The sequence below is a fragment of the Galeopterus variegatus genome, unplaced genomic scaffold (assembly GCF_000696425.1).
Source record: "Galeopterus variegatus unplaced genomic scaffold, G_variegatus-3.0.2 Scaffold33, whole genome shotgun sequence".
Taxonomy (NCBI): domain Eukaryota; kingdom Metazoa; phylum Chordata; class Mammalia; order Dermoptera; family Cynocephalidae; genus Galeopterus; species Galeopterus variegatus.
Window position 1 is genome coordinate 1,154,291 of NW_007726144.1, and position 70,269 is coordinate 1,224,559.

Sequence of the window (70,269 nt, forward strand, 5' to 3'; positions counted from 1 at the left end):
TGCTTGTCGTAACAGATATCAAAATATGCATAGGGTTACTGTAATAAAAACAATATAGCAAAGGAACAAGTAGTTCACTGCAGTAGAAAATGCAGAAATATAATAGTATGTATGTCATTTTACATATGATAAAGGGGCGTTTGTGTGGAAGAGGCATTTTACTTATTAAATGCTAAAGGAAAGTACTATAAATCTGGCTTTTGTTTTATTTTTGGTGGCTGGCCAGTACAGGGATCGAACCCTAAATTTGGCTTTGAAGATGAATTTGTATTCTATCAGAATGTAAATTTATTTGAAAAACAGAGTTGTATTTTATTTATATATTCTATCTGGAGACTCCCTGCAGCTTAAAGATACCCCAAATGCTGGAAACTTCTGGCCTCCAGAATCAAACTCCTTAGCATGGCATTCAAGGCCTTTCATTATCTGGCCCCCACACTCCAGGCAGCTGAATCCTAAGTAAGAAGATCCCAGAACAGGCTGTTTCATATACTACGCTTGATGTTCACATCTCCAGCCCTCAACCAGCTTGTTTACCTTCCGTTTCTTAGACGCCCCACCAAGTTGTGTAGTTTATCTTTTTTCTTTTTTTTCCATAAAGATGACCGGTAAGGGGATCGTAACCCTTGACTTGGTGTTGTCAGCACCACGCTCAGCCAGTGAGCGAACCAGCCATCCCTACGTGGGATCCGAACCCAGGGCCTTGGTGTTATCAGCACCACACTCTCCCGAGTGAGCCACGGGCCAGCCCCTGTGTAGTTTATCTTCTTCGACCTTTGCCTATTGTGTGTATTTGCCAGCGTGCCTACTACGCCACGTTGAGAGTACCAGAATGGCAGGACCTGCGGCTTATTCATCATTTTATCTTTATAACCCCTGCTTGATGCACAGAAATGATAAAAATGGAGAAATTCTTAAAATGAAGAATTTCTTCGGAACTAACCGTTTCCCTTTCCCTAAATAGGTAACTGAAACGTGAAGAGGGCAAAAGCCGGGCGGAGGGTTTCTCCTTAGCCTGAGATTGGGATCCCACACAAATGCAGCGGAATTTGTGCAGAAACCTGTTTAATTCCCTGACTCATGCGTATTGTCTGCTTGTCCACCAACTTGCCCACAACAAAGATGGGTTCTTCTAATCCCGATTCCGCCTTTAAACTGGGCATAGCAGCCATTTTTCTTAAGGGCAAAGCATAAGCCGGAAGGTCACGCCCTACCTGTCTTGGAAACGCCAGACGCCTTTAAATCACAGAGAATCCAATTAGAATCGACATTTTCACCGGAACCGCTCTGCCTCACGACCGGAAGAGGCTGTACGGCGGGGCGTTGGGGGCGGAAGTGACGGAAAGGTGGTAGTGGAGTAGTTGGCGGATGGTTGAGTAGAGCCGGTCGCCATGTCCGCGGGGAGCGCGACACATCCTGGAGCCGGCGGGTAAGGCTTCGCGGGCGAGGGCGTTGGAGCGAGCATAAGGGCTCGGGAGAGACGGAGGGACCACAGGAACCTGCGTATGGGTGAAGGGGCGCTTAAGTGGGAAATGTACGTATTGAAGGATCGGACTTTTGGGGAGAAGATTGAGCAGGCCTGAAAAGGGCCGGGAGAGATCCGAGGGAGGAGGGAAGCATGGACTTTTGGAAGGACGAGGTAAGGGGAAGGCGAAAACGAGGGCATGCGAGACAGTGGAGTCTTTTGATAGAAAAGACGGAGTAGAGGGCCGGCCCGTGGCTCACTCGGGAGAGTGCGGTGCTGATAACACCAAGGCCCCGGGTTCGGATCCCATATAGGGATGGCCGGTTTGCTCACTGGCTGAGCGTGGTGCTGACAACACCAAGTCAAGGGTTAAGATCCCCTTACGCTGAGCGTGGTGCTGACAACACCAAGTCAAGGGTTAAGATCCCCTTACGCTGAGCGTGGTGCTGACAACACCAAGTCAAGGGTTAAGATCCCCTTACCGGTCATCTTTAAAAAAAAAAAAAGAAAAGACGGAGTAGAAAGCAAGTAGATTTGGATAAAAGGGTTGAAAGAAGTGGGGATTTGGGGAAATATATCAGTTGTTGTCTAAGGAGAGATGGGAGTTTTAAACCTGGTAGGAGATTCGGGGGTGTAAATGGAACATGACAGGGAAAGTGGAGTGCTAAGGCGTAGTAACGGAAGAATATAAAATTTCCTTTTTCTACCTGTAGGCGCCGCAGCAAATGGGACCAACCAGCTCCAGCCCCACTTCTCTTCCTCCCTCCAGCGGCCCCAGGTGGGGAGGTCACCAGCAGTGGAGGAAGCCCTGGGGGTTCCACAGCTGCTCCCTCAGGAGCCTTGGATGCCGCTGCTGCTGTGGCTGCCAAGATCAATGCCATGCTCATGGCCAAAGGGAAGCTGAAACCAACTCAGAATGCTGCTGAGAAGGTATTTGAAGTTGAGGGGTCTTGGATAGTTGCAATTTTGATAGTTGTTTTGTAATCCTGTAACCTCACAATCATTCGTGTTAATGAAGGAGAAAATGGGTACGGTAATGTAAAGATTATTTAGTTTTAGAGCGTTCCATATGACTTTTTGTCGTACGTACGTTTTTACAAGGTAGTTTTGAATGGGCTGATTACATTTGTGTACCAAATACCTTGTTTTGTCCATGTTCACTTAATTCACTTAGTTCACTTTAGGTTATGTCTGTATAATCATTTAAAGCAATGTAATGTGTTTTGATACATGTGTTTTCCCTGAAATTAAAGGATAAGTTGAGGTAAATCAAGTGACCTTTTAAGTATCATCTCTAATTAGAATCTATATGTTTACATTAATGATTATCTAACTAAATAGCAGTTAAATATGAACGAAAATGGAGGAATAATTTATATATGGGTTGTTTTTCTGTTTTCATACAAAAAAAAAAATCCCTGGTATAACTAGAATCTTATAACTAGAAGGGATCTGATTTTTTTTTTTTTTTTTTTTCTCCTTTTTGTCTTTTTTCATGACCGGCAACGGATCGCAACCCTCAGTGTCGCGCCCGTACCGGACTGGGACCGGCAATGGGATCGCAACCCTCGGTGTTGCTCCCGCACCTCGCTCAGCCAGTGAGCAGCCGGTCTGTATGTGGGATCCGAACCCTTGGCAGGAGCGCGCCAGCGCACTATAGCAGTGTGCCACCAGGCCGGCCCCAAGGGATCTGATTTTTGAAGCCATTACTTTATCTTTACATAAAATGCAAGAATCTTTCTACAAGATAGTGATTATGGTGGCTGTTTGTATTGGTAGAATGCATGGTTTGCTTTTTTTAGAATTTTAAATCCTTACAACAATTCTGTAGAATTGTTTATTGTTACTGGTTTACAGATCAGGAAAATTAGGCTCATGAATGTAAAGTATCTTGTTCAAGATCTGTAAGTCGTAGGTACGGGTGTCTGGTTTCAAAGTCACTTTGGGCAATTGGATATTTAGCTTTTGCCTGAAAGCTGCTAGATTTGAAGAATTCAGTGTGTTCCAGTGCAGCCCATTGCACAGTAATTATCATTTGGAAAAACATTCTTTTTGGTTTAAATTAAAATTTGCTTCCCGTGGTACCTGTAAAGAGGTGAGTTCTGTGTTTGAAAATGCAAACCTTTGTGAGCCTTCCAGTTAGTTCTATGAAATGTTTATCAGTAGGCCATAACCTGTCTGGATGCTTAAATATTTAAGTTCTGCAGAGTGGGTGAGAACATTTGGTCAGTGGTCCATTTCTAAGGTCTATGAGGAAAAATTAAAAGCACACTGACAAAGATAGAATGTTCCTTGATATTAAAATTCTTAATACTGATGTTAACCATTTATACTCATTTTTTCTCTAAAAAGCAATCTTTAAAATGGTAATTGAGTTGGTTAGCTCAGCTGGTTAGAGCACAGTGTTGATAACATTAAGGTCAAGGGTTCAGATCCACATACCAGACAGCTGCATCCCCTACCAAAATGAAAGAAAATAATTGAACTCAGCAGGAGGCAACATGATACATAAATACTGGATTTAGGATCATAAGACTTAGGTTTGAAACACAGAATCTTAGTTACTGGTTATATGGCTTTGACACCATGAACCTCAGTTTTCTCAGTGGTAATATATAGGTAGTATACCTGTACTGCCCAGTGCAGTAGTCTTAAGTTAAATAAAAATTAAAATTCAGTTCTTTATTTACATTAACCACATTTCAAGGGCCGATATAGTGGTAACTATATTGGACTGCTCAGATACAGAACACTTTGATCATTACAGTAAGTTCTGTTGGACAACATTGATAGGGTACTTTTAAGGTGGTCCTAATGGTTCAGTGAGATAAGATGTGTAAGTGACTGCTATAAGGTGTTAGGGCTGGCTGGTTTGTTCAGTTGATTGCCAAGGTCCAGGATTCCTTCCCTATATTGGCCAGCTGCCAAAAAAATTATTTTAAAAGGGCTAAACAAAGCTAAGGTGATTTTGTTGAGTTTGTTTTTAGTTTTGCTTCCACATTTTAAAAATGTATCTAATGCATGAAACATACTGTATTTTACCTTCCTTAGGCAGATTTACTCTAGACATTGATTTGGGGATGGCCTTTTTTTTTTTTTTTTTAAGTTTTTTTCAGATAGTAAGTGTTATCTGAAAATCCATCTATCTGGAGTTGTTTGTAGTTTTTTGTTGTTGGTTTTTTTTTTTTTTTTTTTTTTTTTTTTTTTTTTTTTTTTTTCTTTTGTCTTTTTCCGTGTCCGGCAACGGATCGCAACCCTCAGTGTTGCTTCCGCTCCTCGCTCAGCCAGTGAGCGGGAACCGGTCTGTATGTGGGATCCGAACCCTCGGGTGGGAGCGCCGCCGCGCTTCCCAAGCAGCGCACTATCCAGTGCGCCACCGGGCCAGCCCATGTTGTTGTTGTTCTAAAGATGACCGGTAAGGGGATCTTAACCCTTGACTTGGTGTTGTCAGCACCACGCTCTCCCAAGTGAGCTAACTGGCCATCCCTAATAGGGATCTGAACCCGGGACCTTGGTTTTATCAGCACCATACTCTCCCAAGTGAGCCACAGGCCAGCCCATTTGCTTGTAGTTTAAATTGAGAAAAACCAGGTCAGGTTTTAGGATCTCACTGGCTTCTCATCCATTCTCTTTGTTCAGTAATAGAAAGTAATGGAATGATTACTTAGATATAATTTAAGGATTTTTGATGGAATTAGTTGAATTTTTTTTTTTTTTTTTTTTTTTTTTTTTTTTTTTTTGGTGGGGGTAACTGGCCAGTATGGGGATCTGAACCCCTGATGTTGGTGGAATTAGTTAAATTTGATATGCTGTGACTAGGGGTGGTACAGAGGCAACTTCCTATTGCATGAGCAAGGCATATGGATTGTGTGCATTGCTCTTTTACTACGTTTTGCTTCATGTACAGCCAGCTAATTAATCTGTAAAGCATCATAACTTGTCCCTTTATTTTTCCTGTTAGAGTTTGCAACTTTAGTTTTTTAAGTTTCTGTAGTTATGTGACCATAAAAATGCACACAGGGCCAAGGTTACAGAGAAATCTGATAGTGGCCTTCAAGTAAATTGACTCTACTTGGTGTCATTTTAGTGAGGTTTTGTTTGCTTGTTATTTCATTTATGAAGAATGACCAAATATGTTGGCAAGAAGGTGGAGGGGAAGGTAGGGAGGTGGTGGGACTTGAGAGGAAGGGGTAGTTGTAAATTGGACAACTAAAAGACTTTATTTCATCATATATACTTTTTAATCTAATTTCTTTCTCTTTTTGTAGCTTCAGGCCCCTGGCAAAGGCCTAACTAGCAATAAAAGCAAGGACGACCTGGTGGTAGCTGAAGTAGAAATCAATGATGTGCCTCTCACATGTAGGAACTTGCTGACTCGAGGACAGACTCAAGATGAGGTGTGGAGGAGTTGGGACTCTTTGGAGAAGATGGCAGGTGGATTCAGGAAATGAAGACTTCTGAACACAAGCAGGAGTCAGATATTTATCAGTGGGTTTGGGTCATAGTTTCTAAAGTCAGGATTGGGTTTAATTTAACTTCAGAGAAAGGTAATGAAACAATATTATGGGTGAGTTTTCTGGGTTGGTTTGATTAAGAAACCATAGAATCAAAATTTCAGGTATAGGAGGAATTCATTCCTACTTTACTTAATGGAATGGATGGGAAAAATCTATTCTGCTATTTGCCATTGAAATCAACCAATTACCACATCTTTTTAATAGAACATTTCCTTTTTTAGATCAGCCGGCTTAGTGGAGCTGCAGTGTCAACTCGAGGGAGGTTCATGACAACTGAGGAGAAGGCCAAAGTGGGACCAGGGTGTGTATGCTTATCCTGTACTTTGGCGAAGGGTTGGGCATATGACCCACATTAGCTTCATATTTTTCATTTTTTTTTTTTCCCCCTTTTTGTCTTTTTTCGTGTCTGGCAACGGATTGCAACCCTCATTGTCGAGCCCGTACCGGACCGGCAACGGCAACGGGATCGCAACCCTTGGTGTCGCGCCCGCGCCTCGCTCAGCCAGTGAGCGGGAACCGGTCTGTATGTGGGATCCGAACCCTCGGCGGGAGCGCCGCCGCGCTCCCAAGCGGCGCACTGTAGCAGTGCGCCACCGGGCTGGCCCCCATATTTTTCATTTTTAGGTTATATGTGTAAATGATGTTTGGTCAGTAGTTTGAAGGGGGGATGTGGTGTGCCTCATAGCAAAATTCTGGGTATCTCAAATAGGTATAAGAAATGTTGGTAGCTTTTTTTTTTCCTATCACTTTTTGGATTTTTATTTCACAATGTTTTGGTTGGAGGAAACATTTTACAAGAAAGTATAAAAGAAGATAAAAATTAACATTTAATGTATATATTTCTGAACTTTTTTCCTGTGGAAATGGTTCCCCCCACAAATGAGCTCATATTTTGTTGCAATCTCCCTTTTTAAAAAATCCTTTTTTTGCCTCTAAAATGATTATAGGTTGTAGGTTATCCATGCCAGATTTAATCTGCCTATCAGTGGCAGATTTAATCTCGGTTTATTTTCATTCCTTCCATTATTCAATGTTTAAGCTTTGCTTCACTGTCAGTTGTCAGGTACTCAGGAAATTCGACATTTTTAATATCAGATTTAACTAAATATAATTGAGAGGCAAAATTTGCTTCCTACCCCAAGCCAAGAGTATATTTCAACTTTGTATATGTGCTGGTTGTTGTTTTGAACTTTGTCATGAAACACAGGTTTTTTGCTTTTTTTTTTTTTTTTTTAATAAAGTTATTTTTTACCTGCCACTTTTTATTAACTATGTGTGGTTATTGATTACTTTCTTCATTATTATAATCTAAATCTAAGCCATCTTTACATTTAGAATCTAAAGAGTTTTCTCACTTGGTGTGGGCCTTTTTAAAAGTTTATGCTGCCATCACTCTTGCTCCATTAATTTTCATAGCCTAGACCACATCTACCTACATTTTTGCTGGTTGTCTAGGGAAGAACATAGACAATAAGATACCATGCCAAAGAACTGAGTGAACTTAACTACTGCCCAATGACAAAGACAGGCCAATGTTCAATTACTCAAACATTAATTCTAACCTAAACAAACCAGCAAAAAGGAATTCTGTTCTTGAACACCGATTTATCTCAGTTGATTGGATAATAATGCGAATGAGTCCATGAGAGCAGATTTGAACACTGTGTGGGCCAGTTATTTTTATTCATTCCCCAACTATAAAACTGTGTTCTTAGAAATTAACTAGCAATAGCTCTTTCAATGTATATAGTCCTCTTATGTGGAAACTTTAAACATTGCAAATTAGATTCGGTAACCTGTTTGATTCCTTCTTTGGTTTTGACCAGTTTAGGATTATCCTTTTATGTTTCTCTTTATAGGGATCGTCCATTATATCTTCATGTTCAGGGCCAGACACGGGAATTAGTGGACAGTAAGTAATGTTTTGGGTCACATAACGCTTTTTGTGAAGAGCAAGGTACAGGGCTATGTATAACAAGTTGGCAAACTGTCTCTGATGGCTGTTCTGATTTTTTGTTTATGAACTACACATGAATGTGTATTGGGTTTTAGAGAGGTTGGGAGCTATATACGGGTAACCTATAAAATGGATTAATGCTTGAGTAATTGAACATTGGCCTGTCTTTGTCATTTGAAGTAGTCAGTTCACTCAGTTCTTTGGTATAGTATCTTACTGTCTGTGTTCTTCCCTAGGAGCTGTAAACCGAATCAAAGAAATTATCACCAATGGAGTGGTGAAAGCTGCAACAGGGACAAGTCCAACTTTTAATGGTGCAACAGTCACTGTCTATCACCAGCCAGCACCCATTGCTCAGCTGTCTCCAGCTGTTAGCCAGAAGCCTCCCTTTCAGTCAGGGGTATGTTTTGGGGAGGGATCATTAACAGCTTTTTCATTTGTATAAAAACTATATATGTTAAATAATACGTATAAAGAAAAAAATAAAATCCTGACGTTTCAACCTGAAAGTTACCCACCATTGGTATTCTGTTAATGGACTATCTAGGTTTCTAAGAAACAGTGAACATGTGAGCACACATCTCTTCATACTGATATATTCTAGAAAGGGGTTTCATAGATCAGTGGGTATACACATTGTACATTTTGCAATTAGTGGTTTTACATTGTATTTTTAAAACTGATGACAATTGGAGGACTAAGAAGGCTGAGTCTGATGAAGCAAGACTTTGCTGATACACTCCTCCTAGAAAAAAAGGGTTGGAGAGAGCTGCCCTTATTTGAGAATTCCACAGGGCTGACTGTACTACCCAACATTCCACTCTAGCTTTACAGGAGACTGTCTTTGCTGTAATTTCTTATTATCTGAGTATTAGTTGGAGGAAAGTGAATATGCTTACTCAATATTTAGATCTTGGGTTTTTGCCTCATAAGTATCTTTTACTGAACAGAATGTGTTTTATAAGTATATACTTGGAAATTGAAGTTCTTATTTAAGTTAAGCTCCCTGATAATTAATTTTTATGGTAGAAATTGAAGGGGGTTCCTAATTCTGGAAGTGATTGAAAGTATCTTGGGGGGTGGGGGTGTTAAAGAATTTTCCATAATTTTTTATTATGATTTAATTATGTATTCTGTGTTTAATCTGAGGTATTCTGTTCTTCCTACAGATGCATTATGTTCAAGATAAATTATTTGTGGGTCTAGAACATGCTGTGCCCACTTTTAATGTCAAGGAGAAGGTGGAAGGTCCAGGCTGCTCCTATTTGCAGCACATTCAGATTGAAACAGGTGCCAAAGTCTTCCTGCGGGGCAAAGGTTCAGGCTGCATTGAGCCAGCATCTGGCCGAGAAGCTTTTGAACCTATGTATATTTACATCAGGTATGGATTGATGGGGCAGAGGACATTTGAATTTTTATCAGCTTATCAGTACAGGTGGGAATAATACAGGTGGTGCAAGAGAAAATGGGCTTAATTAATAGTAACGAGGGATTTTGGTAAACACTAGGAGTAACCACTTTATAATTACTAAAAATCAAATTAAGAGATGGAATTGTCTCTTTATTATTCAAGTCCTTGAGTTTTATACAAGTCTGTGATCCAAAAATGAGCTGTGATAAGCCTAAAATAACTTTCATTTAAATCTATGACATTAATATATTTTATAGTAATTTTATGACCTTTAAATGTTTTTTTTTTTTTTTTTTTTTCCGTGTCCGGCAACGGATCGCAACCCTCAGTGTTGCCCCCGTACCGGACCGGGGACCGGCAACGGGATCGCAAGCCTCGGTGCTGCTCCCGCGCCTCGCTCAGCCAGTGAGCTGGAGCCGGTCTGTATGTGGGATCCGAACCCTCGGACGGGAGCGCCGCCGCGCTTCCCAAGCGGCGCACTATTCAGTGCGCCACCGGGCTGGCCCTAAATGTTTTTATACCAAGAAGAACCATTACATAGAGAAAGAGACCATTAAAATATTTATAGTAATGATACTAGTTATATCTTAAAAGGTTTATATGTTTTGAATTCCTATTTCATGAGTTTCAGAGGCCTAGATCTTCAATTAATATAGTAAATTGATAAAACAGCATGAAAAGTGAAAGAATTCTGTATCCATTATTTTTCTCTCCTTTGAATTTTTTGTTCTTATTTACAGTCATCCCAAACCAGAAGGTTTGGCTGCTGCCAAGAAGCTCTGTGAGAATCTCTTGCAAACAGTGAGTTGTATTTGTCTGATATTCATTCAGAAGAGCCACTGCCATTTTGGAGTGTGTCTTAGCTATTTTTCGCACTTATATTAGTTTCCTAGGGCTGCCATAACAAAATACTAATTAGGTGGCTTAAAACAACAGAAATTTATTTTGTCACTGCCCAGAAAGCCAGAACTCTGAAATCAGGGTGTTGGCAGGGTTGGTTCTGTCTGGAGTCTTTGAGAGAAAAACCATCCTATGCCTCTCTCCTAGCTTCTGGTGGTTGCCTTGGCATTCTTTGGCTCATGTTAGCATAACTCCAATCTAAAGTTAAGGATAGGCCGGCCCGTGGCTCACTCGGGAGAGTGCGGTGCTGATAACACCAAGGCCCCGGGTTCGGATCCCATATAGGGATGGCCGGTTCGCTCACTGGCTGAGCGTGGTGCTGACAACACCAAGTCAAGGGTTAAGATCCCCTTACCGGTCATCTTTTAAAAAAAAAAATAAATAAATAAATAAAAATAAAGTTAAGGATAGAGGGCTGGCCATTTAGCTCAGTCAGTTAGAGCACCGTGTTGATAACATCAAGGTCAAGGGTTCAGAGCCCCATATTGGGCAGCCACAAATGAAGTAAGGGTAGAGCTATAATGGTTTAAAACCAGTTAGCAATGCTTTCAGGATAATTGCTTATTTGATTATTCTTATTCTATAAATAACCAAAAGTTAAAGGATAGGACTGTTTTTATAGCACTTAAAGAAATCAGGTTTTGGGTTGAATATGTTCAACCTTGTGTTATTTGATATTTAAGGGTGCCTTGTTACGAAGCGGGTGTTTTCTTTGCTTTTGTGAATATAACCTGATTTAACAACCTGTGTACCAGATAACTTCCTTGACCATTTCCCATCTTTTTCTTTGCTGGCATGTGAAGTTATGGACTTAGTAGGATTTTTTTTTTTTTTCCTTTTTGTCTTTTTTCGTGACTGGTAACGGGATCGCAACCCATGGTGTTGCCCCCGTACCGCGACCGGCAATGGGATCGCAACCCTCGGTGTTGCCCCCGTACCGCGACCGGCAATGGGATCGCAACCCTCGGTGTTGAGCCCGCACCGCGCTCAACCAGTGAGCGAACCGGTCTCTATATGGGATCTGAACCCTCGGCGGGAGCGCCGCCGCACTCCCAAGCGCCGCACTCTACCGAGTGCACCACCGGGCCGGTCCCTTAGTAGGATTTTTGTAGTGAAGAAAAGTTGGGAGAAAATACTAAACCATTATTAAACCATAAGCTCCTTGAGGACAGGTCACCCACTAAATATGAATTAATGAATTCTCACCAGTTATACTAACAACTTAGAAATGCCCTACTTACTTAAAATCAGTAGCTTTCTGAAAGATTTTGTACCCCAGAGTTGAGTATAGCTTAGGGGATTTAGGATTATACATGCTCCTGATTCCCAAAACTTGGCTTAATAATTTATACGTCTGCCTTATTAAAATTTAGATTAAACAAGTCTAAATTTGATTGGAACATCAATGGAAATATTTTAATTCCTAATTGCTTTGGGCCTAGAATTATGTAATCAGACTCTTACAAATACACAATTGAGACTGTTTCATGTTAATTTGTTTTCCCCTCTCTTTCAGGTTCATGCTGAATATTCTAGATTTGTGAATCAGATTAATACTGCTGTTCCTTTACCAGGTGTGTATGTCTTGAAGTGTTTAAAAAATGTTTTGCTAGTGATATTTATGTATAACTGTGATACTTGAGGCTAAATTAACTGTGCCAGGGCACTAATAATATTCCCTTCAATTTAGGGTAATTTGGAAAGCCATTTATGCCTCAATATTTTTTCTTCCCTAGATGTTAAGTTTAATATTCAGCTAAAATGTCTAGTTCTGCTACAGCTGATTAAACACTTTTTTTCTTCCCCCTCAGGCTATACACAACCCTCTGCTATAAATAGTGTCCCTCCTCAACCACCATATTATCCATCCAATGGCTATCAGTCTGGTTACCCTGTTGTTCCCCCTCCTCAGCAGCCAGTTCAACCTCCCTATGGAGTACCAAGTATAGTGCCACCAGCTGTTTCATTGGCACCTGGAGTCTTGCCAGCATTACCTACTGGAGTCCCACCTGTGCCAACACAATACCCGATAACACAAGTACAGCCTCCAGTTAGCACTGGACAGGTAGGATCACAGGATATGTAACATAATATCATTGGATTTAGGAAAAACTGGGGGAGGGGGGAAAAGGTGGTAGTATTACAGAAATAAATCATGTAACCTGCGTTATTTTTTTTTCCTATTGTATTCTGTATTCCCACCACTAACCTACCTGAATCGTTTGGAATAGTGTGTATGTACATGTGTATATGTGTGTATGTCATCCTGAAGTTTACTGTTAATTTCATAAATCTTGCCACCAAATAGTTGTTTAAAGTGGGGATGGTCAGTAACTTTAAATAAAGGGCCAGATGGTACATATTTTAGGCTTTGTGAGCCATGTAGTCTCCGTTAAACAGTTCCACTCTGTTATGCTAAAGCATCAATAGAAAATATCTAAATGAGTGAGCATGGCCATACTCCATAGAACTTTATTTATAAAAACAGGCGGCAGTCCAGAATCATAGTTTGCCTACCCCTGTTTTGCAGTATTAATGAAGTTCCCAAGTACAGGGGGCTGGCCTACACCACAACTCTCAGTGATTGGAACTGACTTAGCAGTTCTAATCTAAGAAACATTATATTGTATATACAGGTGTTCCTAGGCTAAGAGATATGTGAACTTGCCAAACGTAAAGGATTATAAATGCTGCTTATGTTTCATAATTTCTTAAGTTAAATAAGAAACTAGAATTATAGGAAAAGAGTAGATGTCTAGCTCATTTGGATAGATTATGTACAATCCTTGGAGGCAGGAGAGAGACTAATGAGAGCATGGCAATGGATTTATGGTGGGCCCTTCTCTGTGGGCCTCTCATAGTGTACCCATGCCAAAGTAAACTACAGCCTCGAACCATTGCCCAGCCTCCTTACCTGTGGGCTGTGAGCACTGAAGGGGGTTGCACAGCATGTAACAAAAAAGGGATTATGAACTAAATTCTATTGTCCCTAGTCCAAATTACTTTACTTTTTATATTTAGACACAACTGTAGTTCCCCAGCTTTGAGCTACAGTCCTTTGTAATTGGGAAACAACATGGCAGAATGGCTAAGAGCTGAGGGTTAGATTAAGATTGCCAGGGTTTATCATGCTTTCCCATTTTTTGAACTTGTCATCCTGAGATATAAGTTAACTTATCTAGATAGATAAAGTAGGCATAATGGGGCTGGCGGTTAGCTTAGTAGGTTAGAGCAGTGTTATAACAGTGTTATAACACCAAGGTCAAAGATTTAGATCCCTGTACCAGGCAGTTGCCAAAATAAAGGCGTAAAGGACCAGCACGTGGCTCACTTGGGAGAGAGTGGTGCTGATAACACCAAGGCCACGGATTCGGATCCCTATATAGGGATGGCCGGTTAGCTCACTTGGGAGAGCATGGTACTGACAACACCAAGTCAAGGGTTAAGATCCCCTTACCAGTCATCTTTAAAAAAAAAAAAAAAATGCATAATGATAAAACTTAAAGAGTTGCAAGAATTAAATAAGATGATCCAAGCAGTCAATAAATTTTATTTTTTTATTTTTTATTTTTTGAAATTTATTTATTTATTGAATCAAAATCGATTATACATATTTTGGGGGTTGAACATTGAGATATGTTGATCAAATCAATATTACTAGCATATATATCGTTACAAATCATAATTATTCTTTATGCCCCTTGTCCAATCTCTCCCCTTCCCCCATTCCCTCCCCCTTCTAATTACCCTAGATTTCTTCTCTCTTTCTGAAAGAATAATGGTTACTCTGTTAATTTGTTGCCTAGATGATCTGTCCAATGCTGAGAGATGTGATCGGGTCCCCCAATATTCAGTCAATAAATTTTAGATGTTTGTTATTGTTAATTGTAATAGTAGGGCTGGCCAGTTAGCTCATTTGGTTTGAGGGCAGTGTTAAAACACCAAGGTCAAGGGTTCAGATCCCCATACCAACTGGCCACCAAAAAAAAAATATATAGTAATAGAGTTTTCCTTTTAGAAGTGCTTATTTTTCTCTAATATATAACGTCTTTTCATCACTTCATTTTCCTTTTTGGAACTACCTCTTAAAACATTAGTCAGACTTGTTCTTGATATAGCAACTTACTAATAACCATGGAAGTGGTAAATGAAGTTGCCTCTGCCACAAGCATTAGCAGCATTTATGATAAAGAGCTAATCACATTGATTAAAGGACTTTAAATAAGAGGAAGTTCTTGCTTGATGACTTCTGAATTGAGTAAGTGGCTGGAGTTTTTATTGTTCGTTAATGGTCATGTTTGCTCCTCATAGCTCAAATGCACAAGAGGTTCTTCCTGAGAGTTCAAAACATTGTATATAGATTGCCAATTTTATGTTTCCCTAGGATGAAGGTGGAAAGGCTAGGAGGTGATATACTGTTACCAAATTATACATGAAGGAAACCAAGGGCATGAAGATGAAAGATTCATATGATACATATTAATCATTAAAGCATGTTGTAGTCATTGTTTACTTATTTGTTAGTTGGGTATCCTCATACTTTTTTCCTCCTTGGTTTGTTTTGGTCCCAGAGTCCGATGAGTGGTCCTTTCATTCCTGCTGCTCCTGTCAAAACTGCCTTGCCTGCTGGCCCCCAGCCCCAGCCCCCACTCCCACCTCAGCCCCAGGCACAGAAGAGGCGATTCACAGAGGAGCTACCAGATGAACGGGAATCTGGACTTCTTGGATACCAGGTTAAATAAAATACCCTGTCTTTCTTTCCTTATCTTATCCTCCTACTATATTCTCCCTTTAAAGAAAGATAAGTTCACATCTATGTCAACCATTCTCAGTACTAGGATTTCTGCTTTCTGGAATCCATTTAATCCTTGAAGGCTTAAAGCAAGTTATTCCCTTTGGGTAGGTTTTGTCTTTGGGATCAGTGTGATAAGAAAATACAAAGCTCTGTATCTAGAGAGAAGTCTCCCATGACTAGCATCTGGAAGGAGTTCTGTATAATTCTGTACTTCCTCTTATTCATACAATAGACTCTTGAAAGCCTCTGATAGTTCTTATTTCCCTACACATCTCACCTAAGGAAATCTACCGGTATATGGTCTGTATTGGAAACCTTGGCTTTCAGTTTGCTATTCTCTTTTCCCCCCTAAAACAGAGGGTGATTTCTCTCTCCAGCCTCACCCACCTCCCCCCCAAAAAGACTGCCAGAAATGGAATGGTTCTGTGCATACACATAATTGTGAACATAGTCATTTATTCAAGTTTTTAAAAGATGATTGAAATATGTAGTTTTGGTGTAATTTTATCAGGAGTACTTTTACATTTTGCCAGAATCATTGAAGCATTTTTTAAACTAAAATATTTTTACAGTTTATAACTAGGTTTATGCAAAGCAGTTATGAGCAGTCAGTTGAAAACAGACAGAACATAATGAATTGCAACATTCTTGACCAAATCCTACAGAGAAAAAAATCCCTACTTTGACTACAATTATACACCAGATCCCAATGAGCTATGTAGTAGTGCAGTTTAATTTGTTGGAATTTATCAGAAAGATGAGACACTTGACAGTTACATTAAGGAGCTAAAGTCAATACAGCAGTTGTAGATTTGCTAATGCCACTGTATTTTTCTGCTCATAGCATGGACCCATTCATATGACTAATTTAGGTACAGGCTTCTCCAGTCAGAGTGAGATTGAAGGTGCAGGATCGAAGTCAGCAAGTTCCTCAGGCAAAGAGCGAGAGAGGGACAGGTAAGTTAGTTGGAACAATTATATGAATGTATTCAGTTGTCATTTGTTTGCACCATGAGTGTGAGTAATGATCATTGCGTATAGATAGGTTCAGTATTCTGAAACTGAAATGAAATCATTCGAATCAAGTAAGCTCCTGTTTGTTGTAATTGACACAGTAATGGAAAACATATAATGATCAGCCTTTCAAGTCTTAGAAGTAGTTGCACTCAGCTTTGAATAATTCAGTACTTATTCAGATATCTCCTTACTTTTTTTCTTGGCCATTTTCACAAGGGTGAGTAGTAAGAAAGTGTTATATACCATCAAGCTATTTTTGATACTTTTTTTGTTGTTGTGGCTGGCTGGTGGGTATGGGAATCTGAACCTTTGACCTTGGTGTTATGACATCCTGCTCTAACTAAACTGATCTAATCAGGCAGCCCTGTTTTTGCTACTTTAGAATCACAGTATAAGGCTGGATCACTTGGGAGAGCAGGGTGTCAACAGTTCGTTCTGTTTTTGGCATGGCCTTGCTATTTTTTTTTTTTTTTTCTTTTTTTTTTTGTCTTTTTTCGTGTCCGGCAACGGATCGCAACCCTCAGTGTCATGCCCGTACCGGACCGGGACCGGCAACGGGATTGCAACCCTCGGTGTTGCTCCCATACCTCGCTCAGCCAGTGAGCGGGAACCAGTCTGTATGTGGGATCCGAACCCTCGGCGGGAGCGCCACTGCGCTCCCAAGCGGCGCGCCACCGGGCCGGCCCATGGCCTTGCTATTTTTGACAGGACTTATAATTTTATGACTTGAGAATAGCTTGAAGGGGAATGGGGTAAAGGTTGAAAGTGTTGAAATTAATGGTTAAAATGAACTTGAAAGATTATCCGTAGAGTTTATTATTGTACTTCTTATTCAGTGAATAACTTAAAAATTGAATTTGTTTGAAAGAAAATTTCATTTTTTCTTTTAACAGGCAGTTGATGCCTCCACCAGCCTTTCCAGTGACTGGAATAAAAACAGAGTCTGATGAAAGGAATGGGTCTGGGACTTTAACAGGGAGCCACGGTGAGTAATGTGTGGCTGGGGGAACAGGAGAGTGACTAAAGTAGGACTGGTGTGTCTGAAGCTATTAGTTTTTTAACCTGATGTTGATTCAGGTGTTTAATCCAATCTGTATAATCTACTGGCTAATGAGAATACTTTTTTTTTTATTTATATGGACAGCATATAGTTACACAGCCTTTTATTTTCAACCGACGTGTGTCTAGAAAAGGGTCAGTCGACTTATATTTTATACATAGCATCAGTGACATTAAAACCCTAGGAAATACTAATGATTGGTAGGTCGTTTCAAAATTCTGTTGCCTCTGTTGTCTGAATACCTGGAAGTAATCTGATAGAGACTAATAAAGATTGATTTTTCTTTGTATTGGGAGGTGAGCCACATCTCCTCTTATAGCTCTATTGATTGGTAATGGTCAGCCTGTGGCTGTTACAAAAAATACGGCTTTTTAGCATCCCAGAACTCTTAAATCCTGTAGAGGTACATGGTGTCATTTTTGTTCTTTGCCTATAGTCATAATAAAAATGAACAGAAGAGAATACATTTTTTTCTTTTCTTCTTTTCTTTTAACTCTTTAAAAGGTGAAATATCAGCCCCCAAAATCTCACTTGCTAACTTTCCTTTTTTTTTTTTTCTTTTTTTCTTTTTTTTTTTTTTGTGTTTTTTTTTTTTTTCTCTGTTTTCTTACATGGTTCTGGTGGATTCACATTTGCTGATGCTGGTGCTGTTTTTCGTGTGATCTTCAACGTTTTTGGGGGACCATTGACCCGGTGACCTCAAATGGTGTCCAACTAACCACTTACAATTAACATCTTTTTTTTATTAACGATTTTATGGTATTATCTTTTTTTTTTCCTTCGGTGGGAATGGGGTTGGGGTTGTTTTTTCTCTATCCTAGATTTTGTGTTTCTTTTTTCTTTCTCTGTTTTCTTACATGGTTCTGGTGGATTCACATTTGCTGATGCTGGTGCTGTTTTTCGTGTGATCTTCAACGTTTTTGGGGGACCATTGACCCGGTGACCTCAAATGGTGTCCAACTAACCACTTACAATTAACATCTTTTTTTTATTAACGATTTTATGGTATTATCTTTTTTTTTTCCTTCGGTGGGAATGGGGTTGGGGTTGTTTTTTCTCTATCCTAGATTATTCAGCCAAGAAGATGAAAACTACAGAGAAGGGATTTGGCTTGGTGGCTTATGCTGCAGATTCATCTGATGAAGAGGAGGAACATGGAGGTCATAAAAATGCAAGTAGTTTTCCACAGGGCTGGAGTTTGGGATATCAATACCCTTCGTCACAACCACGAGCTAAACAGCAGATGCCATTTTGGATGGCCCCATAGGAAACAGTGGAGAGTTTTAACCCTCGGTGACTTTTTAGCAATAATGCATGCATTTGATTTAACAAGACTCTGGGGCCTGTACTGGGAACCATCTTGGACCTTTGCAGAAGTTAGAGATGCATTGTCCCTTTTCTTAAAGGGGTTCCACTCTTTTTTAAATGTCTTTGTTTCTGCAGTGGCATAGCATCTGTTAAAATTTACTTAGAATAACAAATTTGTCAGAGAAGCTTTTTAACAATTGGCAAAATGTGCTTGTTCAACAAAGCATCCCAACATATTCCCCTATATGTTTGACGTGGTCCAGGCTTTTCCAAATGAAGAGCCCCAACTCTGATGTAAAGAAAGTTTTATTTGTATTTTACTACTGTCTGGTCAATTTTGATAATAACTGGTTACAAACAAAGCCTTACTATTTATTAGTGGGGAAATTATTTTGAGACCATCCTTTCTTTTCAGTACTTAATTCTAAGAGATCCTCATCTCTTTCATTTTGGATTCTTTCTGTTTTGGAAAATGCTGTTTTACTAATTTAAGACTGTCAGATATGGCTGGATCCTGGGCAGGAAAATGAAGTTATTTTTTCATTGTGTCTTTTTTATTGGGATGATCCAAAGCTGGCCCCTTCAAGCACATTTGTCTCAGATAGCCATTGCTGTTTTTATTGCCCTTCTAAGCTCCTTGTCTTCAGCTGGGTCAGAGAAAACGACTAAAAGTTGTTCAGAACTCATCCAGAAATGAAACACAGTGGTCTGTCTCTCTCAGGACTGGTTGCAGCTAAAATAGAGAGATCTGACTACTCGCAGTAGGATGGTGGACTTAGTGACTGACATTGCAACTTGTCCTTTTTCTTGGCATTACAGGTTTTGCCAAAAGAACTTTTTTGTATCAAATATTGATGTGTGAAAGTGAAGGAGCTAGTCTGCTGAACCAGGAGTAGTTTGAGATACTGAACTGTCACTTTTGCACATTTGAATACTTTGCAGGCTGGCTTTGTATAAACTTATCCTCTGGTTTCCTATATGTTGTAAATATTTAGACCATAATTTCATTATAAATAAATGTATAAAATATTCTGCTTGTGGTTTCTCTGTTCTTTTTCTTGTATAACCCATCCATACACTAAAATTAATAAACTTTTTACTCATACCATAATGCTCATTAGAAAAATGTATACACAGACCCCAAAGTTTGTGTGTAGCTCCAAGACTTTTATAATTCTGCAAAGGATATCCTTAAAATCCAGATGAAAATTTCAAGGATTATTGTACTGGATGTATTTCTTTTTCATATTTTAACCCTCCTAAAATTTAATAGGGGATTAAAAAGACTGAGTCAATGAAATATTAAAGGAAATGTAAGTTATTCTTGGAAAGACATTTTTTAAAAGGAAGAGTATTGGGCAGAAGTTGCATCAGAAAAATTTTTTAGCATAAAGTGCTAGTACCTGTATACTGCCTAGAGGTGAATACAATTGTAGTATCTTCAGTTATTTTATTTAGTTCAAGGCCACTTACAAGCTCTTGAATTTTACCCTTTCCTGCTGGAGAGTAGTACATTTGTTAAAAACAAAAAACCTAATTTTTGCATATTTTTCATGTATATGTTTAAAATACATACAGAACTCTGATTAATATAAAACTAGATGTGGGAACTCTTTGAAACCTAATATTGGTTTCAAGAACCCAAGTCATTGTAGCTGCTCCTTTGGGAAAGTGCTTTTTCTGCTACAAAGCAGTCATCTTCTCTAAACTTGATTTCAATGTGTTTTAGGAGGATTTGGGAGGGGGGTGCTCCTTTCCTCACTTCTTGTCTATGTGTCACATTTGGCCAAATTCGTTTTTTTTTTTTTTTTTTTTCACAAGCAACAAACATCCCTGAGTAAGTTGTTACTTTAGAGGTCGCCTGCTTGTCTCATCACATTCTTTCTCTCTCGATGTTGGTGTCAATATTTACTTTCTACCCCGTTGATGATCTAACAGTTTGGGTTTTTTGGCTGCTGGCCAGTATGGGGATCCGCTGACCGTCCAGCCAATCTAACACTTTCGTATGTGTGTGCCTACCTTGAGTGTAGTACGTGATCAGACGGCCATCTGTGGTGAGTCGCGGAACTAGGTTTGGGGACCTGGGAGGAGACGTGGCGCCCACCCCGGAGAGGGCGGGGCCGACTGTGGGCGTCACAGGCAGGCCCCGCCCCTCCCGCCGGGACGCGGGGCGCCGGTGGCGCCATCTTACCCGGCTCCGGGAGGGGTCACAGGTCAGTGCCCGAGCCCTACCGCCAGTGAAGGAAGACCAAGTGGGTGATATTGAACGGGCTGTGGACTTCCCGCCCTGGCGGGTACGAGCAGCGGGGGATGGGCTCGGTAGGCGGAGAGGTGAGGGGCACGATGGCGGGCGGGGGAGCTGCTGGGGGTGGGGAGGGGGCGGGACCTGCGGGTACCGCCGTGAGAGGACCCCTGCGGCCTAAGGGCAGCGTTCCTGGGGACCGCAAAACCCAACCTCTCTCGACTCCTTACCGTGCCAGTGCGCGTGTCTGAAAATCTAAATTTCTTTGCCTTTTTATAGTTTCCTTTCTGGAAACAGTAAGTTCGAAAATCTGTGATGTGTCATAGGCCTGAAATGTCCAGGAGGGAGGGCGAGGGCCGCCAGAAAGGGTACAGTAGTGAGCAAGAGCAGTGGGCCAGTGTAGATGTGGGAAGGCAGGGCACTGGCTGTAGGACTGTCCTCACGGTGTCCCCATTCTGGATTAAATGTTTTCTCCTTTTTGTTTTTAGGTGGTTTTTCCTCAGGGAAACTCAGGATTCCCCCAGAGGACAATGGATTCTGGAACTCGCCCACTTGGTAGCTGCTGTAGCAGCCCTGCAGGACTCTCACGCGAGTACAAACTAGTGATGCTGGGTGCTGGTGGAGTGGGGAAAAGTGGTAGGTGATATTTTCTATTCAACAAGAAGTAAGGATGAAAAGTACTTAAATGATTTTTACCCAAACCAGATGGGACATCGGCTATAGTGCATTGTCGATTCTTAAAATTCCTTCTGTGGGTAACCCTCATGACAATTTTAACTTTCATTTCTTGTTTTGAAGCCATGACCATGCAGTTCATCAGCCACCGCTTCCCAGAAGATCATGACCCTACCATTGGTAAGTCAGGTTTCCAAATACAGCCAGTAAAAGTATCTGGGTGAATGTCAGTTTTAAAAATGGTTTCTAACTATTTATATCTTGAGCCTTTTTTTTTTTATTTTTTTTTATTTTTAAAAAGATGACCGGTAAGGGGATCTCAACCCTTGACTTGGTGTTGTCAGCACCACGCTCAGCCAGTGAGCAAACCGGCCATCCCTATATGGGATCCGAACCCGCGGCCTTGGTGTTATCAGCACCGCACTCTCCCGAGTGAGCCACGGGCCGGCCCCATCTTGAGCCTTTTTTGGTGTCTAATTCAGATTTATTTAGAAACAAGAGTATTGTAGCATTTGGTAAGCAATTGAATATTTCTTTTTTCCAGAATTAATTCTGTATATTCACATAAGCCGTCTCTGTTTTGTATTGAACATTAATAGGATGACTTTCTTTGTCTTTTTTTTTTTAATGGTTGGTATACTATATTGCCAGATTGAAGGAAAAGCTTAAAGGCCACTTAAGGAAAATTTTTCTTGCTGTCACTTTTCTATAAGACTGACTCTGTAACTATGAGTCAGCTGGTTTGAACTTCCACAGAAGGAAGCAGAAAAACAAGTAGAGCCAGCCTGCTGAACTCTTACAACCCAGAGCCTGGACTTCCTCCACATGAAGCCCTTCATTTACTTCCTTATACCTGAAGTTTGTTATATAGTAATGTCTTCTCTCCTGTCTTTTATAGTCCTTATCTATGTTGTTGGCAGAATACTAGGAGAAAAAATAAGTCATTTGTCTCCTTTGCCTTTTTACTTTTTAATTGCTATTCTCTACACAGACTAAACCATAAGAAAGCAGGTTCAATTCTAAGGGGTCATATTAGTATAAAAGAAAAATGGGGGTGGGAACAGGGATGGCACAGAAAATCTGCCATGCTACTATTATTTTAAGGATGTGATATTCTCCTGTAATCCTGGGTCTCTAGGAAGGATTTCCATTGGGTCAGGCCTCTGCTGCTCTGTTTTCCACAAAGCCAATCAGTGTTCTGTGGTAGACCACCTTTGGATGTGGTTATTTTACACAGTAGATTTTTCCATGGATTGCAAAAATAGAAAAAGTTCTTGTTTTTTCCATGTACTGTATCAAATTTAGAACATTGTTCAGGGATTAAATCTATTGTGGGAGTTCTAGGAGTAAAATCAATTTAGGGCGTAGAATAATTTACTTCTTATTAAGTAAATAATAACAGAACTCCAGAAACATCTTTTCTTTAGAGTAGAACTCATAATACTTTTTTTAATCAGTCACTGTTTTTTCTCTAATCAGCTACTCTCCTGACAATATTATTTGATTCAGCCTCAAATACTTATGTCTCTTGAGTTCCTGCTATGTGCCAAGCACTGTGGTAGGCCTTGGGGGTACAGTGTGTGCTCTCATTGAGTTTACAGTTTATTGCATTTTATTTCAAACTTTGGTTGTAAACTGTAAGAAAAAATATTTTACATTGTAACCAGTACAAATATAGGTGTGAGGGCTGACCCCGTGGCTCACTCGGGAGAGTGTGGTGCTGGGAGTGCAGTGGCGCTGGGAGCGCCGAGGCCACGGGTTCGGATCCTATATAGGGATGGCCGGTGCGCTCACTGGCTGAGCGCGGTGTGGGTGACCCCAAGCCAAGGGTTACGATCCCCTTACTGGTCACGGTCACACACACACACACACACACACACATACACACACCAAACAAATATAGGTGTGAAAATATATGTATGTGTGTATGTTTATATGTACTTAAACATAAGCACAAAGTGTATATATGGGAAGGTAGGGCCATACATACAGCCAACCTATTTTTCTTTCTTAAAGTTATGTATATGTAACTGATAGTAAAATATTATGAAACTATGCTTACCTCACTACACATGGTGCACTTTGGTATTTTCTGTTTTCATTTAGGCTCTGCTTGTTTATTTAAATGCTGGTCCCTACCCATTAAATTGATTTTACAACTCACTGATCCTAGTGGATCATGACCTATAGTTTGAGAAACATTGATTTAGTGGGCTCTTCCTTGAGGAGGAGTCAGAAGCAGGGAATCAAGAAAAAATGTTGGGCTGGCAGGGTAGTTCAGTTGGTTAGAGTTTGGTGTTATAACACCAAAGTCAAGGGTTTGGATCCTTATACTGGCCAGTTGCCAAAAAAAGAAAAAAAAATGTTAAAAGGAGATGCAACAGTATGTAAGCAGCAGTTGTTTTTGAGTGATGGAAGTATTGAGTAGGCTTTTTCCCCTCTTATGTACTTTTCTGTGTTTTCCAAGGTTATTGTAATAATATGCATAAAAGAAATTTGCTTTCATAAAGGAGAAATTATAACAATATGGATTATTTAGAAAATAGTAAAGTTATGTTTTTCTTTTGTGTGTAGTATTAAAATGAGGAAGAACTATAACATATAGCATATAAGGCTTTTGAGTCAAGCATCCCTGGGTTTTAATCCTGGCTCTATCACTAATTGGAGAACACATTTAATATTTTAGAGTTTGATTTTCTTTTCTTTATCTGTAAAATGGAGATAATACCTATTTCATTGGATTATTTTGCCTATTTAATAAGTTAATATGTATAAATTACTTAGTATATAATGCATGGCATGTAATAACTATTTAATCAATGGTAAAGTTACTTTTCTGGCTTAATATTTTTTAAAAAGACATTCTCTCAGAATCCTTTTTTAGCTTAGAATTGTAGGTGAAGTGTTATAAACTTAAGCTATGAATAAACTATACCATCACCTACATGAAAAAAAGACCTTAGTTGAAGACCCAGTTTATGTATCTCAGTGGATTTAGTATGAAAGTTTCCTGAGAAAATTTGGGCCTGTTAAAGAATGTGGGTGGAATCTACTTCTCTATAAGTTTTAAAATTGATATTTCTTCCTACATTTATGGGTTCATAGTACACATTTCTTCTCTTCTGTAGAAGATGCTTATAAAATCCGGATTCGTATTGATGATGAGCCTGCCAATCTGGACATTTTGGATACAGCTGGACAGGTATTAAATCCAAGAATGCTATGAGTAAAAGCTTTTTCACTACAGTAAATGGGAAGGGAAGGCTTATGCAGAGAAGATCACTAGTTTATCTCTTAATTTTTCATGCACTCTGACTCAGGATAGCAGGTAATTGACATATCTCTTCTTTAATCTCAAGTAAATAGCTAATGTGTGTGTAGTTCTAGGTTGCATCAGTACATTAATTACCCGTGTTTCTCTCTAGGCAGAGTTTACAGCCATGCGGGATCAGTATATGAGGGCAGGAGAAGGGTTTATCATCTGTTATTCTATCACGGATCGTCGAAGTTTCCATGAAGTTCGGGAGTTTAAACAGCTTATTTATCGAGTTCGACGTACTGATGATACACCTGTGGTTCTTGTGGGAAACAAGTCTGACCTAAAACAGCTAAGACAGGTGAGGATAGAGAAGAAAGTGCTGTCTGTATGTGGAATTAGTCATTCTTGTTTCTTGTTTTATGCATTCCTTTGCCTTAAAATAGAAAGTCAAAATTAGTTTCCCCTTAACCCTGAAAACTTCCCTATATATACTAATCTGCTATTTTGGATAAAATCTGGATTTTTAGGAATCAATTTACAGGACACAATCCACAGGATTATGATCAGATTACAAATACTAGGGTACTTCAAAAAGTTCATGAAAGGATTCGTATTCTTTTAATTCTATTTTTTTATGAGCTTTTTTTTTTTTTTTTTTTTTTTTTTTTTTTTTTTTTTTTTTTTTTTTTTTTTTTTTTGTCTTTTTGTCTTTTTTTTTTTTCGTGACCGGCAACGGATCGCAACCCTCAGTGTCGCGCCCGCACCGGGCCGGGACCGGCAACGGGATCGCAACCCTCGGTGTTGCCCCCGCTCCTCGCTCAGCCAGTGAGCAGCCGGTCTATATGCGGGATCCGAACTCTCGGCGGGAGCACCGCCGCGCTTCCCAAGCGGCGCACTGTAGCAGTGCGCCACCGGGCCGGCCCTGAAATTTTCTATGATAAAAAGATTTTTAAATGGATACACAGTTACAAGTAGATAGGAAGAATAAGTTCTGGTGTCCTAGGCTGACTATAGCTAATAATATTATATTGTACATTTCTAAATAGCTAGAAAAGAAGATCATGAGCTTTTTGAAGTAACTTCTTGGAACCCATTAACTGAAGGGCTCATGGAATGTTTACTTCCAAAAACCTCAGAAATAAATCTGTCTATGTTGCAACAGGAGAACCTTAAGTCAGACTTTAAGATATACTTCCTGATGGTGAGAATTATGAGTCTCATAAGGAGAAAATAAGAGAAATTGTGGAGGATTTTAAAATAAGTGATACCTTTCAAGTTAGCACTGATGTTTAAGATTTTGCTGTTTGGTGTAAGATGAAGGTGTAATGAAACAGGCACATTCATGACTACTAGTGCAAAACTTTTGGGAGCAGGTTGACAGTTGCTTCCCACTGGAAAAATCTATTTAGATTTTTCAGTTAATTCCCATTGGACAAATCTATTTAGGGACTTACATATAAAGTGTTCATTGCCAGCCTATTTACGGTAGCAGAAAATGAGAAATAGTCTAACTGTTCAAAAGTAGGAGAAATTATGGTACATCCATGATTGTATATGTCAGTTTTGGTTTCCTAATAGTTTTCATTATTGTAGTTTAAGTATATTTCTCTCCCTTTTGGCGACTGGCCAGTACAAGGATTGAATTTTGGTGTTATCAGCACTACGCTCTAACCAACTGAGCCAACCAGCCAGCCTGTTTTTCTTTCTTGAAGGAAAAAGTAGAAAGACAATTCAGATTGCATATTTGATATCTGTAATGATTTCCTCTTCCAAAAAGTTACCTTAAAAATAGACTAGAAATAGAATCATATAAATTGAAGGCAGAAACATTAGAAATCATGTAATTCAAGCTCCCAAAATTAAGCAAATTACTGCATTCTGCTTGAACACCTCCAGAGTTCAGGAGCTCTTTTCCTGTTATGGTAGCCCATTCACTTTTTTGGACAGTTGTAATTGTTTTCTACTGTTACCACTATAAATTTTCTTATGTTTACACTTTTAAAGGTCACCAAGGAAGAAGGATTGGCTTTGGCCCGAGAATTCAGCTGTCCCTTTTTTGAGACATCTGCTGCATACCGCTACTACATTGATGATGTTTTTCATGCCCTTGTACGGGAGATACGTAGGAAAGAAAAGGAGGCAGTACTGGCCATGGAGAAAAAATCTAAACCCAAAAATAGTGTATGGAAGAGGCTAAAATCACCATTCCGGAAAAAGAAAGATTCAGTAACTTGAAGGGAAGACATAAAGTGCTCATCTGTGAACTGCAGTGCTTAATCAAAGCAGTCCAGTAACCTGCAATAGTGAGCATGGTGCTTGCTCTTTCTCCTATTATGACCATTATTTTAAAAGTAACTGTTGAGGGGGATATGCCTACTAGGAGTCTACAATGATGTGGTATTTAAAGTATTATCTCTTAGTTATTCTAATTTTTTAACCCAGTGGAGCACTGTCTGCTTTTAAATTATCAGATTAGAATTTGATCTACCAATGTTTTGGGTTCTGTTGCTGATATTAGTTAATGTAAATTGTTTATATTTGGGAGTATATGTATGCCATGTGTGTTTGACTAAATTCACAAAAGAAATTTTTTTGCCATGCGCTCTACATTATCCTTCAACTTTAGTTTTCTCGGACTGCCCCATAGAAGAACCTCAGTCTCCTATTCACACTGTGCTTTCTAAAGACAGAACAAAAACTGTATGAGGAGATCAGTGCTAAAGTTCAGTGAATAACTGTGGATCTGACTCCTTTTGTGGATAATGGAGTGATGAGATTTAGGGAAATCAGGCCATATGTTCACAGGGACTTGACTAGAAAAAGCTAAGATCAGAACAGTGTTCGCAGTACAAGCCTTGCTTTTCTAAGAAGTGCACGTTTCACCAAATGCACTGGGGTGGGTGAGAACACACAGAAGCATATAAAATATATTGAATGTTTCTTGTAGGAAGAAATTTTACTCTTCCATTCAGGGTTTTGCCTTTCTTTACCTTCAAAGGTGAACACTTTGGGAACCATTACTGGATTACTAAATTCTTGTTTAATCTACATCCTTAGTTAGGACAGCCATTGCCTTGTACAAGTTAATTTTTTTCCCACAGATGCACACACCAGTGCATTTAATTAATTGTTTCTTAGTGTTTTGTCTTACTTCCCTGTGCTCTTTAGAAGAGCTACTTGCCTGTCAACATGTTTTTTAGGCCCTTCATCAGGCTGACTGCATTTTCCATACAGAATAGAGACCAGAAGTTTGAGTAAAATTATGTATGTGCCTCCTTGACATCAACAGCCACTAGACTCAGTGCTCTGAGAAAGTCTGTGGTATTTCTGTTTAATGAGTCAGTCTTAAAGCTTTAAAGTTCACATGTGTTGAGTTTTTCATCAGAAGACTTCTTTACAAGATCTTGCTAAGTTTGCCCCAGGATTGTCTGAGCCTTGACAAAGTTTAGCCTAAGAGAATACCACTTTGCTTCCTGTGCATAGTTGAGAAACTATAGTCCTAGGAAGAAACAGCTTTAAATATTGGTGGTGAGTTCTCTTTTAGGATCAGGATTATTTTGATATCTGAACTTATGTGTGGAGAGTAAATGTAAAAGTGCTAAGAGTAAAGCATCATGTATTGAATATTAAATGTCACTGAAGCAGTATTTGTGTCCACTTTAAACTCTTAGAAGATGCTTTTGTGTAGTACCTCTTAGAAAGTGCACAGCTCAACTATTTTCCATTTTCATTACCAGCAAGAGGACAGATTTGTTGTGTTTTTCTTTATAAACTAATGGTATGTGTTCTAGATTTAAAGAAAAGTGAGTTGTAACTTTTTAGCTCTGTGTAGTGGTCCATTTTGAAACTCCTGGAAACATTTTCCTACCAACTAAATCATGTTTTACTGTACTCAAGCCATCCAAAAGTGAAAAACCCAGAATTTGAGTCTGTGCAAGTCAAAAATCTCACAGGAACCATAGCACTTTGGAGAAGCATGAAAGTAGAAAAGAAATACAATGCGGTTCTACTACAACAATATTTCACCACATTTAAACTAGTTTAGAGCCTTTTAGTTTAATGCCTTAGCTTCTCATTACTAATGACTTAGGGAATTGTTATTAGTATCAAGCAAGACATTGACAGCTATATAATTATTGAAGATAGTCAAGGCAATGGAGAATATTGCCAGAAAGAAAGATCTATAAGATAGAACGGAATTTGTACTGTATATAAGAAAAATAATAAATGAGTGTTTTTAAGACTACTGCTGTCATATATTTGATCCTTGGATTAATTAGTACATCAATTAGCATTAAGAATTCTATTCATGGTGCTAGAGAGTTTGAGGGGTATAATATGTATATCTCATAGTTCTATTTGTAGTGATTGTACAGTGTAGGTAATTTATAAGCTCTAAGGAATCAGTTTTATCTAACTTGAGAGCATTAAAATTAATTACTGCCTGGAACTTTGAAGAGAGAAAAATTCAGGGACAAGTTGAAAGGCACTGGAACTGTGCATGTCCATACCAGATCACTAAATTACAAGATTCAGAAGCTAATGTCTAGAATTAGCTGTTTAGAATTCAGAAGGGGACATAAGTTTTAACTTTGTGATATATTAGCAAGAATTGATCTACTATGATGTTTGGGGAGGAGAGAGAAAATTTTTTTTACTTACACACTTGTATATGAAGACTATGACACAATACAAAACTTTTAAGCAGCTTGTTGGGCTTTTTCTTTACTTACCTATGAGTGGGTAGAAATGTTTTAAATCATTGCAAAAGGGTCATTTTAAGAAAAAATGCCATGAAATTTTATATTCTGGAAAATATTGATTAAAAAATAATTGAGTGCCTACCATGCACAGAACACCTATGTCAAGTGCTAGAGAGCATGCTATGGAATGCCCCTTAATTCAAAGAATCTCCTGTTGATAAGGAGAGAGGAAAAGCATGGGAAATGATGGGCCGGCCCGTGGCTCACTCGGGAGAGTACGGTGCTGATAACACCAAGGCCCCGGGTTCGGATCCCTTATAGGGATGGCCGGTTAGCTCACTGGGTAAGCGTGGTGCTGACAACACCAAGTCAAGGGTTAAGATCCCCTTACCGGTCATCTTTTTAAAAAAAAGCATGGAAATGATAGTGCATTTGCCACCTGATTAAGGGGGATTTAAAATTGTTTCAAGAGAATGTGAGAGAATGATAATTTTTTATATGAAGGTCATTGCTTTTATCTCCACTACTCTTAAATGGGCTACTAGAGAGGACCTAGTTTGGACATTAAAGGAATGTATTTTTGTGTCCTCGTTATTTAACATTTTTTGAATGGGTCAGTAACTGTCGGTATTGTCTGCTATAGAAGTGGGGGACATGGAGGAGTGGCATTCTATTTTCTAATATAACCCCTGTTAGGGCAATAGAATTACAGTCAAAGTATTTATAAGCCTCTTCTGTGCACTAAGCATTGTTTTAAGAGCTGTGATTGAAAGGAATATAAAATATGGTCTCTTCTCTGGAGCTTTGATAAAATTTGCATGGACAAAACAACTATGGACTTTAAAGAGTAGGCTGTATACTTCAAACTGGGAATATGGGAATTCCAAAAAAGAAGGAATTAGTATTGTCCATGGCAAATAGGAGGAGCCTGACTCCTTAAGAGCTAATGGAAGAGGAGACAAATTAAAGAGGGATTGAATTTAATTTGAATGGAATAATAAAGTCAAAGAGATGTAACTTCTGAAATTTCTCCTCATTCCTAGTATTTATTGCTTTCTGTCTAAAAATTTCTTGTATAAGTTTAGTAAACTCCTAAGTAATTGGTAGTGTTACACCTTTTCCATACTCAATCTTGAGAAGGGTGAGACATAGGAATTTGAAATCTTACTTTTTAATACTCCTTGTTAACTTTGACAAGGACTTGGCTTTAAATGATGGTTCAAGGGGCTGGCCAGTTAGCTCAGTTGGTTAGAGTGTGGTGTAATAACACCAACCTCAACAGTTTGGATCCCCATACCAGCCAGCCACCAAAAAAAAAAAAAAAAAAAAGGTTCAATACTGAAAATGTTGGATTTCCACCAATCCTAGATTTGCTCAGCTTCAAATTAAATTTTATTTTTAAATTGTTCTTTCCACATTTTGTCAGCTTAGCTAGAACTAAAACTTACATGGTATAACCATAAAGGGAAGTAATTGGAAATCCTTGTTCTCTGATTAAAGAGATTACTCACCCTGCCCTCAAAATATCTCTCTAAATGGTTTCACTTCACAAATTAATTTTATCTTTCTCCCCACTAAGATTGGTGGGAATAATTAGGTATACTGTATTAGGTAAATAAAGAATAAGTAAATTATGAAATAGCAATTGTATTTGTATTTAACTCAGAAGTTTCAAAAATGCCTTGGGGCCCACCCGGGGTCTTAAGGTATGTAGCCAGGGACCAGCCCCCCCCCCCCTCCCACAACCAGATGCACCGCCAGTTCCTCAAGGCCCACCCAGGGACCTGAGGCTTGGATCCGGGGACTGGACCCCCCCAACACACAACGAGGCACACTGTCAGTGCCAAGGAGCATGCCAAAATCATCACCTCCATGTGGGTGGCCCACCACAGCCACCAAAATAACCATAGCTGCCACGAAAGCAGCTAGGTGCCATAACCACCATGCAGATGGTCCACTAGCCACTGGAGTGCATTGACACAAGGAGAGTCATCAGAAGAGACCAAAGAAAATAAGAGGATATCTCTCTCCACAAAGCCCATTCCAGAGTGACAGAAGAAGCATCTGCTCTATGGTAATATTGGGGGACCTGAACACACCTCTCAGCATTGGACAGATCATCTAGGCAACAAATCAGCAGAGTAACCATTACTCTTTCAGAAGGAGAGAAGAAATCTAGGGTAATTAGAGGGGGAAGGGGGGGCCGGCCCTGTGGCTCACTCGGGAGAGTGCGGAGCTGGTAGCACTGAGGCCGTGGGTTCAGATCCTATATAGGGATGGCCAGACCACACTGTGCCGAGGGTTGCGATCCCCTTACCGGTCAAAAAAACAAAAAAAGGGGGGTAGGGGGAAGAGAGGGTGATGGGGAGAGATTGGACAAGGAGCATAAAGAATAAGTTACAATTTGTAACAATATATATTTTAGTAATACTGATTCGATCAGCATATCTCAACGTTGAACCCCCAAAGTATGTATGATCAATTATGATTTAATAAAAAAAGTTTTTTGGTTTTTTTTTTGTCCTTTTTTGAGACCGGCCGCACCGCGCTCAGCCAGTGAGCACTGTGAGCGCACCGGTCATCCCTATATAGGATCTGAACCTGCAGCGGGAGCGCTACTGCACTTCCAGCGCCGCACTCTCCCCAGTGCACCACGGGCTCAGCCCTAATAAAAAATTTTTAAAACTTTTAGAAAGTTTCAAAAAGGTTTTTCAATGACAGTTGAAAGCTGGATCTGTTGTTATTCTTCCTTGGTTTATTGGTTAACTGTGTTTCACTAGTGTGCTATTCACCTATTTGCCTAAATTGCACCCATCTCCATGAAGAAAGCTATAGCTGCCTTAGCTTTTGTCTGCAGAAAGGACATTCTCCTTTGATCAGTTAGTTGAATTGATTTGCTGCTTGCTTGGCATCATTGAAGCCTGGAGGAACCAGGATGGATTTTAGTTTATAGGAGGGTGTGGTCAGACAGTTTAAGTGAGTTTATCCATCTCTATAGAGCCTTGCAGACCTCTGTTTCCTTCACAGATCCAGACAGTAAGAATTGGGCACAGCCAGTTTTATGAGGCTAAAATAAGTCACCTAACTGTGAGACTGCTCACACATGGTTTCTGCTCCTAGTGGGTTTCCAATTGATTGAGAAGACAGGGCACTAAATAGGTAACATAAAGAGAGAGACATTACATTGACTAATTAAAATAATTCACTGAAAAGTCTAGGATTAAGTTGGTAGGTAGAATTAAACCATAAAGATTTCTCAAAATTGTAGTGAATAGGAGGAAAAATGTGACTTGAACCAATAGAAAAGTTAAGGATCATGTATGTAGGACAACTCCAATGCAGAGTTTGAGAGTGGCAAAGTCAAAACTGTATTATGTTCTACGTGGAATGGGCATCACAAAGCAAGCTTGGAGCTGGTTAAAGGGTAAGAGCTAGGACAGGGCTGGCTGGTTAGCTCAGAGCACAGTGTTATAACACTGAGGTCCAAGGTTCAGATCCCCAGACCAGCCAGCTGCGGCCCCCCCCCCCCCCAAAAAAAAGGAGCTAGGCTAGGGTAAAGCAAAAGCCCAATAGGGTAGGGCTAATGAGGTAGAATGCCTTGAAAGCAGGTCTGAAATGTGTGTGGTTCCCAAATACCTGTTCATTCTGGATCAGAAATAGCTAAAGAGGCTTTTTGTTTTTCTCATTTTCTCAGCTCAGCCTCTGGAATTTTTTTTTTTTTTTTTTTTTGCTGCTGTCTGATAAGGGGATCCAAATTCTTGACCTTGGTGTTACCAGCACCATGCTCTACCTATTGAGATAACTGGCCAGCTACCTCTGGAAATTTTGATTTGATAGATCTGATAGGACTCAGGAATCTATATTAAAACAAAAACTTCCTCAGGTAATTCTGATTGCAGACATTTCAAGATCACTGAGCTGGAATCACTGAGCTGGATGATATTGAAGTGGCTAGGGAGATCATTGGAGGACTGCATAAAGCAGCGATAGATAAAGTTGTAGTTAACAGGTACATAAATTTTAGGAGCTATATACAGAATGGTGTAAGAATGGAGAATAGCTAGAAGTGAGCAACAAGAAGGCTGCTATAGTAGTGCACAAGTAAGGAAACGGGATTTTGGCTGTGGGGACAAGCAAGAAAAACACATCTTGTTATTAAGGAAACCACTGGTTAGAACAAAGGACTTAATGTTTGGGGTATTTTGAAATTTCCAATCAACTGTTAAAAGTGAGTTGGCTTTGGGCTGGCCCATGGCTCACTCGGGAGAGTGTGGTGCTGATAACACCAAGGCCATGTGTTTGGATCCCTATGTAGGGATGGCCAGTTAGCTCACTTGGGAGAGCATGGTGCTGACAACACCAAGTCAAGGGTTAAGATCCCCTTACCAGTCATCTTTTAAAACAAAAAACAAAAAACAAAACAAAAAAACGTGAGTTGGCTTTCAGATAAAATTACTGAAAGGTTTTGGCTAATAATAATTCCTGCTTTAAAAAATGTAAAGTGGGTTTCTTATAAACAAACAAACAAAGCCACAATGGTGTCAGCTTTTGGTTCAGTGCATACATTCCTCGGCACACATGATTATATCATGAAGTCACCCAGTTTTTGAACAAAAGCTGCTAGGGTGGGGACATGTCTCATTTCCTGCCCTTCCCACAGCTGGTTATTGCTAGAGTTTATTACAGTATGCTCTGAGCCAGAAGAAAGTCTTTAGCTCCCAAAACATCCCCCACCAGATGCCTACTCTTGTTTTCTTGCGGAGGAATGTGTAGGTGAAGGGGCAAAGGCAGAGAAGATGAGTCCAAATATGTGCTCAAACAGTGTTATCCAGCATAACATCTCTGCTGGCCTGGTCAGTAAAGCATGCACATCAATCAGTCAGAAGTAACTCATACAGTCCCACCCAAAATATTCTGACCACTGTTACATTCATATCCTTAGACAGCTCAAGAGAATATGACGGTATTTCAAAAAGTTCATGGAAAGATTTGTATTATCTCAATTCTATTTTTCCACTAACTTTTGAAATACCCTCATATGTGGGCCTGGTTGCAGCTAATAATACACACCCACCACCACCACCACCAAAAAACCAAAACCAAAACTCAACTCTAGACCAAACTTCTTTTGAAATTCCAAACCAGAATAAGGAGGAAGAAGAAACAAAGCCTTTTCGTGTTTGCCTTAAGTTTGCTTCCCAGACAATGTTTTGTTTCCTGCTTCTCTGCCTTTATCGAGTGCCTGCTGCATGGCAGGCATTGTGCTAGCATTGGGAATTCAACAGTGAATAAAAACAAGCACACAGGTCTTGGAGTCTCAGTTTTGTTTTGTGGGCACCTCTAATGCTAAGGTGCAAAATCTGATGTGAGAGATTTGGATGTTAAGAGAGTGAGAAGGGGTAAAGGACAAGTAGCAATTTCAACTGCTTGGTAAACAATAATTAAATGTTAACTTAGAAAAATGCCTGGGGAGAGACCAGTTTGGTGTGAGTGAGTGTAAATCATGAAAATGGTTTCACACTATTGCAGGTGGCCCTCTAAAACATTCTTGAGGACATTGGAATCAAAATCATGAGCACATTCTAATTTGTATTAGTTCCCATTAGGCTGTTTGCATCTTACTTTGAAATCTTCACCAGCAGCGATGGTAGAAAAATATAGCTACTGGAGTCAGACTGCCAAAGGCTCCATTGCTTATGACCTCTGTGAACTTGGAGCAAGCTATCTCACCTCTCCGAATTTCACTTTTCTCATCTGTTAAATGGGGAATAGTAACAGTATATATCCAACAGGCTTGTTGTAAGGATCGAATGAGTTTTATATATATGAAGTGCTTAAAATAGTGCCCAGCACAGGTAAACATTCAATCCGCTGTAGCTATTTTTGTCATCATTATTAAAATCAATGGGGTGTGGGCCGGCCCGGGTGGCGCACTGCTGCAGTGCGCCGCTTGGGAAGCGCGGCGGGGCTCCCGCCGAGGGTTCGGATCCCACATACAGACCAGCCGCTCACTGGCTGAGCGAGCTGCGGGAGCGACACCGAGGGTTGCGATCCCGTGGCCGGTCCCGGTCCGGTACGGGCGCGACACTGAGGGTTGCGATCCGTTGCAGGTCACGAAAAAAAAAGACAAAAAGGAAAAAAAAAAAAATCGATGGGGTGTGCGGTATTGGGGAGATGTTGGTCAAAGGATACAAAAGCTCAGACAGAAGGAATAAGTTCAAGAGATCTATTATATAACATAGTAACTACAGTTAATAACAATGTATTATACAACCATATTTTGAAAAGTTCATGGAGGGCCGCCCCGTGGCGCACTCGGGAGAGTGCTGTGCTGGGAGCGCAGCGAGGCTCTCGCCGCGGGTTTGGATCCTATATAGGACTGGCTGGGTGCGCTCACTGGCTGAGTGCGGTGCGGGTGACCCCACACCAAGGGTTGCGATCCCCTTACCGGTCACAAAAAAGACCAAAAAAAAAAAAAGTTCATGGAAAATTGGAATTAAAAGACAATACAAATCTTTCCATGATCTTTTTGAAGTACCCTCATATATTTGAAAATTGCAACCAGAGTAGATTTTAGGTGTTCTCAACCCCAGTAAATGATGAGAATGTGAGCTTGATTTAGCCGTTACACATGCATACATATTTCAAAACATCATATTGTACACCATAAATATACACAAATTTTATTTTGTTTATTTTTGGGGGGGTGGCTGGCCAGTACAGGGATCGAACCCTGGACCTTGCTGTTATCAGCACCACGCTCTAACCAACGCAGCTAACCAGCCAGCCCCACAAATTTTATTTTTTAGTTAAAAAATAGGAAGAAAAAAGAATGAAAATGAGTTCATCTTTATGGTCCTGTCAGAGTCTTTCAATCAGTTTGAGGTTTAATATAACATTTGAGGTGAATTATCAGCTCCCCAGGCTTGAGCACTAAGAGTAGTTAATCAGTTCCCAGTCTTTTATCCAAAATTTTTATTAGCACATCTAATCCTGGGCTTGTTGATCCTTAATACTTCCTCTAGTAGTTTGTTCTTAAAGGCCAACCAGTATTTTCAGCATTTCTTTGAGGTACTCAGAAGGAGGTATTTAACATAGTTTATACAGTATTGGGCAATTCGAATGCTCACCAGTTTACTATCTTACTAAAGTTATACTAAGAATAGATATATCCTTAGCTTTCTGAAAAGTTATGCCCTACATCTACACTTACGCTGCTGTTGAAGTATTTAAAGAGGACTCCAAACACTAGGCTCTTTGCCTTTTCAAACCATGAGGTATGGGGGATGGATCAGGTCAGTATGTGAGGCCTTTACTATGTTGGCAACTCTTTTCTGAAAGTTTGTTATAAGATCACATGAGAAAGTACCATGGAGCGGAAGGTACTATAGAAAACAAGGTAGTGATCTTTGTTGGTTGTCCACCCAGCATCCATTTGTCCTTCCAAAGGAACCGATGTTTGATTCAAGAATACACCCTTTTCCCACACCCAGCTCCAGGGCAGTCCTAAGTGGCCTAAAGATAATTTCATCCTCCTTGTCAACGATTGGTTCAGAAATGATCATGTGACACATTTTGGACCAGCAAGACTAAAGGACGAAAAAAAGAAAGACTAAAAGATAGAATTGCTAGAGTTTTCTGGGAACTTATTCTGGGAATAAAGCTATCTTATTACTCTGGCAGAGGTCCTGAAGCAATCTCCTCTTTCCCACAGAAGTGGATGAGGAAGCAAGGAGTCCTGAGAGTGTTAATCAGATAAAAACTTCAGGATGGGCCAGCCCATGGCCCACTCAGGAGAGTGTGGTGCTGATAACACCAACGCCATGGGTTCGGATCCTATATAGGATGGCTGGTTGGCTCACTGGCTGAGTGTGGTGCTGACAACAGCAAACCAAGGGTTAAGATCCCCTTACGGGTCAACTTTAAAAAAAACCCAAAAAACCGCTCAGGATGAAGCAACATTGAATGTCAGAGTGGGCCCACAGAAAGGACCTGGGTCCTTGATAGTATCAGTGACCTGTTGCAGAAGTCAACTCTGAAGTCTGTCCCAGCTCTGGACTTCCAATTGGGTGATCCAATACATTTTCTTAATGTTTTAGCCACTTTGAATGGGGTTTCCTGTTAATTGTAGCTAAAAGCATCCTTAGTGCCATCATTGTTGTTATATGATCATGTTATTTTTTGACTGTCACATTGAAAAAGTAATATACAAAATTATATACATGACATGATTGCAATCATAAGATAATTTAAATTGGAAGATGTGCCAAAATTAGCAATACTTGCCTCTAGGTGGATTTTTTTTCCTGTTTCTATGAACTTATACTTTATATTACACATTTTTTTTTTTTTTTTTTTAAAAAGATGACCGGTAAGGGGATCTTAACCCTTGACTTGGTGTTGTCAGCACCACGCTCAGCCAGTGAGCGAACCGGCCATCCCTATATGGGATCCGAACCCGTGGCCTTGGTGTTATCAGCACCGCACTCTACCGAGTGAGCCACGGGCCGGCCCTATATTACACATTTTTTTTTTTTTTTTTAAAAAGATGACCGGTAAGGGGATCTTAACCCTTGACTTGGTGTTGTCAGCACCACGCTCAGCCAGTGAGCGAACCGGCCATCCCTATATGGGATCCGAACCCGTGGCCTTGGTGTTATCAGCACCGCACTCTACCGAGTGAGCCACGGGCCGGCCCTATATTACACATTTTTTACAGTAATCCTGAGTGACAAATCATGGGGAAAATATACAGGAAATAAGACTAGAAGATGAAATCGCTGTTAAGGTTTTGAAATTTTTATTTTTTTCCTTTTCCCTATTTTCCAATTTTCTTATAGTGTACTTATTATATTAGTTTTGTAGTTAAAAAATGTTTTTTTTAGGGCTGGCCAGTTAACTCAGTTGGTTAGAGTACAGCCTTATAAACCCAAGGTCCTGGGTTTGGATCCCCTTACAGGCCAGCCATACACAAAAAAAGTTTTTTAGTTCCTTCACCAAAACTTTAAAAGTGCAGGGACTGATTCTCCTGCTTCCTTTCTCTCTTCCTCTGACAGGGAATATAATTTTTTTTTTTTTTTTTTTTTTTAAAGATGACCAGTAAGGGGATCTTAACCCTTGACTTGGTGTTGTGAGCACCACGCTCAGCCAGTGAGCGAACCGGCCATCCCTATATGGGATCCGAACCCGTGGCCTTGGTGTTATCAGCACCGCACTCTCCCGAGTGAGCCACGGGCTGGCCCCGACAGGGAATATAATTACACAGAACAGAAAATATGAAAAGTGAATCATTTCAGACTTTAAGGCATGCAGAGAAATCCACAAAGAGCAGCTGCAATGGTCATATCACCCCAGTAGGTTACCCCAGAATGTTGCATTGACCTGTGTTCCTTTTCCTTCAGGGCACTTCCCAGTTTGTAATTATACATTCATTAGCGTGATTATTTGATTAATATTGTCCTCTGCTAAGCTCCCCAAGAACAGGTCTCTTTTTGTTTATTTAACTCAGGACCAGTCCTGGCAAGAACAGGACTCTTGACAGGCAACACGCCCCAAGAACATTCTTTTGGAGTCTGAGTGTTAACTTCATTCATACTCATCCAGCTTCCAAGAGAGTCATGCTGACATCACTGTGCCTATTTGATGTGAATCAGTCTTTATTTTGCACTTGTGTGGTGCATTAACAAATTCAACATACAAGATAGCATTACATAGTGTAGGTTAGCGTTACAGCATTAAGCAATTTCACACGATTCATGTTAGCTTTTTCAATTTTTTTCTTTTCTTTTTTTAAATTTGACACGTTTATTTTAGTTTTGAGTTTCATTTTTACAAGAGAAGACACAAGGTAAAGAAAGACGACCACTTTGGAGAGGGATCACGGTGAGGGCAATGTCACTGTCATGGCCATAGTAAAAGCCTTCCAAGAAAAGGGACTTGCACTATTCCTTCTCCTGAGCAAGCCACCCTTGTCCCCAAAACCAGTTCTAACTGTTTTCATATCTAGGGCTCTGTTCAGAAACATGTACATCTTGGCTGTGCTCCACTGAAAACTGAAAGAAGGAATAACTCATAAAGGGACTTCCGTCATTAAGAACAACTCTTGTCTTCCCAAAGGAATCAAGATATCCTCAGAGAAGGACTGACCCTTGGAAAATCAGAAGTGACCATTCCCTAACCTATTCCTGACCATGGTGCCTTGTGCAAAAGCTGGGATGTGACTCTCTTGTCTTTCACCTGACTCTTAGGAGGAGGCATTCCTCCTCCACCCTTATCAATTATCTCTGGAAAACACAAATGTGAAAGCCAAAGTCAGCTAAGAAACTTTGGGACAGCAAAATCAAGGGCACGATGATCCAGGATGAGATAGGTGGGAGGAACCCTGGATTGTTCACCTCTTTGCCATTTTCTGGCAAAGACACTGAGGTAGCTCCTAGGCTACAGAACTAACGGTTTCTTCCTGTCACCTCGCCACCTTCTGCTCAGTAGACCCAAAGAATGCAAGGAATAAAGCTACAAGGAGATGGGGAAGAGAGGAGTGGGGCAAGGCTGTTTTCCCAGACTTAACGTCAGGAGGAGCTACAGAGGCACACACAGCAGGGCAAAGACCAGACTATCTTCACCTGTTGCTTTGCTTTGTTTCTGGGAAGGAAACAAAAGCGGGTTGCTCAGCAATTTCTGATCTTTAGACTTTAAGGCGATGAAGAGGAACCATTTAATTTTTTTCCTAATGGGGCTTCAGAATGCTCCTGTTTCATTAACATTAAACTATCTCAAAATGCATTTTTAGAAAACAGAAATTATTTTCTTCTACGTATGATACAGTATTTACATTCCATGGGGTATAGATATGACACTAGTGGTGTGACCTCAACTGATGGTGAGATAGTGAGTCTGCTTATGGGGGATGGGGGTTGACAGGGACAAGAACAGAATGGGCTTTGTGCCTGCTCAGAGCTCTGCATTGTCAAGAATCTGGTTAAAACAAAAAAAAAGGATTGGGGGTGGGGGCAGATTGGTTTTAAATCCACAAGAGCTAAGAGACTACCAAAGGCAAGATCACCACCCTCTCCGTGGAGACTCAACTTCTCAACTCCTCAGAAGCAAGTCAGAAAGTGTCAGAAAGTGGACACTTCAATTTGAGCTAATCTTTCAGGCCCTGGGTCAAGCTGTTGTTTATTTAAGTTCCTCTTCAGGCTGGTAAAAATAAATATTGCCTATCCAATCTTATCTATTGTCAGTGAAGTCTCTATCACCTGGAGTCTCAACACTGGAGACATGGATGTACTAGGAGTAAGTATACCTGAATTCTAATCCCAGCAAGATGCTGAATCTCTCTCAATTTGTACTGCCCAGTGGCAGGAGTATTAAACTCTGTGGTTCCCCCATTCCTCCACCATGTCATGACACACTCTAAGTTCAAAGAACGACATACATTGTTTTGAGGGAGAGGATGTTCTGGAAGAATCCAAGCTATCTATATTACTCAGTCACACTGTTATTTTCTTAAGAGCTGTTATTGAAAAATTCAAGGAATAATTTATAAGAGGCTTTTTCCTTATGAAGTAAATGTAATCTCATTATAATATCTAAGCCACTTGAGAAGACCCTAAGGCTTCTCTATGGTCAGCATTTCTGGAAAAACAAAGGTCAATGTAATCCTTCAGATCTCTGATGACTTCCAACCCATCAACCAAGAAATGGCTGTCACTACCAGATGGGGAGAGGATAGTCATCTCATTTCTCCTCTCCTTGTCCTCATACCTGCAAATAGCATTTGGGATCAGCTGGATGTGTTCATTTGTACTATCCTATAGCTAAATTTGAAGTCTCCAAAGCTCCTTTTAGAGAAGTCATCTAGTTTTGTAAATCCAAGTTCTACTTGGTAAGTCTGATGTGTTCTGTGTGCTTCATCAGGGCTACCAATTAACCATAGACTGCCCTTTACAACTTCATAGCAGGAGGGCTGACAGTAAAAATACCCCCTCAGTTACTCTCTCCTGCAAACCCTGCATTATCCATCCCTCCTTTGTTTCTTGGCTTACTACAGACCTCTGGACCTTGAGCTCAGCCAAAGAGCAAAGATATAAGAGGTAATAGGGAGAAAAGATGGGGATGATGAAATCATGAGGTTTTACAAGAGCAAAATTTTCTTCTGCAGAGATGGGGAGTGGGAGTAACTCTCCAGAGAAGCCCAATAAAAAAGAGGCCAATTTCAAATAATCAGCAAATACAATTCGGCACAAAACACAATTTTCATGGATTAAAATCAGCAACTTGATATTGGCTGTTAGGCTAATTTCTTCAGTTTGATTAGACATGCAAGTATAAGGTTACATTGTTATATATAGACTTGTAAGGGTCTTTCCCTCTCTTTTTCCCCCCCCTTAAAAAAAAAAGAATTTCTAGTGCCTTGCAAAAAATCATCATTGCTAAGAACTGATCTGCGACTGTGATCATATGGGGTGTTCCTTGTGGGGTTTGTTTTGTAAGAAATTTTCTTCTACAACTAAAATGAGGTTTTGAGTCCACTTCTCTGTCATCTCTCTCCCCACTACGTCCCTCCCCAGCGTGGCCCCGGGGTTAGAGGCAAGGAGAACAGGATTAGTACTCGCTCAGACTGTGCCACTTGGCCACAGGTTTCCGGGGGCTCTCGCAGACCTCTCTCCAGTGTTCGGCACCACTGGCTGTGACACTGTGTGCCCCCAGGATCAGCCTTCCCACCACCTCATTCTTGGTGGTGCGATCAAAGTCGATGACAAGGAACTCGATGCTGATGTCAGGCAGGAGGTCAGTGGGGATGTCATAGATGAAAGACTCATTGAACACTGGGTTCAAAGTGCACTTCTTCACATGGGTCTTCTTCTTGGCAATGCGCTTTCTGCCGTAGTAGACGTTCACCTTGACATAAGGATCTGGGGCCCCCAAAGAGATAAGAAAAAAGGAGACAAGCCTATGACACAGTCCTCTCCTTTATAATGGTGGTTTCATGTTGGAAAGGAGGGGGCTCTGTTGTTTGTATCTTTGGTAGCCAGCCCCACATGGTCTTCAGTGATTGCACAATAAATGCACACTGACTATACATGTAAGTCTGCCCGCCTGGACAAGAGGTCAAGGAAACCAAGCGGGAATAGAACAGAACAGTCAGGTCTGAAAAACCCCATGACACCAGGAAGCATTTTCAAGGGCACAGGGACTAACAAATGCCTGCAGACTTTTTGAGAAGTCTCACCTAGAGCAAATGTTCAGCATCTGCATGCATATCGTTTAGGATACCTCACCAAGTGTAAAGACTATCTGTTCACCTAAAGCACCTCCCCAACTAGGGAAATCCATTGGACCTAGACATTCATCAGGAAGAGAATGTAAACAGAGAAAGGAACCGATAAAAAGGAAAAGAGGCAAGGGGTCCTGAAATGTCGGGGTGTATTTGGGCTGCAGGAAAGGAATGGGGGAGTGGTTCAGACAGTCAGAAATAGGTTGAAGTAAATAGCTGCTACCTGAGAGACCGGTGATATCCATCTTCGGCAAGTGTCTGGCTTTGAGGACTACCACTGTCATTCTCTGTGCCACAGGCTGATATGACAGAGACACCTGGAGCTCCCCTCTGCTAATGCACTTCTGTGAGGAAGAAATAGCAAGTGAGAATCCTGGCAGAGGGAGCAGGGCATGGCACAGAAAGTGTGCAGAGGAGTGGGAAGAGAGTCTGGAGGAGGACAAATGCAGGGATGAGGAGTCTATAGGAAATACGTTCATCCCCTATAAAGATGTTGCCACTCTATTTAACAGGGAGGGGGAAAGGAAGAATTATAATTATAATCCTGATGTTAAAAAAAATGGTTTGCATGGAGAGGCAGCAGGGTCTAGCATTTACAAGCATGGACTCCGAAGCCAGACTGGCCTGGATTCAAACCCTCACTGCTATTTCTTATCAATGACCTTGGATGAGTTACTCAGCATCTCTGTACTTCAGTTTCCTCATCTATAAAATGGAGATAAAAACAGTACCTACCTCATAGGATTATTAGGAGGATTAAATAAGTTCAAATCTGTAAACCCCAACAGTGCCCAGCACATAGTGTGCACTACAAAAGTGCATTCTCTCCTATTCTCTCATTTGGTTCTTGTGATTTAAAAAAAAAGTTTTAAAGACTGTACAGTGGGAGGTAGGAAAGTTGGGTTTGAATCTTAACTTTGCCACTTATTCACCACATGGCCTTGGGCATGTCCCTGAACTTTCTGGAGCCTGTTCCTCCATCTGGCAAGGTGAATATCCACACCTGTTCCACATGCCTCAGTGCTTGCACTCCACTGTCTTCTCCAGCCAAGTTGGCTTCCTCATCAACACCCTCATCTTTGTCTCCCCATCTTTAAATTCTATTCTAGGCTCTATTTTGAGCTTAAAAAAACCTCTAGTCCTCCAAGAACATTTTAAACAACATTTGGATATTCATTACATGTCAGGTGCTGGGGACCCAGAGCTGACAGGACTCCGTTCTTGCTCCCAAGGAGCTTATCATGCAGTACAAGAGGCAGAGATGTAAACAAACATGTACTGTCAGAGAAATGTCTAAGTGCTCTGGGCACCCAGCAGAGAAAGAGGCTGGCTTTGCTGGTTGATTCAAGGAAAGCTTTTCCAGCTGATATCTGAGCTGATAGAGAGTAAGAAAGCATGAGACAATGGGCAGAGAGAAGATCATGTCAGGTGTAGTGACAGAATGCTGCTATAAAAGTACTGGATCCTGAAAGGATACAGTGTGTTCAGAGAATAGTAAGAGGTGAGTGTGCCTGAAGGTGGGCTGCCTGACAGGAGGGGTAAGTCAGGAAACTGGAAAGGTGGGTGAAGCTAGGGTGAAGGGCTGGGGGGTGGGGTACTATACCTAAACAGCAGAGTCAGCATCACACAGGCAAGAGGAGTTAAGTACAGGAGTGGCAAAATTATTGGTTTATCAAAATTATTATTATTTTTGGGCCGAGCCTGTGGCGCACTCGGGAGAGTGCGGTGCTAGAAGCACAGTAGCGCTCCCGCCATGGGTTCGGATCCTATATAGGGATGGCCGGTGCACTCACTGGCTGAGCGCGGTGCGGCCGGTCTCAAAAAGGACAAAAAAAAAATTATTATTATTTTAGAGGAAGCTGGAGAATGAACTAAAGTAGAGAAAGACCAGTCAGAAAGCCCAGTTAAGAGGCTGCTGCAACAAGCTAAAGAAGAAATGACGGGCACTGGAACTAGGGATATGGCAGAGGAGAGGAGCATGGGGCGAGCTATGTCTCAGGAAGAACTGTAGGGAATTTCTAGGTTTGGGTGGATAAACGGATGTGAAGTGCAGGTTAAAGGGAAGAAAGGGAGGACTATTTCTTATGTTTCTAGCTTAGAAAGTGGGGATGAGGCTGGGAAAAGAAAAACAAAAGGAGGTGATGTTTGAGGAACTTAAGACATAATAAGTTAAATTTAGGACAAAATCATGCCCTCCATTGTGAAGCCTTATTCCTTGTATTCTTCAAAGCTGCAAAGAAATGTCACCTACTCCAGGAATTATTAGATTGAGCAAAATAGACTATACTTATCACCAGTCTCACATATCCACAAAATTGACTTATTACACAATTATTAAGTGCCAGGCACTTTGCTAGAATCCACGGCTGGAAAGCTGGATAGTGAGGAACCCTACCCTCAAGCAGCTCTCAGGCTAGTGCAGTACATGCTCGTGTATGTCTGGTACAAGAAAGAACAACAGCAGCAAATAAGCTAATTAGCTTATCAATGAAAAACAAGGAATAAACCTACTATTTTGTGCTTTTATTGTAGGACTTAAGTCATTGCAAGGAATGAAATTGTGATACTATCTCACATGGTTTAAAAAATTTTCTTGAGTCTATATTTCATAGCAAGAGCATATGGAAATGCCTCTCATAGGGCATAGAGCATGACTAAAATTTAAACCTGGCCCTTAGCTTGTGAAATTAAAGTCCAAAAGGGAATAGACTTTTTAAAAAAAGATTTTCATGGCTTTTCTCTGCTAGATTGAAGCCCCATATGTGTATTGTCAGCTCTTGATTGTATCCGTGGGAAGTACCCTTAGCCAGTTTAAAATCACAGGCTGGTTGCCCTTGCCAACCAGTATAGTTCTGGCTGTTTCTTTTTGCCACAAGTCAGAATGCGATCAGAGAATACAAACTCATTTTTGCTATTAGGCACAATCAAAAGGAAAGTAATCCCTCATGAAAAAGAAAATCAAATGCCTTCCAAAACATTCAGAACTGAGCTATCTAATACAGTAGCCACAAGCTACATGTGTATATTTAAAATTTAATTTCGTACCAACCAGCTAACAAAAAAAATTTTTTTTAATTTATCAAGCTCAAGGGTTTGGATCTCCTTACCAGCCAGCCATCAAAAAAAACGAGAAAAAAAATTTTTTTTGTTTAAATTCATTAAAATTAAATAAAACTAAAAATTTAGTTCCTTAGTCACTCTAGCCATATTTTAAGTGCTCAATAGCCAGAAGTGGCTAGTAGCTACCATACTGAACAGTGCAAATATATAACATTTCCATCATCACTGGAAAGCACTGATCTAGAAAGAATTTTTAGATTATTTTGGCCACTGCTCCCCATCACTTGCATGAAAGATAAAATGTTTACTAAGTTTAATATCTATTTCTGGGACTATCCTCAAATACTGAGTGTCTAAATACTAAATATGCAGTCTTTAAATATAATTCTAACTTTATATGCAGAAGAAGGATAGGTGGGAGGAAAAGGGAAATTTGATTTAAAAAAACAAATACTTTTTAAGAATAACATTGACTATAATGTTATAGCTTAGGTTTCTTGATTACTTTTTAAAAATCCTGTTTCCTAGATCATCCATAGAATTTTATAGCAAAATCTTCCTAATCACAATCCCCATGTCCCTTCCCTAGTTCTTTGGGAAAGTAGACAACCTCTGGTTACCCTTTTAATCATTTTCTCCCCTAAAATCACTCCTCAGACAACTGTTTTCCATCAGATTCACTCCTTCACCTTTGGTCATTTTACATGGGCAGAATGCCCAACCCCATTCAGCTGCCCCTATGTGATGCCCAAGCCTGCAGCCACATCACCACCTGAATGCCATTCCATTCTGCATTGAAGGACAGAGTTTCATGTCATTCCTTCACCCCGCCCACCCTTTCTCTTTGCACCCAATTCCCATTCCAAGTAGCACTGTCAATGGCTCTTTCTTCTGAAAAGAGCCATTGAGGGCTGGGAGCCTAGTGAGGCAAATACCCTGTTGGGGGGCAGGCAAGCAGAAGCACAAGGGAGAGAAAGGGTTTTATCCATGCCTGACAGAGCTGGGGGCTTTGCTCTCAGAGAGCAGGCCCCTTTCTCCTTCAGAGGAACAGAAGAACAGGAGCAGTGGTTCTGAAGAATACATTCAGATGAAATACTTAGGCAAGGGATAATTCTATTTCCCTATAATTAGCAGAGCTTTCAGAATGATTTTCTAGCCAGAGTCTTTGCACTAAGTGGACCATGGTACCATCAATTAACCTTTCTTGGGGCCAGAAGTCCTGAGGGCTCCCTCTACCTTAAATCACAACCATGGGAAGACAAAAGAACAAAACCTTAACGTTAAATCACATTCCTATTTCCTCCCCTCAATGCACATACGTAACAAATTTCTTTATTGTTCCTAGAAAATTGACATTCCTTTTTCTTTCTCTTTTCAGTGCTGATGGCTACATTGGATGACGACCTCTAAGGTCCTTTGTAAACCTGAGATTTTAAGAATCCTCTCATTCCCATGACCATTGTTCCAGGTCATCACCATGACCTAAAGAAATTAGGAGGGGTCTAACAACTCTCTATTATCCACTTTGTCAATCTTTGCTTTCCCATTGTGTCCTCTTTGTCCTCCAGCCCTTTCTGCACCACCTCTGTTCTCCTTGTGGGGGATTTATTATGGGAATGTAAATCACTTTAATTATCAAATGAGTAAAATATTAGAAAACAAAGCTGCCACTAAAAAAAAAAAAAAGAAATTAGTTCTTTCAAGGGTTCAGATCACTGAACTGGCCAGCTGCCAAAAAAAAAAAAATTAGTTCTAAAGTTCAATTCAAATTAAAATATACATATGTATATTTATGTATAATATATATATTAAAATTTTAAGTATATAATACATATATTAAAAAGTTCAACTCAGAGATTTTGGGCATCATAGTTTATACTGTGACTTCCTCTTACTAATAATCAAGGATTAATTTTTAATGCTTCTTATATCTCTTCGTATATTCATAAGAGCTGAGAGTGTGCTCCCAAAGTGACCCCATTAGCCTTCATGATCCAGCCTAGAGGGAGACTAAGGCCCAGAGAGGATAACTGCTTGCCCAGAGTCAGGCAGTGAAATGGACAGAGTCAAAATGATGACTAGTCCTCGGCTTCTTCAACTGGACCACACTGTAATAATGGGAAGGATAAGAGATGAATTTTCTGCTAAAGGCCAGGAAATGCAGTTAGGGCTGGGGTTGTCCATAGAAATGCAGTTCTTACCAGTCTCCACCCAGGAATCATTGGAGGAAGATAATTTGGTCCCATACTATAAGGGGATGTCTTACACGGACCAGGAAAAAAGCTCCTTACAGACAGTGTGGAATACTCCAGAGCAACTCTCGCTGCTGTTTGCCAAGGGGAGATCCAGAAAGGGCAGACTCTGCTACAGTAGGGAGGAACTGGGGTAGACATTTGGACGCTGCACTGCTAGGGAATCACAGGAATGAGTGACTAGGGAGATGACAGCTATGGCTCAGATGGAACACAGTCCCTCCCACAGGTGCTGGTTGGGGAAATGGGTTCAGGAAGCCTGGGAGGCTGAAAGGCTCTGGTGTGGGGCTGCACAGGCTCTCTGGGTGTCCTGTCTGAGACCTCTCTCAAGGGATATGTTGCTCAGGATCCTTTCCCTGGCTTATCCCCCTGAAGGAAGTTAATAAAGTGGAAAGAAACTTGGCTGTTGCCAAGAGCCCTGGCAGTTTAGCAAATGCTATTGTCTGTGCTCTCTGACCAGTACTCTGGATTTGAGGCTGTTAGGTTCCCAGCCCAAATTGGTCCCTTTCCTTGCCTGTCTCTTCCCAGCTGCAACTTGGCACAGAGCAATCCTCCACCCCCAGCCTTGGGCTGCAAGTGCATGAGCTGTCTGGAGAAGTCCAGCTGGTTGGTGGCTTCACCAAAGTTGGGGCTATAGGGAGGGGTGTGTTGGAGAGGATCCTCCTGTGAGGAGAGGTAGATGAAAGCAGGGAGTGGAGTGCTGGAGACACTGTAAAGGGAAGAGGGTTGGCAGAGCCCAGAGGAAAAGAGATGGAGAAGAGGAGAAGGGAGAGAAGGGGATAAAATAGATCACTGCTTCAGTTTCTGTCCAGGCCTTCTAACTCTAACCTCAGAAGATGCAAGAAGCCCTGCAGTGTGGGACTCTAGGATGTCTCACTGTATCTCGGCATTGAACCGGTGCCTTGGTTATGCTCAGATCAAATACTTCTAATACTTTTCACAATTCTTGGACTTCCCTGGCCCCTGTCAGGTGGATCTGAGTGTGCCCAGTGGCAGCAGCAGTTCCCTTGGACAACAGCATGACTGGGCTGGCTCAAGTGGGTGCATACTATACAGCAGAGAAGGCGAGAACACACACCCAGAGGGTGTGCTCCCTGCTGCCCCGCCCTGCAGACCTGGTGCAGTATCCTTCTTCAGTGGGCAAAGTATGTTCCTGGGGGGCCGGCCCGGTGGCACACTGCTACAGTGCGCTGCTTGGGAGCGCGGTGGCACTCCCGCCGAGGGTTTGGATCCCATGTGGAGACCGGTTCCCACTCACTGGCTGAGTGCGGGGCGGGCGCAACACCGAGGGCTACAATCCCGTTGCGGGTCAGTAAAAAAGATAAAAAGAAAAAAAAAAAAAAAGTGTGTTCCTGGGTATTCACTGCACACTCTGACCCTGCTGGCCTGGAGGCCTCTTCTGTCCAATCCTGAGCCTCCTGTCTCCCCACTGTGTCCAGTGTGGGCTTGCAGGTAGAAAAGCCATCAAGAGAGAAGAACACCACCTATTGGAAGGGATCTTTCTGGGAGATTTGCAGTTGTTTTTAGTGGCTCTGCTATGCTGAAACTTCAGCCTCCTTCTCCACTGATTCAGGCTTCCTTGTCTTCCTTCACTTTGTCAAAACATAGTATAAATATCTGCTAGCCACATATATCTCCCAGATATCAAACTTTATTTATAAAAAAAAATAATAATAATAATAATGGTCACATTTTATCGAAGGCTTACTATATGTTAGGGACTATGTAAATTCATCATCTTACTTTATTCCTATAAGAAACTGAGACTTAGAGAAGTTAAGCAGCTTGCCCAAGGTCATTTAGCTGATGGAATTTGGATTTAAATTCAAGTTTAACTTCCAAATACTTGCTATCAACCACATATGTTATACCTTGAAAAAGGAATAAAACTCTACGTTTAAAATTTCAAAAACTTGGGCCGGGGCCGGCCTGTGCCTCACTCGGTAGAGTGCGGTGTTGATAACACCAAGGCCACGGGTTCGGATCCCATATATGGGATGGCCGGTTTGCTCACTGGGTGAGCATGGTGCTGACAACACCAAGTCAAGGGTTAAGATCCCCTTACTGGTCATCTTTAAAAAAAAAAAAAAAAAACTTGGGCCGGCCTGTGGCTCACTTGGGAGAGGGCGGGGCTGATAACACCAAGGCCACAGGTTCGGATCCCATATAGGGATGGCCGGTTTGCTCACTGGGTGAGCATGGTGCTGACAACACCAAGTCAAGGGTTAAGATCCCCTTACTGGTCATCTTTAAAAAAAAAAAAAAAAAACTTGGGCCGGCCTGTGGCTCACTTGGGAGAGGGCGGGGCTGATAACACCAAGGCCACAGGTTCGGATCCCATATAGGGATGGCCGGTTTGCTCACTGGGTGAGCATGGTGCTGACAACACCAAGTCAAGGGTTAAGATCCCCTTACTGGTCATCTTTAAAAAAAAAAAAAAAAACTTCTTAAATAACACCAGCATACTCACTATATGGTATTTGCCAAAAATGTTTATCTTTATCTCCCAGTAAAGTGAAAACTCCTCAAGGGTATGTCAGGTATATTATCTCATTTGAACCTCATCACCTTGTATGAAAGGCAATATTATCAGCTCCATTTTACAAATGAGAAAATAGAGGCTTAGAAGGGTTACGTAACTCACTCATGTTGTGCAGCTAGAAAGTGGTGAGACAAAAAATGTAGTCAGGCTGTCCAATTCCAGAGCCCAAGTGCTTAACTGCCGCACTACACCACCTCCCCAAGTGTGGAAGAAATGAACTAGTGGGGTGGGGTGAGGGTATACTTCTTGTACCCCTGAAATTACATCTCAAGAGCCAATGTTGACTAGTGTGGAGAGAGGGAGAAAAGGCAGGATGGAGGGCTCTCATCCCCATTCGAATGCAAAAAGGGAGGAGAGGAGGAATGGAGAGAGAAGTATCTGTGACAAAGGTTTGGGCCTGGAAGGGTGAAACAATTCATTACATTTCATATATAAAATGGTTATAAGAAGACATGTACATTATTATGGATTGAATTGTATCCCCCTAAAGTTTAATGTGTTGGAGGCTTCTTGGTCCCCACTGTGACAGTGTTAAGAGGGTGGCAAATCCTATTATGATAACTGAAAAGTGGGGCCTTGAAGAGGTGATTAGGTTGTGAGAACCTTGCCCTAGTGAATGGATTAATCCATTGATGGCTTAATGGTGGTCATGGGCATGGTTCTGAGGACTTTAAAAGGAGGAGTGAAGAGTTAGCTCACTCTCTGCTCCACCATCTGCCATGTGAGACCCCTGCATAACTGTCACCACCAATAAGGCCTTCACCAGATGTGTTCCCAGCCTTGGAAACCATAAGCAATAAATTTTGTTTTCTTTACAAATTACCGAGTTCTAGTTATTTTTTTATAAGCAATTGAGATGGACTAATACATACATGATACTATTCATACCCCTAGGTTTGGGTTGGGAAAGGGAAACTCAGGGAAAAATTACTGAGCTATTGTCATAGTGTCTCAGCTGTGAGAAATAATTTCACTGGAGGAAAATCACACATCACTTTGGAAAAGAAATTAGCCCCCATATCCCCTACATGATGGAGGATTTAGGACTGGTGGGACAGCCTGTTCCAAGTAAGCTGGATGCAGCATCAGGATGCCAATCACTAAGTGAAATTTTAGAAGCTATCTGAACTTCTCTCATGAAGTTGCCTCTTGGAAGACACCTAATCTGCCAGACCCTGTCCTACTTTGACTGCTTTTCTTTGATAGCCAAAAGCTTCATTTCTACAGCTCCTCTTTGTCCCTCATCGTACCTCTTTCCCCTTCCATTTCTCCTGAGATATTGTCTGCCCCAACCTACCATCCCTCCCCAACACACTCTTCCTCCTCACCTGAATGTTCCTCTTGATGATGTCCCTGGTCAGTTGTACCTTGCCTGTGCTGGGGTCCACCCCAGCCAGTGGCACCATGACCTCCCCAATGACATCATCTCGGGAGAAACGGTCAAAGCTGAGGACAAGGAAGTGCAGCACCAGGTCCTGCAGCTGGCTGTAGGGGATGCCATAGAAGGTGAAGGTCTCATCAAACACAGGGTCCAGGGTCTTCCGCAGCACTCTGGTCTTCACCCGATGCCGCTTGTCAGGAAGGATAGTCATTTTTATGTAAGGGTCAGAGCCCTGGGTCTGGTCATCCATCACTGGCAGCCCATGGGCCTCCTGGATTGTCACCACCAGGGCTTTTTTTGGGAAGTTATAGTCCACTGAGAAGGTGAGGGATCCTAGCATGACATCCTCCTCTGGAGATGACGGGGAGGTGGTTTTGCTCTCCCCGGGGGTCAGGCTCATAACGGGGCTCCTCAGTTCTTCCCCATAGTCCATTTTGATAGGTAATTGATCTACACAAGATCCAGAGCTAGGCCCCCTGGGACTCTTGTCTCGGCTCAGCAAGCCAGCCTCTGCTGCGTCCACCAACAGGTTCCCACGTCCACTTTCCCTCCCAGGGCCGTCTTTGTCTCTCCGTACTTTGATGATTTTCTTCTTGTTGCTGAGGGTCTCTGGGTATATGCTGATGCCTTTAAGCATGTGAATAAACTTGTATGGTGGGTTCTTGTGCTTCTTTTCTGCCTGTTGGTGGCAGCATGTCCAGACAAAGACGGTCACCGAGACACACACCACCAGCACAGAGGCCCCAATGAGGCCAGCCACCACTGGTGACACATCTGAAGGAGGAGACCAGAGATGCATTAAGGCAGATGGACTTCAACCCCTGTCCAGAGGTCCCCTGCTCAGTGCCTCTGCTGGAGCCAAGCAAATCTGCAATCTAGCCTCCAAAGCAAAACGTGCTCATCTGGGCTTTAGAACTTCTCCCTTCTCCTGGAGCCGATCTCACCCACACTTTCCGACCAATTCATGGCTCCTCCTTCCCGCCAAACCTGGATTATCTCCTCCAGATAGGTTTCTCTGAAGTGCCCCACCTGACTCCCTGTTCTTTTCTTGACCTTCTCTCAGCACTTACAGACTTGGTTTGCTTGTATTGATTTGTGCTTTACATAGAGCTGCTCTGTAAGTGTTCTAAGGTCACATTTTTATGTGGGAACCCATTCGCTTCAACTGTTATGCAAGGGCATGAGCTGTGTCTTTGGTTTTTGGAGGATATTCCACAGCATCCAGTATGGGTTTGCAAACAGTGGGCCTATGTTGACTGACTGGCTGATTGTCAGGGTGGGGTGGAAAGATGTGGAGTTGAGTTTAGAAGGTCTTGGTAGGGTGCACAAGGGTGCTAAAAGTGGATGGGTGGTAAAAAGAAAAACTCTGCATCTACATACTTTTTAAATATGTTCCAAAATTTCAGCTGCCAGGTATTTAAAATATAAAACTTTAAATTGGAAGAAATAGGGACTGCAGAAAATGTCAGATCTTTGTTCAAATGTCACCTTCTTAGCAAGGTCTTCCCTGACTATCCTATTTAAAAATGCAACCTTTTCCACCCTTGACACCCACTCTTCCTAGCCCTGCCTAATTTTTTTCATGCCTTGTCATTATCTCTCTCTCTCTCTCACACACACACGCACACACACACGTGCATGCACACACATATAAGAAAATAATATACGATGGTACTTCAAAAAGTTCATGGAAAAATAGAATTGAAAGATAATATGGTGCTTGCTTCAGCAGCACATACTCTAAAATTGGAACAATATAGAGATTAGCAAGGCCCCTGTGCAAGGATGACATGCAAATTCGTGAAGCATTCCATTAAAAAAAAAAAAAAAGATAATATGAATCTTTCCATGAACTTTTTAAAAAAAAATTTTTCCTATGAACTTTTTGAAGTACCCTCCTATATATAAAATACATATGGGTTCAGTTCCCTGTACTGGCCAGCCACAAAAATAAACAAATAAAAATAAAATAAAATAAAATAAAATACATACACATATATAAGAATAAATATATACATGAACACCTCAAATAATTTTACTATTTATTGTTTATCTTCCCTACAATGTAAGCCTCATGAAGATAGGGATTTTTGCCTGTTTTGTCACTGTTATATCCCCAGCACTTAAACAAATAGCAGGCACTTTTTTTTTTTTTTAAAGATGACCGGTAAGGGGATCTTAACCTTGACCTGGTGTTGTCAGCACCACGCTCAGCCAGTGAGCGAATCGGCTATCCCTATATGGGATCCAAACCCGTGGCATTGGTGTTATCAGCACTGCACTCTCCCAAGTGAGCCTCGGGCTGGCCCTAGCAGGCACTTAATAAATATTTGTTGGGGGCCGGCCCGTGGCTCACTCGGGAGAGTGCGGTGCTGGTAGCACCAAGGCCCTGGGTTCGGATCCCACATAGGGATGGCCGGTTCGCTCACTGGCTGAGCGTGGTGCTGACAACACCAAGTCAAGGGTTAAGATCCCCTTACCGGTCATCTTTTTAAATAAAATAAATAAATAAATAAAAAATAAATATTTGTTGGGTGAATAAATATACAAAGAAATAGTTTTTTTTTCTCTTCCCTTCTCCTAGTCTTGTTTTTTCCCACAAAAGTTGGCCCCCTGCCTTGAATAATTAGGTTTCGGCTTCTTTCCCTTCTCAAGTTTACTGAAGCCAAATTGGGTTTAGGCCTTAAAGGTCTAGATAAGGCCTGCAGTTTTCTACCTTACTTTTTAGGGGAAGACTTGGAAGACAGGGACAATGAAGGAAATAAACGTGATCCCAGCATGTTCCAGATCCTTCTGGAACACCCTTCCATCAGCCATCTGCATAGCTCACTGCCTCACATACTACAGGCCTCTGCTCATACCTCATCTTATCAGAGAAGCATTTCCTTTCTGCCCCAAGTGAGATAATATCCCCATTACTGTTCTTTATTTTTCTTCATAGCACTTATTACCCTGTAATATATTTATTTGTCTGTCTTCCTGCATCAGATAAGCTTAATATGAACAGTGATTTTGTCTGTTTTGTTCACCACTATATCCCTAGGTCCTAGAACCATATAGCACGTAAGAAGTACTCAGTGAACAAATGAGTTAGTGAATTCAAAACAGTCTCTACAGATTAGAAAAAAAAGGATGAGGTCAATATGATTACATATACTGGATAAATGTGAATTTCTATTTGGACTTAAAAACCCATCTTTAGGCAATAACCTCACTTGGCAAGTTTGGGCAAAAATGACTTAGTAGTGTAAGTGACCATAAGCCTGGACTATAATTAGGTTAATGCCAACTTATACCATGAGCATGATGTCCAGATCACACAAGGGGTAGGTATAATTTTATCTGCACTGGCCATAACACATCAGAAGTATTCTGTGTAACACTGACAATAACAATAACTGTTATTTTTGGTGTGCACTTATGATCCTGCCAGGCATTGTGCTAGAGCTTTCTCTCTCTGAATCAAAGAACTTATTGAATAAGTACCATTAATATCCCCACTTTACATTGAGGAACTTGGGACCTCAGAAATCTTCCCAAGCCTAAATACTAGCAAATGGCATGGAATTTAAACTCTGGTCTGCTTGACACTAGAGTCCATACTCTATATTGTGGATACTTAGGATAGTAAAAGATCTGGAAACTATATCAAAGGAGGAAGAATTGAAGGAACTAGAGCTGAAGTGGTATTTCGGAATAATAACCATCTTCAATTATAATTTTTTTTTTTGGTGGCTGGCCAGTACAGGGTTTCAGTTATAATTATTTTAGGCATTTTTTTTTTTAAAAGATGACTGGTAAGGGGATCTTAACCCTTGACTTGGTGTTGTCAGCACCACGCTCAGCCAGTGAGCGAACCGGCCATCCCTATATGGGATCTGAACCCGGGGCCTTGGTGTTATCAGCACCGCACTCTACTGAGTGAGCCACGGGCTGGCCCTATTTTAGGCATTTTGATTGAAAAAGGTCTGATTTGATTTTACTTTGGATCACAGGACCAGCACCATTGTGTATAGGTTACAGAAACATGGATTTTGACTCAATGAAAAGAGTCAAACTATTATGACAACTGCCTCACAGGGGCCAGCTGGTTAGCTCAGTTGTTTAGAGCATGGTGCTGCTAACACCAAGATTCAGGGTTCAATCCCTGTACTGGTCAGCTGACCTAAAAAACAAAACAAAACAAACAACAAAAAAACACAACTGCCTCACAATGGCCCATATTGCTTCATGAGGCAGTAATTCTCCAATTGAAAAATTTCAGAGGTTGGATCGCTGCTATAGGTCAAATATGTACCCCAAAAGTTCATGTGTTGGAAACTTGATCCCCACTGTAACAGTATTAAGAGGGTGGGAAATCCAATTACAGTATTTGAAAGGTGGGGCCTTTGAGAGGTGATTGGATTGTGAATACTGTGCTCTTGTGATTGGATTAATCCATTCATGGAGTAATTAGTTACATAGGCGTGGACTGATGGCTTTATAAGGAACACATGAGAGAGCTCTTGAGATTCTTTCACCATGTGATACCCTGCATCGCCATGGGACCCTGCAGAGAGTTCCCACCCAGAAGAAGGCCCTCACCAGATGTGGTCCCTGGACTGTGGACTTCCCAGCCTGCAAAAGTGTGTGAAATAAATTTCATTTATTTATAAATTACCCAGTTTCAAGTATTCTGTTATAAACAACAGAAACAGAGTAATACAATCGCCATTGGTAGAGCATATTCTATTTATTTTTTTATTTTTTGGCAGCTGGCTGGTAAGTGGATCCGAACCCTTGACTGAGCTCTAACAGACTGAGCTAACTGGCCAGCCTTGGGTTACCAGCCCTGGGTCGGGCATATTCTAAAAGGGATTTCTTCAGTGGGGATGGACTAGATGTCTCTGAAATTCTTTCTACCTCAACATTCCTTGGTTGTATGAAAGGTGGAACTAGATAAGAAAAGAAGGGGTCACATTCTAAAATAATGTAGATAAGGAGTAAAATCATTATAACATCAAGGTCAAGGGTCTGGATCCCCATACTGGTCAGCCACCAAAAAAAAAAAAGAGTAAAATAATTCTGAACAAAATAAATCAAGGTGGCCATAGACATACTGAATAATAATGGTGTTTGGTTTCAAAGCTTTATTATTTATTTGCAGCTGGCTGGTACAGGGATCAAAACCTATATCTTAGTGTTAGCAGCACCAAGTCTCAAAGCTTTAAATGAAAAAAGAGCTTCAAGGGAGAGGTAGTCTTGGTGGTTAGCTCCTTGAGGGCAGGGAGAAACAACATCCTGTTTGTCTCTGAATCCCTCAGAGTCTCTTGCATTTAATAGGAGCTCAGTAAATATTTGTTTGAACAGCTGGCTAGACTTAATTGTCAGTCAGAATGGGCACAGTCTGAAGAAGCGGCTCTCCATTCACCATGCAGGGGCTTTCCTGCAAATTGCTTGCTACTGATTAGTAAAACTGAACATTGATTTTCTCTAAGAGAAAAGAAAATCAGAGGACTACCAAGTCAGGTATATTTTTGAGAATGATTTGAAAGGGAGATCTAAAGGCCCAGACTGGGAGACATCTAGGTCTATTTGGCCCTACAACTAATTTACTCTGTGATCTTGAGGGAACCTGTTGCTGCTTACGAGTCAACTTTTATTGTTAGAAAACGGAGGTAAGGTAGAAAAGAGAAGATAAAGGATTCACATCTTTAGAAGGATAAAGAAAAAAAAAAAAGAGAGAAACAGATGAACCCATCTGTGGATTATCTAGGTGCTCTCCCCCACCTTGTTTCCCACTTTTGCCCTTCTATCTTCATTTCACTATTTGTTAACTCCTGTCCCTCTTCCCAACACCCATGTTAGTAAACTAGAAAAATCAGAGATGTTGAAACTCAGAGCCCTGTGGCTCGCTTTAGCCACAAGCTTGTGGGAAAATGAAGTTGGAACAAATGGCTGAAGTGAGTGTTTTAAAGAAGCTGTTAAAAAAAAAAAAGCTGTAAATTGGGGTGACCTGTGCTGCTTGCTCCTTTTGTCCTCCATCGTCACGGGTAATTGAGTGTTCGCTTTTTATACCTCCCAAGTACTATAGTGCTTGAAATGAAGTACTCTGTGAAATGTGAAAAAGTCAGATGCAGCAATTCTGTATTTAGGAGACTCTCTCTGTAAGGGTCTAGAGACCTGCAAGACACATCTGGGCTATGCCCAACTCTTTCAGCCTTGGACCAGACCTGCTTATTGACACTTCCTTTTCTAAACATAGCCTTTGGCTGACAAGTAGGCCAGGGTAATACAGTGAAATGAGCCAGACATCAGTTCAAATCCTAGCACTACACTCAATAGCTTGTTTGACTTTAACCAAGTTTTTTGTTGTTGTTTTTAATCCCTCTGAGCCTCAGTTTCCTTATCTGGCAAATATATCTAACAACTACACTGGAGGGTATTTGTTAGGATTAAATAATATGCAGCATATAAAAGGCATACATAATTTATTTCCCCTTTTCCACTAATATTCCCTCTAAAGGAAATCACTATAGTGTGTTCTGCACCATGTACTTTCCCAAGGACTCTGGAACTGCATTTAGAGAAAGGAATCTGTTGGAAAGGTATAAGAAGAAAAAGAAAAAGCAGGAAGAAAATGAGTTGCTCATGCAATTACAAAAGGGATTTCTGTTTTGGAAACTTAGGACTCTAAGGATAAAGAATCAGAAGGAGAAATAGAAGAAAGAAATACAATCAAGATTTAGTCTTGAGGAATAAGTGGGAACAAGTCATTAACGGGTGTGAAGTTCTGTTGTCTGGATACTTTCCCTGATCTGATGTCCTCTTCCTTATATTAGGGGATAGAGCACATTGGGTTCTGCTTATTTCCATATACCTCTTACTTGGGAGTGAGAAAAGCCGTTTCCTAGCTGGATTGTGTCCCCACCCTAAATGCTGGAGTCCAGATGCTCAAACCTTCTGGATTGTCTGAGAAATAGAATCCCTTAAGGGGAAGGTTCTTAGGCTGGCAGCAACTTTCACTGGCTTCCCCCATCTAAACTGTAGTAGAATTGAGGGAGAAGAAGGGCAATTATATTTTATTTATTTATTTGACTAGGAAAGCATAGCACAGGAACTTTACTCCCTTAGCACATTTTGGAGAAACCCCCAAAGAGGAAAAAACTTGCTCTCCAAGCTTGTCTTTCCCATCTTCTTCCCTGTTTTCAACTCCACTTTCTGATCTAGGGAGTGTAAAACTGATCTTGGAGCCCATAGGGCTGGGTCAGGGACCAGCGGCTCCTAGATGACGTAATGCTTTCTCTAGTACACAAAGCAGCCTCCCCCGGGCTGGGCCTCTCTCGCCCCTCCCCCTCCGGCCTGATTCGCGCCCCCGCCGGCACCAGCGCGGGTGAGTCCCCCTTTTTGAAAAGCCAGCCAGGAGAAACAGGGAACAAAGGCCCCGGAAAGAGAGACTAGGCGCTGTCTGGAGGCCCAGAAATAGACATCACGTCATCCCCCAGCCCAGCAGCGCCAAGCGCCATTTGGTAGCATCAAATGGACCCCACCATTACGATGCAGAATGGAGCTTGCAGGGCTCACGTTTCGTCCCAGCTCCAGCATCCAGCTGATCGGCTTAAGGAGTGGCTTCCTTTTTGCTCCCCACCCCCGCACACCTCTTTCCCCAGAGGCCACCGCCTCCCCTGGCTGCCAGCCACAGAGCCCACAGTCTCCAAGCTGCCATCTTGATTCGCCAACCCCCTTGTCACCTCCCTCCCCCGCAACCCTTAGGAGTGGAAGGGGGAGGAAGGGGCACCGCCCTGCGTGCCCCAAGGGGCAGGACTCGGCCTACCCTACCTCTCCTCCTCCAGAAGGAGGGGTTCGCGTCCTCGGCACGCTCGCTGTTTCTCACCTCCAGCAGTGCTGACAGTGCATCATACAAGGTTTTAGCATCCTGGACTTCCCCACCCTCCGTGTGGCTCTGGCCTTGCCATTCCCTGCAGCCCATAGCTTAAGTTCAGACGCTGCCCACTGCCCGCTACCCACCACCACAGGCCCAATTCTAGCGGGCTGACACTTTGAAGGCTCTGGTCTGAGCTTCATTCCCCGCCCAGCCGTCGGACCCCCTTGGCTTTGCAACCGTTCTGACCACCTCAAGCTTAGTTTGCCCGACTCTACTTACCAAAGCTAGGTCGGATATTGGTGATCTCGGCCATGTCGTAATCAGAGGCTGTTGCTATGAATGCTTTTGCAATGGTCAGACAACTCTGGGAACTCCCGGTCAGTACCGAGGGCGCTGCTGTAGAGCTCTGGGTCAGGGGAGGGGGAAGGTATCTGGCAGACGCGACGGTCCAGTCCCTTGGTTGCTAGCTGCACTCGCCTCTTAAGATGCTCCAGGGATGCTCTGAGCTAAGGATGCAGGTGCAGTCAGACTGGTCCTGATGCGAGGTAGGCTCCGCCTTCTTCCGAATGGCCCTCGGCAGAAGACTCCGCCTCTGTCCGAAAGGTTCCGGAAGGCGGGCCCCTCCCCTTTCCGGAAGATCTCCAGGAGGGGACCCCTCCCACCGCCTAGTTTTCTCCAGAATGGGGCCCCGCCCACTGATTGTCTGTAACGCGGAAGTCCCGAGGTCCGAGGAAGAGATGTGGGAAGATTGTCATTCATCTGAGATTCTATAAATACTGTGATTCCAGTTCCCTAGGCTTAATAAAGCAGCAGAATGTTTTGGGTTCTGGGTTCCAGGATTTTGGAAAAACAAAATTCTATACTGTCTGGATTTCAGTATCGACTGCCATTACTGTTACGCATTTCTGGGACAGCTAAAGGTTATTATGGAAACTTTCTTAAACTTAAGAAGTTCTGAATAAAAGCTGGGGATGGCTGCACAACTCTGAGAATTCAGGAAACATTATTTAAATGTACACGTAAAACAGATGGGTTTTGTCGTGTGTTAGTTAAAGCTATTTTTTAAAAAAGACTAATGAAAGGTGCCAAAGTTAATCAGTGTTGAATATTTTTCTTCCATGAGTCTGAGTGCTTAGGGCTGTGTAGGAAAGAGAGATGGGGATAGAAACAGAGATAGAGATAGAGAGAGAGAGTAAACGAAAAGATCTGTGTATTTTGTAGGTCAAAAGAGGACATAAATGAAACTCCAAGCTTCTGGAGAGTTCTTTGGTATTTGGGAGAGTTGGTGTGATTCAGTTTAGAATCATACTACTGGAGATTATAGCCATGATTACATCAATTTCACCCTTCATTTTGGCTGAGGATATTTTTATCCTCTCAGATTCTGTTTACAGACAGGATGAGTTCACATGCATAAAATATTTGTTGGTAGTTCAACTGTAAAATGATGGAGTTGAATGTATTTTTTCAGCTTTGACATTCTGCCCTTCTAGAAAAGTGGATAGGACATGGCTCTGGAAGACATTCATTCATTCAAAAACATGCATTGAATTATTGAACATCGACTATGCCCCAGGCACCTTCCTGGGCACTGGGTCAATGCATTAGAAGCTAGAGTCACGATGCCTTATCCCTAATTCCCCTTGATAGCTGTGTCTCTTTGTGAAGTCACCTACCCAGCTGAGCTAGAGCTTTGTGCTGTGCAAATTGTAAGATGATATGATAATATCTATTATACACACGGTTTATTGTAGAGACCAATTCACCTAAGATAATAATGTAAGTGAGAGCACTTTGTAAAATGCAGAGTATTATATGAATAATTTACTGAGCTTGAGTCCAAAATTGCCCTAGTTTTATTCAGGAACCTGCACTATTTGTAACCTAGAAATTTCACTTTCTGAAATTTTGTGAATTCCCCATTTCCTTGGTCCTGTGTTCCAGGTGTCTCGCGGCGAGAAAGATTAGTTGTCAAACTAAACAATTGAATCTCATCAGCCTGTTTTGTTTTGAGCTCCATGGTCAGAGAAAGCGAAGTAGTGCCTTTAAATTATTTTGCCAATAATTGACGTACTAGCGCTGTAGCTTCATTCGGCCCTAGAAAAGATGGCGACTTGTGTTTGGCGCATGCTCCCTGACGCCCTGAGACGCCGCGTACCGCGACTCGGGAGCGCGCACGTCAGTCGCTGTCGTTGGCTGATTTCCGGTGGTGCCGAAGCGCGGTTTCCGCGGAATACGGGTCGACTTGCAAGGGTACTGAGTCGTGTGTCGTGGGGCGGGAGGAGGCAGGTGGGAGCTGGGATAGCAGGGCGAGGAATTTCCAGGATGGGGGAATCGGGTGTGAGGGTGGACGCTGGGTGCGTGACGGAAGATAGGGGTGCGAAGGTATGTAGTTGGGAGTGGGGACTTGGGCCATCGCTCGCCCCTGAGGTGGAAAGCGCAATTAGTGTCCTTTTGAAATGTTTTCCCAAGGGGCTGCACCGGGCGTTGCCTTTGGATTGGCATTCATTCCTTGAGTAATATTGCTTGAGTATGTAATAGGTGCCAGGCTCTGCTGGAGGTGCTAGAAAATACAATGACCAAGGCAGACAAAAATCCCTGCCTTCATGAAGCTTACTTTCTAGGTGGGGAACAGAAACAGGAAAGAAAGAAATACAGTGTAACTTGGTGATAAGTGCTATAGAGAAAAATAAGGCAAGCTAAGAGTATAGAATGATGGGGTCAGAATTATTTTAGATGGGGAAAGGCTTCTTTCATCGGGCGACATTTGAACAGAAATCTGAAGGAAGGAAGGGGTGAAGCATGAAGGAAAGTTCCAGAAAGAGGGAACATCAAGTGCAAAGCCCTGTGGCAGGCTCATTCACAGAACCACAAAGAGGTTAGCATGGCTGGAGTGGAGTGAGCAAAAAGAGTAGTGGAGGACAGGGTCCAAGAGGTAATGAGTAAGGAGTGACAGCAGATGATTTAGTTTTAAAGGTTACTTTGGTTTTTACCCAAAAGATGTAGGAGCCATGGGAGGGTTTTGAGAGAGGAGGGATGTCATCTGACTCTGGTTTTATTAGGATCCCTCTGGCAGTCATGTGAAGAATAGACCGTGGGGGCAGGGTGGGATCAGGGGAACAGTGAGGAGGCTGCTGTGACATGAACGTGGACAGGACCAGGGGATGGGCTGTAGAGGGGAAGAATTGGGCAGATTCTGGTTATATTTTCAAGTCCAGAGCTGACAAATTCTGATGTATCTTGTGAGAGGAAAGAGGGGTTAAGGATACGCAGCAGATGGGCCGAGCCCGTGGCGCACTCGGGAGAATGCCGCGCTGGGAGCGCAGCAGCGCTCTCGCCGCGGGTTCGGATCCTATATAGGGATGAGCGCGGTGCGGCCGGTCTCAAAAAGGACAAGCAGCAGACTGTTGAGCTACTGCTGTGTTTGTGGTACCTAGAACCCATTCTTGGCGCACTACTTTTTTGGGGGGGGGCGGGACTGGGGATCCGAACCTTTGACGTTGGTGTTACAAGGCTGTGCTCTAACCAACTGAGCTAATCGGCTAGTCTACACTCTGCTGACTGACTTTCTTTGGTATAAATAGTAGCTGCTTTCTTTCTTTTCTGTACCTCAGTAATTCATCTGTGTAGTAAATGAGTAGCCTAGGCTACTCCCACTCCACTCTTTACCCACATATCACCCTCCCTCACAGGAACGACGGAATCTTCACGTGTTTTTTGAGCTCTAATCACCAAGATATAGACATAGGTTGATGGGAGGCTGGGGGGAGAATCTTCCCTAATGTCCTGGAGAAACTGAATTAGGGACGTTTAAACTAACCTTATAGATCAGACTCTTAGAGTTAGAAAGAACTTCATTTTTAAGTTCTCTAGTCCAAGCTCTTATCGAGTAACCTGATAGTTGGGCATTCAGATTTTGCTTCAGCATTGCCAGTGATGGAGAATTCACTGTAACATAAGGCAGCTTGATCTGTTCTTGAGCCTACTTATGAGAGTAAAGTTTTCCTAGGTAGAAGGATGCAGTTTCCATATAATGCTTAATGCTTGGTCCAAATGCTGCACAGAATACGTTGTTCAAGCTATCATTCGTTCATTCATTTATTCAGGGAACATTCATTGAGTATCTACAATATTCAGTTATCCATCCAGTATCAATACTCAGTGATATATTGAATGTCTACAATACTTAGATACTGCTGGGTACCAGTTGAAAGGGCCCTTTTCCTCAACAAGCTCATAGTTTTGGAGGAGGGAAATAGGAAGGATACAGACAAGTAGATACAATTACATAAGAGACAAGTACTATAAAAGGTTTACAAACAGGTGCTACAAGAACATAAAAGCAGAAACCTTCCAGTTTAGGTCAGTATTGCCCTTAACATGTGATAACTAGAATTGAAGCCAATAGTCCAGAAGTAACTATTATAATACAGAGAAAGCAGGAATCTCCTCTCCCTTGTTTCAACACAAAATTTCTGTTAATATAGCCTAACCTTTTAAAACAACCACACCTTGCTTTTGGATTGTTTCTGTTAATGGAAATGCTTGTTTATGAAAACAACCATAGCAAACATTTGTTGATCATTTACTATCTAATGATGGAAGTGCTATTTTTATTTCATTTTACAGCTGAAGAAACTGAGATTTAGCTTAAGTTACTTATGCAATGTGACAAAGCTGGAGAGAAGCTGACTTAAGAAACAAATCCAGACAGTTTGACCCCACAGTTTGCTCTCAGCATTGTTATTCTACTTCCCTGATGGTAATAACAATAATAACTAACACTTATTAATCACTTATATTTAATTCTTATAATTCTGTGAGGCAAGAACAATTATTATTTTTTACATTTGAGGAAACTGAAGCTTAGAGAGGTTAAGTCACTTGGCCAAGGTAACGTACTAATTGGTAGTGGAGTTGGGATTTGAACTTAGTTATTCTAACCACTATCTCTCATTTCCCACCTAAAAGGAGATTGTGCATTTGGTGTGAAGTATTATGTTCATGATTGGGCATGAATAAATGAAAAAGTAATTGAGCAAATGTTATTACTGTTTATTAATATGAAGGTGATAAGAACTTGCTTTTATTCATTCAGGATGGAACAAAAGTGGGATTTTGAAAATGTCCCCCTGTAAAAAGAGAAGAACTACAGTGACAGAGTCCCCGCAGCACAAGGGCAACCGGGAAGAAGATGACTTAGACCTAGAGTCAGCTGTTAAACTGGAATCTGACCAGGTTAAAGATTTGGGATCATTGTCACTGTCGTGGGGTCCAAGTCATGGCAGAACATCTGGCCTCGAAGTACAATCTATGGAGGATGCAGGAAATCAGCCTGGTATTGAGGATTCATCTTTTAGCTGTAAGATGCTCACCCAGGACACAAATATACCAATTCTAGAAACCGTGGATGTGGCCATCTCTCAGGAAATCACTCTACCTGCCTTGGAGTCTTCCCACCCCTTTAATATACACATTTGTAAAGGAAAACTCCAGGCCACTGGCTCAAGAAGAGGGAAGAAAATTTCACTCAAGCCTGGGCCAGTTACCCAAGAAGACAGAGGTGATCATCCTGTCATAAATGACCCTTTTTCAGGAGAGCCTAGTGAAGAAGTCAAGGAAGAAGGAGGTAAAATATGAAAGGTCTATAAGCTGTAATTTCATTTGCAATACCATTTTGCCATTGCTATTACAGAGAACGTCTGAAAGGGAATACTGATTTGGTATGAAATTGGACTGCAGTGCTTATGAGGTTCAGCAATGAACTTTATGAATGAGTGCTCCCCTCTCATCCCCTAGATCCTCTTCTGTATCCCTTTTCTTTCTCTCATCCTTTATTCTGCGTGCCTGGAGAGATGAACTATGGATGGTCTTTTGTGATTTGTTGGTTATCAATGAAGTGGGGCTTGTGGAAGAGGGGCAGCAGCTTAAAGCTAAAGACTACTGCTTTGCACATTGGGAAAGGTTCTATAAGATGAGTAACACGTAAGACTTGAGTGATGAGTTGCAGTTCGACAGAATGGTGGCATGGGCATCTAGGGCAAGAACGGTCTGTGCACAGGTACATAGGCACAAGATGATGATGGTACAGTTGCTTGGAAGAAGTGGTGGGAAATGACTTCAGAGTGGTAGATTGTGCTTAGGTTGTGACGGGCTTTGTTTTTCATGCTAAGGTGTTTGAACTTTTCCTGTAGGTAGGTGATAAGACATTTCAGTGGCTAAGCAGAACATAATTATACTTTAGAAAAGATACAACTTCTCTTATTCCTTCATTTTGACTAACTTTTTTTTTTTTTTTTGGTCCTTTTTGAGACCGGCCGCACCGCGCTCAGCCAGTGAGCGCTGTGAGGCACCGGTCACCACTATATAGGCCGCACTCTCCTGAGTGCACCACTGGCTCGGCCCTGACTAACTTTTAAACTGTTTTCCCCTTTAAGCCTGCATTTTAAGCCCTCTTGGTCTTATTTTTATCCTTCTGGAAAATTCTCAGTTTTTCCAGTTAATGTACTGTGTTGGTATTGATTTTGTGTGTTATGTGCATTTATATTGCAGAATTTTATGTGTCTGACTCTATTGAAAACTGAAAAAAACTCATGTAGTGCATGTGTTGTCTGAAGCACATTGTCAAAACTTTTTGGGGAAAAGTGCTCTCTTGTAGAATCAGCCTCTGTCATAGGACATGGCTCTGTAGTTACAACCTCATTCAGAGTAGCTGAATTATTGTATTATTATATTGGTTCTGGGACATCTATATTTTATCTGGAAATGTAGATGGGAAAAGCATGTTTGTTTTCTATGAGTTTCAAGTTATTTTCACTGTTATTCTTCTTCTAGAGAATTTCCTAGGAGAACAAAAAAGGGTAAATAAACAGCTTGTGCCATTTTCCTAATTATATGGACTTGACTTTTTTTTTTTTTTTTTTAATAAGATGACTGGTAAGGAGATCTTAACCCTTGACTTGGTGTTGTCAGCACCACACTCTCCTAAGTGAGCTAACCGGCCATCCCTATATAGGGATCCAAACCCGTGGCCTTGGTGTTATCAGCACCACACTCTCCCAAGTGAGCCACGGGGGACTTGACTTTTGATCACATAAATATAAAACAAAACAAGATAGCACATTGTCCTGTACATACTTATATAAATTGGACAAATGTTTATTATTAGTTTGAAATTATTCTTTATTTTAATAGTTTTTCACTTACTGAAGTAAGTGCTTAAACCTTAGTCTTTTTTAGTACTCATTATTTAGACATAAGGAACGGAGAAATGAAGTTTTTTCTTTATTCCACCCATTTCTTTCCTTTTGTTCTCTTTTCATTCTTCCTGTCTTTTTTATTTTTATTTATATTTACTTATTTATTTATTTACTTATTAAAACATTGACCGGTAAGTGGATCTTAACCCTTGACTTGGTGTTGTCAGCCCCACGCTCTCCCAAGTGAGCTAACCGGCTATCCCTATATAGGGATCCGAACCTGCGGCCTTGGTGTTATCAGCACCACACTCTCCCGAGTGAGCCACTGGCTGGCCCCTTTCTGTCTTTTTTTAAAAGTGAAGTGTGAAGTATACTAGATAAAGAAAAATAAGACTCGTTGGTTAGCTCAGTTGGTTAGAGTGCAGCCTTGTAACACCAAGGTCAAGGGTTCAGATCCCCAAACCGGCCAGCCACCACCCCCACCCCCACCCCAGAAAAAAAAAGGAAAAATAAAGGTGATACTGGAATTTAGGTGTTTTTACTGGGAAGAAATGCATTCCTTTTGTGATGGATTAAAGAAAATGGTGAGGAGATAAGAATCAGTTCAACAACTTAATTCCGAGAGTTGGGAGAGATGTACATATAAAGCATAGGGTAGAATTAGGTTTTCAAAAAAAATCTCAATTTGTGGGCTGAATTTTGCTCCATGAAATTTAGTAGGGATGAATGTGAAGTTCTATATTTAATTTAAAAGTGTGTGTGTGGGGGGGACCATATTAAACCCAAATTGCTCAAATATAAAATACGAGAGATCTAATCTAAGTTACGGGATTTAGTTGACTCCTAGCTTAATTCAGGGTTGGAATGTAAGAAGACTGCTAAAAAACTTAATTCAATTGTTGATGAAGTAGTAGAGGTATAATGCCCAAGACAAGGGAGTTAGTAATAAACTTGATGGTCTATCGTGCTGGTCATGCCGCTTCTGGAATATTGTGTTCACTTCTGGATGCCACATTTTAAGAGAACATTGACAAACTGGTGCATATTAAGAGGATGACTAGTATTCTGAAGAACCTGGGTATGGTAAGCATAAAGGAAGCTAACCAGCCATCCCTATATAGGGGAATGATAAGTTTAGGAGTGGTAAGAAAGCTGTCAGTCTTCAAATATCTGAAGGCAGTAATGTAAAAGAGGAAGCAGATTCCAGATGGTGAAAATGAGAACAGTGGTTTTAAGCTATAGGTAGGCAAATTTTATTCACTATCAAAAAGAGTTTTTCGGGCCGGCCCGTGGCTCACTCGGTAGAGTGCGGTGCTGATAACACCAAGGCCGCGGGTTCGGGTCCTATATATGGATGGCCGGTTTGCTCACTGGCTGAGCATGGTGCTGACAACACCAAGCCAAGGGTTGAGATCCCCTTACCGGTCATCTTTAAAAAAAAAAAAAAAGAGTTTTTCAACAGTATTGTCAGTAATAGTAGTATTATATAATTTCCTTGTATAATAAAAGACTCCACAAAAAGCATTCAACTTGAATTGGAAGGTATTTGAGAGGTTGAAATGAGTTCAGATTTGGGTATATGGAGTATGATGTAACAGTGGGGCTGTCAAGCAAAAAAAGAAAATTGAAATTGAAGTTTGATAAGAGGTAAGGACTAGAAATGTTCAAAGTGTTAGTCGTTCTTCTCTGGAAAGGAACATGGAGGGAGAAGAGCAGCAGATTGAAGACAATCTTGGGTTGAAGACAAAGATGACAGAGAAGGAACTGCAGAAGTAATGGTAAAAATCAAAGGAGGGAGGAGAGTTTTAAGAACAAGGTACTTTAAAATTTAGTGTCAATTGAGAGATGCTTGAAAAAAGGTTACATTTGGGGCCAGTCCCGTGGCGCACTCGGGAGAGTGCCGCGCTGAGAGCGCAGCGACGCTCCAGCCGCGGGTTCAGATCCTATATAGGGATGGCTGGTGCGCTCACTGGCTGAGCGCGGTGCGGGCGACACCAAGCCAAGGGTTGTGATTCCCTTACCGGTCACGAAAAAGACCCCCCCAAAAAAAGGTTACATTTGAAGGTTGATGATCTCTGAAAGTAGGTTCAGGAGGGTTTTTTTTTTTTTTTGGGAAAAGGACATTATATGATGAGATTAAATAGCGAGGAATGAAAGCACTGGTGGTATTTGTTGCAGTGGGAGAGAATGGAAAATAGCTAGAGGAGGCAGCAAGGTTATTGAATTTTTTTTCCCAGATAGGTCATATTTGTGACGAGATAGAAGGAACTACTGGACAATAAAAGATTAAAATGCTAGAGGAGGAATGCATAAGTAACTATGGGTTCAGTCACTTAGCTATTGAGAAGTGGAATCTAGAGATTTTTTTTAATGTTCAGATTACAGAAATCCAAATGTAGATAAAACAAAAATATATTTATTGTTTAGGATTATCTGCACTACTCCCCTTCATTTTAAAAAAATCTTTTTTAAATTAAAAAAAATTATTTATTAATATTATTTTTTTACATTCTGTGATGTTTGTAAAGCAATTGGGAAGGAGGATGAGAGGAGAAAGGTGAAGGAAATGGGATAGAAGGAGGAAGGAGGAGGGGTGGGGTTGAGGCCTGTGGCACCCCTCTCATTCCCACAGGGGAGACCAGGGGGCTTCCAGAGGTGGCTTGGTCATTGCCAGGCTGGGTGCAGATGTCAGGGGTATGTGGCTAAAGCCCTAGCCCCCCACCCCCAGCTTGGGAGCCCAGGGCACTTCTCATGGCAGCTTGGTAGTCTTTGCTGGGCTGGTCGTGTGTGTTTGTGTGTTTTTGGGGGGGGGCGTGACTGAGGTCCCATGGGGGGGGGCACCATCCCAGCCTGAGAGAGCTTGGGGCGCTTCCTGCAGTGGCTCAGTGGTTGACTCCCCTTTGTTAAGCTGGATAATTGAAAATTAATTCTGTCATTTTAATTAGCTGGATATACAAGTAATACAAATAAAAAGTACACTATGAGTATCCGGAATTTTTTTTTTTTTTTTTCCTATATAAAGATGACCGGTAAGGGGATCTCAACCCTTGGCTTGGTGTTAGCACCACGCTCAGCCAGTGAGCTAACCGGCCATCCCTATATAGGATCCGAACCCGTGGCCTTGGTGTTATCAGCACTGCACTCTACCGAGTGAGCCACGGGCCGGCCTTGAGTATCCGGAATTTTGTTTCAAGTAACTTTTTTTTTCCTTTTTCTAATTAGAAATGTAACACACAAAAAATAGGAAGAAAAGAAGGAAGAAGAAAAACTGAATATTCATATATATGCATTTTGGAAAATATTGAAAAATTTGAAGATGAAAGGACATTACCCATAATATTACTATTCAGAATAATTACTATTAAAATTTAGAGCATATTCTTTTT

At 41.4% G+C, this 70,269-nt stretch overlaps 4 protein-coding genes across 9 annotated transcripts in view; 3 read left to right on the forward strand and 1 right to left on the reverse strand.

The window, feature by feature from the left end:
* Positions 1-1,345: 1,345 nt before the first annotated feature.
* Positions 1,346-19,464, forward strand: KIAA0907 (KIAA0907 ortholog). Of its 4 annotated transcripts, none has more exons than XM_008570770.1 (14): positions 1,346-1,429; positions 2,179-2,395; positions 5,734-5,862; positions 6,204-6,283; positions 7,842-7,894; positions 8,176-8,339; positions 9,109-9,320; positions 10,091-10,151; positions 11,767-11,824; positions 12,062-12,315; positions 14,822-14,983; positions 15,890-16,002; positions 16,956-17,047; positions 18,190-19,464. In XM_008570770.1, exons 1-14 carry the CDS (start codon positions 1,392-1,394, stop codon positions 18,387-18,389), a joined length of 1,833 nt encoding a protein of 610 aa, XP_008568992.1. In that variant the 5' UTR covers positions 1,346-1,391; the 3' UTR covers positions 18,390-19,464. The 4 variants fall into 4 exon arrangements, with proteins under 4 accessions (XP_008568992.1, XP_008569006.1, XP_008569013.1 ...); XM_008570777.1 differs by lacking the exon at positions 1,346-1,429 and adding an exon at positions 1,464-1,534; XM_008570784.1 differs by lacking the exon at positions 18,190-19,464 and having other exon boundaries at positions 15,918-16,002; positions 16,956-17,041.
* A 1,149-nt stretch (positions 19,465-20,613) lies between these two features.
* RIT1 (Ras-like without CAAX 1) lies at positions 20,614-29,313 on the forward strand. Of its 2 annotated transcripts, none has more exons than XM_008570802.1 (6): positions 20,614-20,761; positions 21,161-21,305; positions 21,471-21,527; positions 24,476-24,549; positions 24,773-24,964; positions 26,611-29,313. In XM_008570802.1, exons 1-6 carry the CDS (start codon positions 20,741-20,743, stop codon positions 26,839-26,841), a joined length of 720 nt encoding a protein of 239 aa, XP_008569024.1. In that variant the 5' UTR covers positions 20,614-20,740; the 3' UTR covers positions 26,842-29,313. The 2 variants fall into 2 exon arrangements, with proteins under 2 accessions (XP_008569024.1, XP_008569033.1); XM_008570811.1 differs by having other exon boundaries at positions 20,614-20,724; positions 21,161-21,308.
* Positions 29,314-38,941: 9,628 nt separating this feature from the next.
* Positions 38,942-60,232, reverse strand: SYT11 (synaptotagmin XI). 2 transcript variants are annotated; one of them, XM_008570831.1, is made up of 4 exons: positions 59,964-60,232; positions 51,768-52,594; positions 42,809-42,929; positions 38,942-42,223 (listed from the first exon to the last, which is right to left on the reverse strand). In XM_008570831.1, the coding sequence occupies exons 1-4, from the start codon at positions 59,995-59,997 to the stop codon at positions 41,913-41,915; spliced, it is 1,293 nt and encodes a 430-aa protein (XP_008569053.1). In that variant the 5' UTR covers positions 59,998-60,232; the 3' UTR covers positions 38,942-41,912. The 2 variants fall into 2 exon arrangements, with proteins under 2 accessions (XP_008569053.1, XP_008569044.1); XM_008570822.1 differs by having other exon boundaries at positions 42,806-42,929.
* Positions 60,233-61,869: 1,637 nt separating this feature from the next.
* The window catches only part of GON4L (gon-4-like (C. elegans)), a 104,569-nt gene continuing 96,169 nt past the window's right edge, over positions 61,870-70,269 (forward strand). The window contains exons 1-2 of the mRNA XM_008570858.1: positions 61,870-61,937; positions 64,783-65,313. Coding sequence (XP_008569080.1) covers positions 64,809-65,313 — 505 coding nt within the window. The 5' untranslated portion in view covers positions 61,870-61,937; positions 64,783-64,808. The remainder of the gene's footprint in view (positions 61,938-64,782; positions 65,314-70,269) is intronic.

What these genes read in the sequence shown, in the direction of transcription:
- KIAA0907 (XM_008570770.1), top strand. Translation starts at nt 1,392, where the DNA reads ATGTCCGCGGGGAGCGCGACACATCCTGGAGCCGGCGG. An exon ending in ACACATCCTGGAGCCGGCGG is followed by an intron (nt 1,430 to 2,178) that starts GTAAGGCTTCGC and finishes TTCTACCTGTAG; the next exon opens with GCGCCGCAGCAAATGGGACC. An exon ending in CTCCAGTTAGCACTGGACAG is followed by an intron (nt 12,316 to 14,821) that starts GTAGGATCACAG and finishes TTTTGGTCCCAG; the next exon opens with AGTCCGATGAGTGGTCCTTT.
- RIT1 (XM_008570802.1), top strand. Translation starts at nt 20,741, where the DNA reads ATGGGCTCGGTAGGCGGAGAG. An exon ending in AGATCATGACCCTACCATTG is followed by an intron (nt 21,528 to 24,475) that starts GTAAGTCAGGTT and finishes TCTCTTCTGTAG; the next exon opens with AAGATGCTTATAAAATCCGG. An exon ending in ACCTAAAACAGCTAAGACAG is followed by an intron (nt 24,965 to 26,610) that starts GTGAGGATAGAG and finishes ACACTTTTAAAG; the next exon opens with GTCACCAAGGAAGAAGGATT.
- SYT11 (XM_008570822.1), bottom strand. Translation starts at nt 59,997, where the DNA reads ATGGCCGAGATCACCAATATCCGACCTAGCTTTG. An exon ending in TCATCAAGAGGAACATTCAG is followed by an intron (nt 42,930 to 51,767) that starts GTGAGGAGGAAG and finishes TCTTCCTCACAG; the next exon opens with AAGTGCATTAGCAGAGGGGA. An exon ending in TATCACCGGTCTCTCAGGTA is followed by an intron (nt 42,224 to 42,805) that starts GCAGCTATTTAC and finishes TGGGGGCCCCAG; the next exon opens with ATCCTTATGTCAAGGTGAAC.